Genomic DNA, 72089 nt, shown 5'->3' with positions numbered 1-72089 from the left:
CATTCCAACCTAAGAAGTGTCTTGATGCACCTACAGTAGGTTATTTCTCAATCGATGACTGCAGCCTGTATTTCTTTAGAAATGATCATCCTCATTACTTGTTTTTGTTTTTTAAATGCCAATAATGGCCGAGGCGGCAGATAGAACCGATACAATGTGTTGGTGAGAGTTTTTGCCTGTAGAGGACACTGAGTGACAGCTGATGGACAGGCGTGGTAGAATTAGGCCGATCATGTTTCCGCTGTAGCTCCTTTGCTCATCATCGTTCCTCTGGCAGTGACGTCCTCTTTAATAAACAAACACACGTTAGATTTGATCAACAGAATGTAACCGTTCAACAACAAGGCTGCTAAGGCCTTACGATGTAACGCTCTTATTCATTTGTAGGTTCTGGTCATGTTTAATGCTCAGCCTGGGTATTCTGACTGCAGTACAATCAACCAGGGTTCGAGTCCAAAAATATAACACAAACCAACAGATTACAGCTATCACGCAGTGGGTCTCAAATTTTTCATTTTTAAATCGCTTGCACACTTTTTTAAAACAAAGAAAATACACAACTGAAATCTAATTAATAGGATTAAACTTGATGCTTTTAAGTTTTTCTAAATAATTTCACTTAAAATATTAAGATACAAAATTTGGTCTGAATCCAGCTAAAATCTTGCCTTCATTAGTGCTGAAAATGTATTAAAATGTTGATCTGGATCAGTTATATTCAAAGTGTCAGTTGTCCTACTGTACCCCAAAACTGGCCCTGCACCCCAGTTTGAGAACCCTGTTACATAAATACATCCTTCCAGAAGTGAAAAGCCTTTGTCAATTTCTAAAACCTGCCTCGTCTTAAAGAACACAAAAATCCATAGAAGTTGCCATCAGAGTGCAACACTCGCAACTTACATCTGATACAGACTGCAAATTTATTATTTAGGATTCTGTGATATTTTAATTTACATTTGATCAACAGTTATGACAGTTTGGTCTTTCAAAGTCACTCAAGGTCAACAGTTAGGTAACCAAGAGAAAGTTGATAAATGATTTCATATGATCCAAACAGCCATTCTAAATATCTCCTATATAAAAGCATTGGGCCAATACTTGACCCGTGTGTGTGTGACCTTATCTTTTTGCCAAATTTTCTCAAAATGAAGTCACTTTTTCTTTGGTTGGTCTTCATTCATTCCACCAAGTCTGACTCAAAACAGGAAAAAAAGCATTTGAGTTATTTTGTTCAGACAGAAAAACACACATGGTCAAAAACAAAACCCCCATGTGTGACACTACACAGGTGTATGGAGAAAAATAAATAAATAAAAGGTTCATGAGTCTGGATTTTACTCGACTCAGTGACCCACTGTACAACATTTATAGACCTTTCATGAGTAAAAGAAAAAAGATGTAAATTTAGATGTGCAAATACAACAGTACAAACCTTACTACAGTTACTAAAGTCAGTGATCCAATCAAATGAGTATGACCTCATTTTAATGAGACCGTCATCCTACACAGCATCACCCAAACATCTTCACACAACCTACAAATTTGTGTTTATGAGAAGTAACATTTAAGGACATGGTGATTACTGTCAGTCTGGACTGACGGCCGGCAGCACTCATCTCACATGCAGGTACACTTATTTTGATGATTAGAGATTCACATGAAAAAAACGACTCACCTGCTGGATCCACGACTGAAAATCAGCCGATTGACATAAACCATAAACTCCTGAGTGCTGAGGGATTTTAGCCGTGTTCCATATTGTGTTCTAGTGTCTGCAGCAGGTCGGCGTGTGCGTGTCTGGTTCAGGTTACCTGGTCCTGTGCAGAGCCGGCTGTCACCTGAGACGCACAGATGTCGTGTCTGACTCATTTTCGTGAGTCACAAAGGCGCCTCCAGCTACAGTAACGGTCAGAAAACTGCAGTGCAACACAGGCTTCACAGAAAAAACATGAAAACATCTTTAAATTTTTATTTTTTATATTCAACCAGTTGTGAAAATTACAAAAAATAAAAATGAGCTCTAATGTGACATCTGATCTGTGCATGCAGGCGGTGAGAATATTTCAGAGTAACCAGCTTCTTTTGCAGATGTTGGACCAAAACAGCAAAAGAGACAGCAGCAGTTTGTTGACAGTCAGCAAAGATCCTCTGTTGGGTTTTGTTTATTTGGTGGGTGGGAGTTTTAATGCTCATCCTTTTATGTGTTTGTAGACTGTTCTGCCATTTGGCCTGTCTGTACATTAATTCATGCAGATGTGTGCAAAGACAAATGAAGCAGGCCTACACACTTACAGCTCGTTACGCTCAGTTAGTCCTCTTTCAAGGAAAAACTGAGCTCTCCTGAAGGCCATATTGTAGTTCACACACGCACACACACACACAGCAGGAAACGATGTGGAATCAATGTTTGTGTTGTAAACATCATGTAAGATATTTATTCAAAGCCCTTAAAAGAAGGGAGTGCTGCCTGCTGGCAGGAGTTGGACCGTGTTAGTTCCTTCCTCCCGGTGGCCTGTCTGTATTTTTAGGAGCTGTGTTGGAATAGAGCAGCCTGTGAGGCCACTTCCCTGGCAAGAGAAACTTAATTCTTCATTCACAGTTATAGAGTCTTTGCTGGAAACGGAGACGATGACTCAGGGACCATTATAAACCACAACAGAAATTTACATGTTAAATTGTCTGTAAAATGAAGATTGAAGCCATAAAAAATAATTACTTCAGTTATTACACACGTGGGCAGCACAGTGACTTAGCTGTTAGAGCTGTTACCTCACAGTGAGAAGGTTGTGGGATCGTTCCCCACCTGGCCCGTTTGGTGTGGAGTTTGCATGTTCTCCTTGTGTCTGCGTGGGCCCCTGTGGGTGCTCCTGCTTCCTCCCACATCCAAAGACATGCAGGTTAGATGAACTGATGACACTAAACTGATGAGATTGTCTGTGTGTGTTAGACTGGCGGCCTGTCTAAGGTATACCCAGCCTCTCACCGAATAACCACTGGGTTAGCCCCGCCACCCCTCCAACTAGAATAAGCGGGTTCAGAGAATGGATGGATTACACAAGTTATTTTGTTAATGATTTACAATTAAATTACACAAAAATGTAATGATATCTTAACCATTAAACAAGTCAACTAGAAGAAAAATAACTGGTCAGGTTAACAAGCTACTATATTCGTGCGTCTGAGCGCCCTGGGCGGTACATGCCAAATTCTGCTTGAAGTGGGGATGGGCGTTTGCAGAAACTCAGCCAAATATTACATTTGTTGGATCGCATATTTCAATAAAATGTCTGATTTCCTCACAAATTAAGAATAAACCACGTCTGTGTCTATTAAATGTGTTCCTTGGTAGCTGATGTCTGGCGCAGCAAAAAAACAAATGGTGACGTGACGTGCACGATCAGTTTTCAATATTAACATATCAATATTAATAATTTACTTCACTGAAACATTTTGCACAGCATTTATATTAAAGCAGAAATCTCTGACATGATGTCATCACAAACCAACTTTCTCCCTGCTGATTTTTCCATTAGTGTCGCAAAAAAAAAAAAAAAAATGTGCTGTGACGTGTATGGTCAGTTTTCAATGTTAACCATGCAATTTACTTCACTGAAACATTTTGCAGTGTTTATATTAAAACAGAAAACTCCAGGTGACTCTGCAGTTAAATCATACTCATTAAGATAAAAAAAATCCATAATTTTCCCATCAGCCTGTCACTGAAAACAGTGGAACATCCAGACTTTTTGCTGACTGTCAACATGGGAAATCATTTTTCTCCGTGTTAGGTCCAGAAATACTGTGTGTTGCTCTTTGTGTCCCACTTTCTCACACCCAAAATGGCAAACAAACATTCAGCAGGAAATATCTCAGTCTTGTTAAGACCTGGCTCTTCAGTGGAACTGCCTTAACTAAAAACTCAAAGAACTATGCTTTAAATACAGAAAAGGCAATTTATTGAAATCTCATGTAGGATCAGACAGATCTGGATTCTTAATGAAGATAGCTCATGCAGAAACCCGTTCAGAAGGAACTCCAAATGCAAGTACAGTGATATTTTATAGAGAGCGGGAGTCTTCTCCCAGTTACAATGGGTGGACCTGTTCTCGCAAGTGGTTCCTATTGGGTACACAGCGACAGAGGGGCAGTCCTCCCATATCACATGATCAGAAAAGTATGTTATATCAGGCCATGTAGCTAGTTCAAACTAGAACACACACTAGCTAGTGCAAACTAGAACACACAAACTAGAAAACAGGACCTTGGATTGATGATTCAATTTGGTAAGACCACGCCGAATCTTGTTTTCGTGCCTTCACTTGTTAACAACATAAGTGAAGATGCAGGCAGTTACAAGTTGTGCCTTCTGAGCAGATAAGAGACCTTAACGAGAGCGCAGTGACCCAGCAGAGACTTGCTGACAGTCACAAGATGATAAGAGCAGTGTGAATACCACTCTGGGGAAACTTAACCTTAGCAGAAATATAACAATGTATTAAAGCATTGGAATAAATAATATATAACATAAATGTTTCTGATATATACATCAACATTCTGAATTCCCTTAAGGTTCTGAACATGCACAAAACTTTGACAAACATTGCGGGGATCAGTTGACAAGAAACTCATTTTGCTGGATGGAAAAAGGACTTTTGTCAAACCAATTTTAACACAAACTGAAAGCTTCTTCACTGTGACTTGTACAAAGCTAGCCACATTGTCACAGAACACTTCATGTTTCTTGCACAAGGTTTTCACAATAAGAGCTCAGGACAATTAGATGATGTCACACAGAAGAGGATAGAAACATTGTGAAAAGCATTTGTTTTTTTGCTTTTTACCGTGTGCTGGGGTCACAGAATTAACCTATTTTAGGTGGGTGTTTATTAAACTTAAATAAAAAAAAAATTCAGGTGGGCATTTAGCCAAGATTCTTAAAAAAAAAAGGGGGTGGGTGGACACTCAGCCCTGGGCCCCCAGACGTGCATATACGGTAGTTGTAGGCAACAGTACTAGTCATCACAACTTCAGGTGGATATTAACGAGATTTCAAGACAAACCAATTGGGCAGCGCAGTCTTGTTTGAGGGTAGGCGCTAAAGAGTTAAAATATGACGCAATAATCCTACATCCGGACATAGCCCTCTCTGAGTTTTTAGGCAAATTACATGAAAAAACAAAGTGAAGATCAAAAAAAAAGTGCTGATACGGTGGAAAATGGACATGTGCTGCAGTTTGTTTATGACCCGGAGCTCAAACACGTCGAGGCAATTGTGCAGGCGAGCTACTCTGTCAAGTGTGGAGGCTAATACATATCGACACGACCTCTCCCATTTGCCTTGTTTTCCCTTCTCCACTGGGAACCAAAAAAGCCTGCACTTTTTGCAACTGCTTCTGTGATTGCAGCTGTAAACAGAACAGTACACCATTTATCCATGTGACATTATGCTGCGTTTGTATTGTGCAACGGCAGGCTGTCCCCAGAAGTGGTCAAATTCCGCAATATCAAGCAGGTGTTCAAACAAGACTGCACTGCGCCGCTGCTCTGTTTCTCACTTCAACTGAGAAGTACCATGTTCTCATTAACATAAAACAAATATGCTTATGCAGAGAACGAAGGAGCAGTTCATGCAATAGATAGAAAATGAGCGCAAATTATTCACATTTTGATGGGAGAAAAACATGAAAAATAAAGCTGCTTTGACATGGTATAGCTAACCTTCACCGCATCACAGAAATTACTTTCTTTATGCACAAGTGAATATTTGCTCTTGCAATTTCAAACACTATTCTCCCAAATTTCTAAAAAAGAAGTTTTGTCCTGTGAGTTTCTACAACATGGAATATCAATATCAATATTAAAATATTTATGTCTCACGGTAAGTTGCACCAGCAGTGACAGGAAGACATAATTCAAACACTTTTGGCATTTTCACAGAGATGAGATAAGAGATGAGATTTATTGTCATTGTCATTACTACACGAGTGCAATAACAACAAAATTATGTTTACACTCCAATTACCTCAGACAAAATACAGCAATTAATCCACAATTATTACTAGTTGAACGTAATAATGGCACACATCAGAATTAAAGACAGCACATATACATTTGACATTGTTTATGTGCACTAAACTTGAAGCAGTCCGTCACCCGAATTGAGGCAAAGTGGGTGAAGGCTGCAGCAGGAAGGGCCTGCGCTGCCCAGCTTGGGGAGTTGTATAGATTACATTTAAACACTGACATATAGCATATTTACTGGACAATATTTTGTTTTCTCTTTTTTTCAACCTAAATTTGTTTTGCTGGCCCTACGTATGTTTCAAAGCAATCTGTATATATATATATATATATATATATATATATATATATATATATATATATATACTCAACAAAATATAAACGCAACACTTTTGGTTTTGCTCCCATTTTGTATGAGATGAACTCAAAGATCTAAAACTTTTTCCACATATATAATATCACCATTTCTCTCAAATACTGTGCACAAACCAGTCTAAATCTGTGATAGTGAGCACTTCTCCTTTGCTGAGATAATCCATCCCACCTCACAGGTGTGCCATACCAAGATGCTGATTAGACACCATGATTAGTGCACAGGTGTGCCTTAGACTGCCCACAATAAAAGGCCACTCTGAAAGGTGCAGTTTTATCACACAGCACAATGCCACAGATGTCGCAAGATTTGAGGGAGCGTGCAATTGGCATGCTGACAGCAGGAATGTCAACCAGAAATGTTGCTCGTGTATTGAATGTTCATTTTTCTACCATAAGCCGTCTCCAAAGGCGTTTCAGAGAATTTGGCAGTACATCCAACCAGCCTCACAACCGCAGACCACGTGTAACCACACCAGCCCAGGACCTCCACATCCAGCATGTTCACCTCCAAGATCGTCTGAGACCAGCCACTCGGACAGCTGCTGGAACAATCGGTTTGCATAACCAAAGAATTTCTGCACAAACTGTCAGAAACTGTCTCAGGGAAGCTCATCTGCATGCTCGTCGTCCTCATCGGGGTCTCGACCTGACTCCAGTTCGTCGTCGTAACCGATTTGAGTGGGCAAATGCTCACATTCGCTGCTGTTTGGCACTTTGGAGAGGTGTTCTCTTCACGGATGATGCGAAGGAGATGTGTTGCACTGCATGAGGCAAATGGTGGTCACACCAGATACTGACTGGTATCCCCCCCCAATAAAACAAAACTGCACCTTTCAGAGTGGCCTTTTATTGTGGGCAGTCTAAGGCACAGTCTACAGGGTACAATAACAGTTAGCTTGCTAACTTCTGCTTGCAAATGCAGTGTATTATGAATAAATGTGCTAAAAAATGCACTTTGCTTCTTGTTACATGGTGCAAAAGCATTGCGCTTCAAAAGTAAGTCTAGTGTACAGAATGGCTCCACTTGCAAGAAAATTCAGTGAGGTATGTCTTCTATAATACATTCCAACTCTAAGGTAGAACTCTACTAGTGTATACTAAGGTATATTTAAATATCTAAAAAAGAAGAGTAGAACAGAGTAGACAGGACTTGACATAAACCAATTTGCCCCACTGGTGCACAGGGCCAGTAGAATTTAGAAGTTAGTGGCCCACAGTGTAGGAGCACTGGCCCATGGTTTTGCACGTGAGAGTTCATGATATTCCACCTTGAAATCATGCAAATAAAACTGCCTGTATTATATAAACCAATCCAGAAAAAAACAAAACAAAAACAAAAAAAAAAACCCATAAAATACTCTATGGACCATGAAGTTAAAAAAAAAAAATAGAATTTATCAGAGGGCATTCTCAAGTGTAAAAAAAATAAAGTGACTCCCATAAAATTTAGAGGGAATTTTTTAAGCAACCCTCAGAGTTGGCTAAGTCACATTCAGAAATGTAAAATACAGATGTAGGTCCATATCAAAACTAAAAAGTATGCCTTGTCTGGATTGGAGTTATAGATCTAAAAATTGGAAAAAAAATATGCTTGGCTTCTTTGCTAATGTTGTCACCGTGGGGTTTCCACAAAGGCAAGCTGGTTAGACTTTTACACTAGCTTCAAAACAGCCAGGGTCTACCAGGACCAAGCATATACTTTACTTGTCAGCATACGATGGATAGGCCCTGTAGATTTGGCAGAAAACCTTATTCTTCTCTTGGTCATGACCAAGCCACGGCCATTTCTGTGGCCAGGTCGGGACAAAACCTCTCTTCTTGTTTCTTTCATATAGCCTGTCTCTCTACCTTAACTCATCATCACTAAGCTTCCTCTTCTGGCCAATTCTTTTAGCAAAACTCCTTCCTGGTTGTTGTCCGGGTTTGGGTGGATGTAGTTTAAACATATTTCAATTCGAATTTCAAAGCGTTCTTTTAAATTTGCGTCTTGTTTGTCTTCATTTCCTGCAGCTTCCCGCACATTTAAAGATGCTAACGAACATTGCTGAAGATCGGTGACGGAAACAGCCAAACGCATGCTCCACGCATCGACAACATACATTTCAATATGCGCGAGATTCTGCAGGAGCATGGAACGTGGTTAGGGATGGATACTGATAAGATTTTATCAATATCGATACCATTATCGATTTTGTTTATCGATCCGATTCCTTATCAATTCCCTTACCGATACCGCTTGTGAATTTTCTGTGAACTAAAAGTAGGCTTTAAAGGTTTTCTATGTCAACATTTTATTGAGTCTTAAAAGTAAATAAATATGAAATTGGTCACTGGATCCTTAAACTCTGGACCTAAATAAACTCTACATGGTGGCACCTTGGTCACTGAATATAAATAGAAATAAACAAAATCTGTAGTTTTTGTCAAAAGCGTTTCCTTTCAGCCATTATTGGCATGAATGTCTTTCCATACCTCTGAGCTGAGCTCTTGCAGCTGGCTGTCCTTCACATCAGCATCAGTTTAATTCATAAAGAATGCAGGACGCCTCATTTTGGGAAGAAAAACAACATTTTATGCCATTGTAGTTTATTTTTTGTATTACAGCGTTTGGAAAGCAGCCGGTCTGCTCTGTGTCAGCCTGATCCCATCAGATCTCAGAAGCTAAGCAGAGCAGGATCTGGTTAGTATTTGGATGGGAGACCTCTTTGGAACACCAGCGGCTGTGTGTGTTTCTGTGTGTGTTTACCAATGCGGATCTGGCTGTATCTGCTGTGGCGGCCCCGAACAAAACCGGGAACAGCCAAATGTACAACAGCGTTTGGAAAGAGGTGTCGTTTTGAAGTTATTAATTCCGACCAGACTGTCTCAGCAGAGAGCCGCGCAGCGTTTGGAGCTGTGCCAATGGAATGAAGGACAATTCTCATTTCTTGACTGCCACAAGACAAGATCCCACTTAGCGTCTTTAGTCTGCAAAAAAAGTGACTCACAGTCGTGATTGACATATTTTAATGGCTTTGAGAGGAGTTAAGAAGCGGACTTGCCGCTTCTGAAGAGTTATTGTTACTATTATTGCTGTTGCTATTATTATTATTAATATATAAATAAAAATATTATTAAAAAATATTACAATTTTTAACACATTTGAGTCTTTTATGACAACAAGCACTAAGCCATTAATTATTATACAGAAAACAAATGCACACAAACATGCTGAAATGCCAATAGCTAATGCTAACTTTAACATGGAAAACACCATAAACATACTAATGCGTTAGCATCTGTCCCGTTTTTAACTTATAAAATACATCTATCAAATGTTTCAGAAGACCATAACAGGTCGGTTTAACATAAAAGGGTATATATTACGCACAGGCATATGCTCTTTAGGGTTTTAGCGGGGAAAAATTAAGATAAAGTCCAACAACCCAGCGGATCGAACCATTGCTTCATTGGTTCACGCTTCAAAGTACAGTCGCTCTGCAGAAGCGGTTGATTACAGACCCGCTGCAGGGTCTGCAATCAACATAGAGAAATGATCATTTTCCCGACAAAGACCCTAAAAAACAACGGCCGCTCTGAAGGACCAATAAGGGAATCGTTAAGCAAAAAGACTATTGATATCAGTGGATCGAATCATTTCTTAATGATACCCAACCTGAGATGCGAGATATGGTCAGTGGTGAGAGACCAAAACAAAAAAGACGACGACGAAAACAAACATGGCGGACTCAGTGAAGTTTGATGACAAGGAGATGTGAAGAAATTCGACTTTGCTGTCGTAAAATATGGTAAAATAAATAGAATTTGCATATTTTTGTAGTGGCCCGATCGGGCCATCATTTGATAAATTGTACTGGCCCGTAGTGGCCCGAAAGTGGGCCAAATCGGCACCGGGCCAGCGGATAAATGGCTATATCGAGCCCTAAGTAGAGACCTATGGAGACCTAAGTAGAGCCACTTAGATGCCTGGTCTTGAGAACAGTGCTGGGCACAGCTAACCAAAAAGTTAGCTTCGATAACAACTAATCAGCTAATTGAAAAGTTAACTTTTATAAAGCTAAACCAATAAACCACCCAAAAGTTTATCGGAAGCTACAGCTAACCGATAACTTTCAGTATTGCTTCCAGTATACTTGCAACTACTAACAAGCTGATTTTGAGTTTTAACACCACAACTGCTTCTGGTAGCATCAAAGGCGACCACAGACCCAAACAATGAGTCAGCACTTGTATCTTTGTGTGCTCTGCCCACTGCTAGAGGCTCCTGTTTACTACATATTTTGCAGTAGTTGAAGCAATTGAAAAGGAGCTCAGCTCAACTCTACACACACAAAACAAACCATTATTCCTTACCAGAGCAATGCCATGCAATGCCGCAGTGAGGCAGAGGTCTTGGAAAATAAAGCAGTTTTGACTTATGGTTTGATTTAAAATCATCAAATTTATCCGGATAGGATAATTCCATTAATGTCAGTTCTGTCGTTTGTACATAGTTAAAATGTAACACATATCTTTTAATTTTAAACAATGCACTAATTCTGAAGTTTTGTAACAAACACAGACATATGCCAAAGGGATTATGGGTAAATGAGCCTCCGCTAACACTGATTCATTGACTCATTAATTCTATGTAAAAACCAACATGTTAATGTGAGGTGTGTATGTTTACATATAAATGTGGTTTTGTAAAATATGCCTTTTTTATTTGTTAAAAAAAAAAAAAGCCAAAAAGTCAGGTTTTGATTAGACAACTGTCTGATATAACCGGGGTCAAAATAAATAGAACACTGCCATGTACTGGCGCCCAGACGCTCATACTGCCATGAACGCTACTGGCCAGTAGATGGCAGTAGAGACTGAAAACCTGCCAAAACAAATATTCCGTGTCTGCTACGTTTAACTGCGTGGAATTTAATAAACGCAAAGTGAATTTCAGACATCTTATATATATTACTCTGGAACAAAGACGACAGACAGTGTTTGACATAAGCAGGACTCTAAAGCAGTGATTCTCAACCGGGGTGCCGTGATCGATCGTCAGGGGTGCCGTGGGTATTTTTCATATTCGCGATTATTTTTCATATTCGCGATTACCGTGAATTATTTATTTTATCCACAAAGCATAAAACGACTCAGAATCTGACGTCATTGTGCTGCAGCCTCGCTCTCGTCTTAAGGCGGGACAATAACAAGGAGGCTGACGGCCGATTAAAACAGTGGCCGTCTCCTTCAAAAGCCGTCTAAAATGCGGAGCTGTCGGTGTGTGTGTCTGTGCCTGTGTGTGCACGCGCGCGGAGTTAACAGGCTGCAGACTGCGAGGGAGGGGAGGGGGTGGGTGAGGGAGGGGAGGGGGTGGGTGAGGGAGGGGAGGGGAGGGGGTGGGTGAGGGAGGGGAGGGGGTGGGTGAGGGAGATTCCTGAATGCAGGCGCGACACGTTCAGTGCGCAGCGATCGCGGAGCAGAGAGAGGATTTTAAATGGAGTGAACATGTTAACAAAACGAAAACGTGAAGCTTTTACTTCTCTCTGAACTTTCTCTAAAGGTGTGATTCTGCCGTTACCGTCCTGTTCACACCATGTGCGCGTCGTATGCTGAATTTATGAGATCATGAGATGAAATAAACGGTCAAATATCTTTAAAAACATATTTAAAAAATGAGAATATATGAATGAACTGAGATACACACACACAAAAAGTTCAGACGCACAGATCACAAAAAGCAGGTGAGAACTCTGAACTTTAACAGCTGTTACTTTCCAAAGGTATTTATTTGTTCAGTCTTGAGCTTAATGTAGTGTTTACGCACAAAACGTGACTGATGAGGAGAAACAATTTCAGAAATGCAACAGAAACAACCACAAATCAGAAACAGTTGGGACTGTATGTAAAATGAAGATAAAAATAAAAATGTTGCACCATTCCGTTTCTCCACTCACAGAAGCCAAACGTTCTTCCAGAGTTGTGTAATTATACTACAATAGTAGAATATAAAGAAGGGGAAAAAAGAAAAAAAAATAGACAATATATTCGTCAATCGCAATTATTTGTCTGACAATTAATCGTCTCCAGAAATTTCTAATCATGACAGCCCTACTCGAGATCAGAGCGCAAAATGCTTGAGGATTTTCGAAATGCGATGTTTTCTGTATCAATTTTCTATTGAGATAATTGGGTTTTGCGCAAAACCAGAGGTAATAGCATTATAATATTATTTTCGTTGGTGGTGTGCCGCAGGATTTTGTAAATATAAAAAGGGACTCAAAAAAGGTTGAGAAACACTCAAAAAAGGTTGAGAAACACTGCTCTAAAGAGCAAAAAGTGGTGAATACAGCTCACAATGATTCCAATAGAAAATAGTGGAGAAGCAACCTGGGCTTCTTCTGGCATTTTTACATAAAGCAAACACATTAACAACATCTATAAACACAGTGAATATATTCACGAGAGTTTTAGGCACAATATACAAAGAGTTTAATGCTGTTGTCTATGTGGAGCCTGATCAGAGTGTCTCAAATGCATTTCTCGTGTTGTGAATGTACTGAGATTACCCATAATGCACCTGGACACAGTAGGTCCACACTAAAGCCTTCAAAGTTAGTGCATTACTTTAAAACTAAAACATATATCTGATATTTTCACTTCATAAAACTTCAGACATGACGTTAATTTAAACAACTTGTCCGAAATTAGTTTGGTTAAAATTTTAACCATAAGTTAAAACTGTATGCCTCTGGATGACTTGGGTGATATTGCCAGCAAGTCAGTATGGGGTCAAAAGAAATGATCTTTTCTTTTTTGTGACTACTTCTCCTTTGCTTGCAGAGGATAGAGCGGTTTCTCCTGGAACCAGCTCTCCTCTGTTTGCAGAGGACAGAACTGTACATCTACTACAAAACATTTAACAAGTAAGTACTCAAATCTTTGATTTCAGACTTTGTAAATGTTTGTAACTGTTAAGCTTTGTTCACCTCACCTCCAAAAATATGTTAGCGGTCTAACATTTATCGGAAGATAATTAGTCCGCTGATGGTTTTCAAAGTTATCTGAAAAGCTAATCCGATAATGACAACATTAGCTTCAATAATTAGCGGAACTGTGCCCACCACTGCTTGAGAACCAGGAATGGTAGGTTGAAAAGCTTTTTTATCCCATGGGAACTCTCCCTAGCCACCCAAGTGGCTCAAGAAAATGGACATCATGTATATAAGTGATATTTACACAATAAGGGTAATAAACAACATATACAAGAAATAGAGCTACTACATAATATTATAGGAGTTAGCTTCTAAAACCTAAATATTAATACATGAGAAGATTGTAGTATACGTATACCTAGTCTGTAGACTAGTACTAAAATTAAAATATAGCTAGTAGGCTAAGCTATAAATATGGTTATTTTATTATAGAAAGAAAAGCTATGATGTAATATGTTTAGGTCTCTAAAGTTTACCCTGCTAGCTTACTATAGGAAGAAAAAATACATATACTATCTAATGGAAACCCCAAACTTAGATACTATATGTTGATATCTATTAAAGAACCCATAAACTGAATAATCATAAAAATCTATAAAATAAAAATGTAAATAACGAAAATAAGCTAACTATAGCTAAATGAGCTACCGTTAAAATAGCCGTTAATAAGCCAACCATACCTTGCTAGCCAACAAGGACAAACAAAGCCGGCAATCAGCGTACAAAGCCAACAGCGCAGCTAAACCCCACAATAATGGTATTAACAAATACATATAACAACAAATGTAAAAAAAAAAAAAAAAAAAAAAAAAAAAAAAAAAGATTTTTTCACTCTTCATGGTGCATTATTGGACGGATGCAGCAAGAACTCTGTGTGACATAGTCCTGAAAATACAGTTGGCTGAAATGTCTTCACTTACTTCGTTATCAATTAAGTGACTGAATTACAACTGCTACAATCAGCATGACAACAGATCAGGTAACCGACACCAAAGCTGCTTTGCTGCTCAAAATTAACCATGTCAAGACTTTTACAAATTAAAACCATGGATTCAAATCCAAAAGGTACAGCACATGTAATAGGATAATGTAGTGTAAAGCTTTATAATCAGCCAGAACCGTAGTTGATGAGCTGTGATTTTGTGGGGAATCACATGGTTAGAACCATCTTTCCAACAGCCCCTGGACAGTTGATGATATCTTCATGGGCTTTGGCAGCCATGTCAAGAGGATACCTGCACCCAACAACTGGACGCAGCCAACCAGCTTCTATCCCAGCGTACAGCTGCGCCGCACACTCCTTCTTCTCATCCTGAGTGATGAGGAAAGAGGATGCATAATAAAACTGTTAGAAAAAGTGCATATTACAGAGCATTGGGGAAATCCTACATAATTGATAAAACACTGCATTTAACAGACATCATCTGCAGCAAGTTCGCAAAGTGCAATGCTTTTATTTTCACAAGTGCCCACATTCACACGTGCAAGCTACCCAGTGCAGCCAGTAAAACCACTGTCAGTACCCACACAAAAGCCAGACAGGGTGACATCAGCACCTGGACTGTCTGTGTGGCTCAAAGTTAAAACAGGATGATGTATTTAAATCAATTCTTACTAAACGATTTTGCACGTAAAGTCAGTCAAAGTGTGCGTCGAACACATAAAACCAATGTGTGGCATCCCGTACCGCTTGCATGAAGTAAAGACACAGTCCAATGATGCTGCTCTCTGAAGACATTGTGTCACTGGGGTCAATTTCTATCGAGCCTCTACAGCCAACAACCTAAAGACAAAAGCACAAAGGTAAAGAAACTGATCATATATATCGGGGTAAATAATGATTTGGATAATTTTTGTAATTTTACCTTCCAACACCAACATAAGATTAAAATGACATGACCAACATGTCCCTGTCATGTACTTTTATTTTTAATTAAAAGGTATTAACAAAAAATATAACTTTTCACCATTTAGAAATGGCCTTTTTTCCCTTTTGCAGTCCTTCCATTTTCGGAGCCCATAAGTAATTTGACAACTGAGGGCCAGGTGTGGCCTGTTCCATCATCATTCCATGTCAAATTATGCTGATAAAATTGTTGGATTTGCATTTGGTAACGTTTCATTCAAACTCTCAATATATGAGGTCAAAAAAGTTGCAAATGAAGGCAGCTGCAATTAGTCTGAGAAAACACAATATACCTACCAGACAAAAGTTTAACTTAGCAATATACTGTAATATAAGACAATTTGCCTTGGACTCAGCCAAAATAAAAGACTAATCATACAATAACTAGTAACTCCCTTTGGCTGTTCCCACTGTCACTCAGGGTCACTACAGTAAGTGTTGAACTAGTAATGCTATTCACTTATTTTGGCAGTGACATTCATGGTTCTGGGCCCTCTGCCTTTGAGATACAGAGGCTCCTGAGAAGACCTTATGGAGTCATGAGGTCACTGGACAGAGGCGCTGTTGAGCCAAAAATAATTGTACGACAAAAAATTTATAATTTTACGACAATTCCACCCTTTGATCATTTATGATCACACAAATGAGTCAAAATTATAAAACAAAACAAATACACTCTTATAAAAAAAAAGGAGAAAAAGGGAGGATACGAGGCAGAGACGGTGTGTTTTATTGGTACAGCTCCAAGGTTAAATAAAGACAATACAGAGTTTAGAAGGTTTTAGGCAGGCTACCTGTAAGGCAAAAAAAAATTATAATTTTACATGACAGGCGTTTGGTGATGCCCATAGACAGGAGAACGATATGGCTCAATATGATGGACCCTAAACAAGGGCCTTTCACACTGAGTGCACAAATGTAGCGTGCATCGCTCTAAAACATGGGTTAAAGCAATAAATTTTCATCTGACTGAAATTTTTTCCTGGCAAAAATCAATGCCAGCAATTCCCTAAAATGTGGCGTAGTGGGGGCACACACTGTTTTTTCCTCAATAAATACAATAAACACATTATACAGCATACAAATCTATTCTAAAATAGCATCTAAGGAGAGAGAGAGACAACGCATAAAAAGAATGCAAAACCTGAACATAAAGGTACATAAAAGGGTGGAGGTGGTGGTGGTGGGGGTCTTGATTCTGGGGGGTCTGGGGGTGCTTCCCCCAGAATTTTTTTTTAAAAGAGTAAGTCAAATTTTGTGTAATCTGGTGAATTTTAATGGCTATGAAGCCCTCTGAAACAAAAGTCACTTCAAACTGTGAAATAAAAACAGTATTGATTATGGGGGTCTGGGGGATCTCCCACAGAAATTTTTTTAAAGAGTAAGTCAAAGTTTGTGTATTCTGGTGAATTTTAATGGGTATGAACCCCTCTGAAACAAAATTCACTTCAAACTGTGAAATAAAAACACAGTATTGATTATGGGGGGTCTGGGGATCTCTCCCAGAAATTTTTTAAAAGAGCAAGTCAAATTTTGCTTGCGCACTGAGAAACTTGAAACTGGCTTATTCACATTTAAACAGTAAAATGCTCCGACTCGTAAAACAAACGTAGCACACCGCAAGTAAACTTCATCAAAGCCATTTAAAGATATCAATCGTGACTCACCTTTTTGTGGATTAATGTCACTAACCAGGACTTTGGTGCGATCAATAAACGAGGCTCGTCCGCTGTGTCCCACCGGAGTTTTTATTCGTTCCTCATTAACGTGGCTTTTCCGAGGGGCAGCCAACTCTCAGACCCGGACTGGACCATTAATATTTGCCACTTCATCAACTGAAGTTAAAGATAATGTCCTCCGTTATGTGAAACGTGACTCCTTCCTTCAAATGCGAGCGGTGTTACCGGTGTCACGTGGGCTCACCGACAGGCTGAAGTTACGGCCCCTTGTGCAAAAAAGAAGAAAATATATCCTTCATGTGTGATTTTTGTGGAACTTCACTGATTAAGCGCTTTTCTTCCAAGTGACCAAGCGGAGAGGAGTGAATATTACACAGTCCCTTCCTCCACAATCCACACTGACATTGCTGCTGCTTTGATTAGCGCAGAATGGGATGTTGCTTTGACAATGAGACTATCATATTTCGGCCCCAAAACATGCACGACGCCACGTGCGCACGCATATGTGTGGTTAAATTTTCCAAATGACGGAAATCCGTAGTGGTGACGGAGAACTTTAACCCATGCTCTAAAACCCATTATTTTCAACGAGAAGTGTCATGCAAATGCTGCATGGCACTGCTGATGCACTGCTGACGCTGCGCTTGACGTCAAACTCATTGCGGTCAAAGTTCAACTCAATCCAACTTCCACCGTTGCGCGCTGTGACATAGCTTCATGTGTTCAACAGAAACGAGGCATCAGGCCAAAACACAGAAGAAGGTAGAGTGCAGAAATGTGTGTCAGAGGAACTTCAGAACTGCTAATTTATACACAGCTATTTTCTAAAGAAAATCCTTACAATTTTTTTAACCTTTTTTTAACCTTTTTTAACCAGATTCATTTCTGATTAATGTCCATTTTGAAGTAAAAAAAACATTTCTTACATTACACTTGCAATTAAAATACCTTTAAGTAAAAAAAAAAAAAAATCCTTTAGAAACATTTCCTGTTCACCTGTAAATTAAAACCATAACTTATTTGTTATCGTTTCAGATGAGATGATTTCTTGATTAACATGATAATGAACTGTGGACATTTATTTTTAGACAAGTAAAATACTGTGAAAAGTAATTACATTTTTAAGTCTGGTAGATTCATTTATTCTTATCTGCATTTCAGCCAGGAAAAAAAAAAGACACCTTAAGTAAATATAAATATTTATTATAAACACAACAGGAAATTATGTAATGACTGCAGTGTCTGTTAATTAGGATTTCTCAATGTGACCTAATCCTCACGATGAAATCATTGTTTAATTTAGTCATTTCAACATTTAGGTACATCCACGTTGACTACGTGATTGCTTTTAATGTTGTAATCAGGGCAGTAATTACTGACATATGCATTTGAATATTTTAGTGAGTGTGAATGTTTTGAAATTGTGCAGAGGTTGGGCTTCTACTTGTGCAAGTGTCTTATTGACTGAACTTAATTGACATGTTTAATGATTCATTCATTTAATTTAATGTTAAAATATAAAAGGAAACAGCTTTTTCCAAATTAAATAGTTGCTCTTCAAAGAGACTTTGTTTTATTTAAAAGTGTGGCACCAGGTGTGAGTTTTCAGAGATGACAGGTGAGCTGGACTCAGGATATTTAAGGTCAGCAGCTTCGACCTATTGGCGAGGTTCTGGAGAGCAGATATGTTATGTTTATGGACTTCAGGTTTTAGTGTTCAACACCATCACTCAAAGTTTTTGAAGTGTGTCTGTATTTACAAGGTTCTGTGCACAGCAAATTTTGAAATGGTCCTGATGTGGGACAAGAAATATATTTCTTAAAATATAAAGAAACACAAAACAGTGCTGTGCTATTTTCTTTAAAGCAGAGGTCTCTTATCTGTGCATCATCTGCCAGGGTGGTTGCCAACCAGGACCCAATTTAGTTCTGTGGTGGCATGGATGCGGCGAAGCACAGCACCAGTGCATGCTCTCAGACTTGATGTGACTTGTTGTAACTGAAGGCTAAGACATAGTCAGTGACTTAGACATGTTCATGTGTACATCCCCTGACTTGTCTAAAGAAAACTGGCTACAAAAATTACATTTTGTATTCAAAATAATACTTATATTTACAGTTCTGTGTTCAACGATTTAAGGGCTCTGAAAATTGAGGCACAAAGTCTACAAATTCCGAAAGTCCCAAAGTCTGCAATTCCGAAATGGTTAAATGGTATTTTTTTTTTTTTTTTGCTAAACCTCTTGAATTAAAGCAATCTTCATTTCAACTCCATTTTAGGGGTACAAAAGTGCAAAAATCACCACTGTCCAATTACTTATGGACCTGACTGTAGTTCTACTAACCAAAACACGTCCTCCACAGACCAACATTTGCAGGTCTTGGTTGAGGTTGACATTTGACAGCATCTCTAGAATCATATTTACACCACGACCCTCTGTGGCTTTCTGGAACAAAGACACACAAACAGACTCAAAAAGTCAATTTCCCAAAACAGCTAAAATTGTAACTGTGATTATTTGTGAACTGTATTTAAGTGCCACAGTTGTTATCGTGTGTATGTGTGTGTACCATGATCTTGTCTGTGTAATCCTTTTCTCTGTGATTGAAGGCCAGATGTGCACCACTGTTGAGAACCAGTTCCATTCCTTGAGATGTCCCTGCAGTCCCCAGCACTCTGAAACCCAGGGCCCGAGCCAACTGACACGCCACCACACCCACCTACCCACACACACAAACATTGCTTAATGTATGAAAACCTACACCAAACTTCTCATTAGAGAAAGAAAATTTATTGACTTAACTTGAAAACAGGACTGTCATGTTTTTCAAATGTGGCCTCAGATTGACTTTTGTACACAGTGAAGCCAATAAGCTTTTGGCAGTGACACAGACGAGTCAGATGACTCACTTACAGACTTGTAAACTTGGAATCGTCCTTTGGAGATATTTTCAAAATACATAGACAAATAAAGATGTTCTAGAATAAGTATTCCAATAATCACAACATGAAAAGTGTGATTCACATTCCCTTCTACCCTCAACAGCTGCTAGTTCACCTTCCGTTGACCTTTACCCTCAGGGACAATGGGTATATTCCACAGAAATGTCATACGTCAGAAACTACCAATGACCAACTTGGTCATTTTTACACCCAAGTACAGTGATAGCATACTATGCGTGTGTGTGGGAGGGGGGTATTGTTTTCAGTCATGTGTAATTAACCCAAGAGTTCTGATCCAATTTGGCCCAAACTTGGAGGAATGTTTGAAGATCAGCCACAGACTGACATATATATATATATATATATATACACACACACATATATACACACACACATATATATATATATATATATATATATATAAAATAGAGACCCAGAAAAGCCAAAACTGCCCTGTTTTCTGGGCATTGACATGTTAAAAGCCACACCCGCACTGATTCACAATGAACTCATTGATGCATAAACAGGTGGTGTCTCCGTGTGTGATGACAGAAGCCTGAACACACCCCTCTCTGAGTCCAAACCACCAGCCAGTGGTGGGCACACTTCCGATAATCCGATAACAGATAATTATCAAAGATAATGTTTTCAGTATCGGATTATCTTTTTAGATAACTTTAAAAACAATTATCGGACCAATTATCTTCCGATTAATTTTTGTCCGATAACTTTTAAACCGATAAACAAAATAAACAAAGCTGAACAGCAACAAGCATTTACAAAATTAGTTCAGCACCCACCCATTAAAAGTTTTGTAACAGACGCATAGTTATAACCTTTGCAAACAGCAGAGAACTGCTTGTATAAAAAGCATCTCAATCCTCTGCAAACAAAGGAAAAACAGCCCCGAAAGGAAAAAGAAAAAAAACATTTCCTTTAACACTATACTGATATGCGGGCAATATGACCTAAGTCATCTAGAGGCATACATTTTTAAGTTATTTAAAATTACTGTCATGTCTGAAGTTTCATAAAGTAAAAATATCAGCTATATGTTTTAGTTTTAAAGTAATGTGCTAATTTTTAAGGTTTTGTGAGCACATGCTCTGCCCCGCAGTGCATTTTGGGTAGGATGATGTAATCTCAGTATGTCACGACAGGACAAATGCATTTCAGACACTCTGTTTAGGCTCCACGGACACCAGCATTAAACTCTAGTGCCTAAAACTCTCTTGAATATATTCTCTGCGTTTATAGACGATTTTTTTTAATTGCGTTTGTTAAATTCCACGCATTTTAAATGTGAGCAGACAGGGATTATCTAGAATTTGTTTTGAAAGCCTCTACTGCCATCTAGCATCTACTGGCCAGTAGTGTTCATGGCAGTGTCTGGGAACCAGTGGATGGCAATGTTCTATTTATTTTGACCCCGGTTATGTCAGATGATTGTCAAATCAACTTTTTTGCTTTGCAAATGGCTTTTTTTTTTTTTTACAAACGAAGTTTAAAAACAAAACAACTGCAAAATAATAATAATAACAACAACAACAACATTATTACAAGACAGCTCTGCAGTGTTTGCACAGGCACAGTGCGAACGGTTGGATGCTGCTTGTAGCTTTCAGCAGCAGGATAACCTCACGACGGCCGACCACAATAATATATCAAACAGGTTTGATTCTCATTCGACCATACGATCGGCGATCAGGAGGTGGTCGTCAGATGTTGACCGCAGCTTGATACTCCATGAACACTACACGATGCAGGACGCACGATTAACCTGAAACTTGGTCCAAAAAATTCCTGCATGAAAAATCATCTCGCACACTGTAAAGCACGTTTTACAACATCAAATGAATGTTGTAAAGAAAGAATGTGCGCAAACATGCGTGTTGGGAGGGCTGTAATAAACAAAAGCTTCCAGCAGGGGCCGAATATTGAAAGAAAAAAGTGTGGTCTCATTGTTTGGGTCTCGGGGTGCCTCTATGCTCGGAGCGTTGTAGTAAACAAGAGCTTCCAGCAGGGGCAGACTGTTGAAAGAAAGAAGTGTGGTCTTATTGTTTGGGTCTGTTGTTATTTTTAATATTATTAGAAGCTATTAAATTTGTTTTACTAGTAGTTGTAAATGTGCCAGAGATAATATTGGAATTTATCTGTTATCGGTTATCTGTAACTTCTGATACATTTTTGGGTGGTTTGTTGTTTTATCTTTATTGAAGATAACTTTTCAGTTATCTGATTATCTGTTATCGAAGTTAATTTTTTGGTTATCTGTGCCCACCACTGCCACCAGCTAACAGGCTAACCTGGGTTCAGTTGTTCATTATCATATTTTTGGGAACTGCACAGTGGTTCTTCTCAGTTTACTTTGGTGTGGACAGAAAAAGTTATGTACCGCGTATTTTCTCAGTAATCGTGCATTAAGTGGACCTACCAGCAGCTGCTAAAAGTGCTAACACCATTAGCATGCAATGAGAGTTTGGCTCAACATCAATATTGCAACAGAGATGTCTTAGATAATCAGTTTAACCGCACAACAAGCCATATTTTTCCAGGAGTTTGTAATAAAATACTCCAAACCGATACAGCAACAACACCAGTGAGTGGCCACTGCCAGCGGACTCTTAGTTACGGTCAGAGGCTACAAGAAGAGTCACCGCCACTGAACTCAGCAGCTGTCACCCAAAACAACCACACCCACAATTAAACAGAACTTTATGGCTTAAAATGTCTTAAACTAAGTAGTAAAAAAAAAAAAAAAAAATCATCCCGGCCCCATAGAGTTGTATTGGAGGTAGAAACTATAAAACCCAAAAACGTTTTTCGTACCAGGTTTTTTTGAACCAGGCTGTAAACATGTTTGCATATTTGCATGTCATGTCTGCACGAAAGTTGGACATTTTAACACAGTGTCCTATGGGAAAGTGCTTCATTTTGGAGCCAGCCTCCAGTCTCCAGTCAAGGAACTACAAGAAAAATGACGTGTGCTTTAGTGCCAAAATTCAGGCTCGAGTGTTGCTACTTGGGATCACCCAAAGACAAAGTGGTATGTTTTGAGAAAAATGAATGAAAAGTCAGGATCACAGGGTAAGGTCAAAATCTGAGCCTGATATTTACATATAAGGGATACTTACAATGATTATTTCATGGAACTGTTTAAAAATACACCTATATGAAGTCCTATACCACCTGATCATTTGAGTTAAACAGTTCAGGAACAATATGAACTAAACATGGTGAAACTGATGTGTGTTAGTCAAAGACAAAGTGGTTAAATTTTGGACAGAATTGAGCAAATGTCAAGCACACACAGAACCTAATATTATGGCATCACTGAGCCATGAAGAATGAATTTGCAGGAATCTGAGACAAACATTTAAGGTGCAGGTGTTGTAGTCTCAAATTCCCAAGTTTAATATGATGTAATTCTTGATCACTAAGGCACAGGAAATGTTTCAATATTTCGGCTTTAGCATAATACTAGTGTGTACCAATGTATAAAATATTACATAGAGGTCTGTGACATATGGACAGACTCACCCCTCCACTGGCTCCATGGATGAGCACAGTCTCTCCAGGCTTGCCGTAGCCTCTGCAATAAAAAAATAAAAAAAAACACAGGGTATGCAATTCACATAATCTTTGACTGACCACTGAGTGACAGGTAAATCAACATGAGCCACGGAGGAGACATCAAGGCTCATCTATCCCATATGACTTTTGGCAAACTCAAGCCTAGCAGTCCATGGGCCAAGCAGGTTTTCGGTACCACTTAAGGTGACGAAACAACACTTGGAATCCAGCCTCAGTGTCATACCATGGTACTGACTCAGCCAAAACTGATGACTGGCTCATAGACTATAGGTTTCTTATGTTTTCTTTTCAGCTGTGTTTTTTTTTATGTGCAATTCTACCACAGGACTGTGAATAATGAAGCAACAGTCAAAAGTTGCACGCAGTCTCTCCAATCACAGCCACTGAAGTTCATAACTCATAAGTTCTCACAGGTGTCTTGGAGGTTGGCTTCACTTGTCTCATTTATGTAACAACACTCAGCTTTTGAAGTGAGCATACTTTCTATTTCTATTTAATTTGAACATACGTAGGTCCATGTGAGTTCACTTAACTCAGTCAAGGAAGCTGTTGTTACGTAACCCTTTGAACAAAAAGCGGGAGACTCCATAAGACAGGTTTCTTCTGTCTCACTCACGCTCTCATCCTCTTCTGTCTCCTTGTCACCAGTTGAATCTTTTGTCACGTAACTGATGAGCTCATCAGAGTCATCTGACAGACTTGAAACCCTTAACCTCGTGAAACAAGTAATTGTAAACGATTTCTGACCCACAACCAATTAACATGACTCAACCAATTTGGACCCACATTAAAGTTACGGTCACATTAGCTACAAGGAACAGAGGCAAAGTGGCGATTTGCCATTCATTTCAGAGTAGAGGCTTTGCACTGGTGACAGACAACAGTTGCTCTGCTACCAGCTAGGCAGGGCCAAAATAGACCATAAGTCTACTTTATGCAAATACTGAGAAATGAGACATGGTGACTGTGAATCTGCGTGAATAGGCAGCTAGCTGCTTACTCAAAAAAAAAAAAAAAAATTCAAGACAACAGAAAATGCCCAGAAACAGCTGCACACATTCGTGAGAAATAACCATTTCTAAATTAAAAAAACTCTGTTTTTCTAACCACCATGGGCACAATTTGGTGGGGGATGGGGGGACATGTCCCCCCCCACCTTTTCAACCGGGGGGACAGAATATGGCATGCCCCCCCCACCTTCTGACATATATGTGTGTACTTGAAACATGCTATGCCAGTCTTATGTGCAAACCATGTCAGAATAGTATCTTTGTTTCTGCAAGTTTGTATTTTTAGCAGCATTGACTTGTTTACACCTGTTTCTTGTTTGTTACATTCAGAATTTTCTGGGACTGCATTTGCCCAGATTTGAAACCAAAAATAGTTGCCTCTAGGGACTAGTGTCTACACATAAGTATCAATGGACCATATGCTAATTTATTAAATTCTGAAAGTTAGAAAAGGAAATCAGAAAAGCTATCTGGGACCTCAGAAAGCCCATCTGCAATTATTGCTTGATCTCCAAAATCAGTCTATGCAAGCAAAATTATGTTCAGTATGAGTGTAGTCATTAGGGCCACTTCGAAAATTAAATTCACGATAAGTAATTTATCCTAAACTTATGATCTGTTGTTTTTTCAAACTTAAGCAAAAACAAATCTTGAGGAAAAAATACAGTACGTGATAGTTAATAATTATTACGAGCCTGTTCTTTCATATTTATGAATACATTTTACCACATTGCAGTTATGTTTTAATGAAAACTCAACCTATCATTCTTTTTGAGTTCTACACATGTGGCGATACCTTATTTACACCAGGATGTTAATAAAATCAATGCTGGCTATTCTCAGAATAAAGTACTTATATCCACAGTTTCAAATTGCATAAGTCAAATGGTGTCCACTTTATGGTCTTCTCAAAACATTAAAATTACTGTTCTGGATACTCAGAATGCATCTGAGCTTATCTAGAAACCGTTGGCTTCTGGGGACCTAAAGCGGCCCCCGGCCTATGGCCTTGGGCTCTGCGGGCCTCGCACTTTGTCCCCCCCAAATTCTACTTCTATATTGCGCCCTTGCTAACCACATAATATTTCTGAAGTGATTTACTAAACATGCTGTGGAGAGGTTAGCATGCACGCCCTGGGAAAGCCCATCAAGCAACAAAGCCAACTGCCTGTCACCCTCATTTGCAGCTAATGTGATGGTAACATAAGATTTAATGAAGGAGATTCTACACCCCTGACTGTCAGAGTGAATGCAGTGCTTCTTATTTTTCATCCTTGGCATTGAGTCAATAAAGCAGACTGAAACACTGAAATCCAGCTTCATAACTGCATGCTTCGCTCTCATCGGCTCACTTGTGAAACAGCGCTCTGTATGCGGTGAAGTAGGGGATCCCTAAGGCCGCTCCCTGGTCAAAGTCTAAAGCATCAGGAAGCTCGTGGACACAGTCTTCTGCTGAAACAGTGAACTCTGCATAACCTCCAGTCTCCGTGTCCGTGGTGAAAACACGATCACCTTTCTGAGAAACACACAGAAAAATTAAAACGTGTCAGTGTAACAGCAACCTTCAATTTGATTTCTATAAAACATGCTGCTCTCTCACCAGCATGTGTAGTCTGCAGTTACTGACGGGGCAGAGTGCACATGTGCATGTTTATGGAATCTTGAACCAATTCCAAAACACATTTTACACTCGTGTGTGCATGTATAGATTTCAGGATGAAAATGAGAAATCAGACTTCCGGTTGGAACACCGCGACGCTGGCAGCACAGTAGAGAGGCTCCTGAGCGAACCCGAGAAATCTTATAAAAAGGCCCATTCTTAGGAGAAATATCAGATACATAAAGTATTAAAAGGGGGGCCGGACATCACCATACACTATTTTTTTCACGAAGAAGGGAAAGAAAAGCACGTTTTGGGTTCCGTGGACAAGGCTAGCTAACACCTGCTCAGCAAATCCCATGATGGCAGACTCCGAGATCCTGCATGAGCTAAAACAGTTTCAACAAGAAAGCAGGGGCCAATTTGAAGAGTTGAAATGTGACATTTCCTCAGTCAATAACAGACTAGAGGCGACGGAAAACCGAATAGAAGAGGTCGAAGAACGAATTCAAACAACCGAGGACGTAGCTACTGGCTTGCTAAAGCTATGCTCGAAGTTAGAAGAACAGCTAATCGACATGCAGGCCCATGGCAGACGAGAAAACGTGAGGATCTACGGGGTCAGTGAAAATGCAGAGAAAGAGGCGTCAGAAATGAGAATTTTTGTGGAAAAACTGCTTCGTGAGGGTCTTCAGCTGCCAAATGACGTGGAGTTACACATTGAAAGAGCACATCACTCCCTGGGACCAATGCCACTTCCAAGCGCTCCACCCCGCTCCATTATAGTGAAGTTTTTAAGTTTCCGAACCAAGGAAATGGTGCTGCGTAAATCCTGGCAAATGAAAGGTTTCAAGTGGAAAGATAAACAAGTAACCTTGGACCAGGACTTTCCACCTGCCATTATTGGAAAGCGGAGAGAATACACCGAAATCCAGAAAGTGTTAGAAGAGAAAGACGTGCGGTTTCAAACACTCTTCCCCGCCAGGCTGCGTGTGAGACACAGCGATGGAGTTATGATTTATGACACTGCAGCGGAGGCGGCAGAGGATATGGTGAAACGGGGATACGCAGTCAAGCTCATACAGACACCAACGACGCTTGTGGAACGCATCCAACAGATGACCTGGACCCGGGTGGACCGACGCGTGAGGAAGAATGTACCTGATTCAGAGCGGGACCCCAGCTACAAGGAGAAGCTACGCGCATTCCGGAGAACATCCCCGAGCCCAAGCACGGAGTAAAGGTTTAAGACCGCGAGGTCTTTTGAATGAAAATGTCCCTTTGATTGAAATATGATAAGTTTGAATTGACTGGGTGAGTAAAATATTGTAATAGTGAAGGTTCTACTATGGGAGTTTACGTAACACCGTCATAGCCATAAGGATCCCCTGCATTGTTAACAGGAGCAGGGTCATTGCCTTAGAGCGCCCCCTGGGACACAAGAGGGTCTACTGCACAGACCCCAACATAGGGAGTCATGTTCATTTCTGTTCTTTTTGTTGTGTTGTTTTACACCCTGTTGTTCTTGGTAGGGAAGGGAAGAGTGCCAGGTTTAATGTCTTTGTTAATTGCTAATACACTCAGATGTCAGCCCGGTCTGTAAAATTTGTTTCACTAAATATAAATGGGATTCACAATCCAATTAAGAGATCAAAAATATTATCACAATTGAAAAGGGAGAAAGTCCAGATAGCATTTCTTCAGGAGACTCACCTGGATGATTGTGAGCATGCCAAACTGAACAAAATGGGATACTCTAAAGTATATTTTTCTTCTCACAGCTCTGGGAAACGTAGAGGAGTAACAATTTTGTTGTCCAACACAGTGAATTTTGAATACATTTCTGAATGTAAGGATAAAGAAGGAAGATACCTTTTGGTCATAGGTAAACTGTAGGGAACATTAGTGAGTCTGTTAAATGTATACATGCCACCTGGCAGTGACTGGTCAATATATAAACATGTATTTGAAATACAACTAAATGTCAAGGTATTCCAATATGCCGAGGTGATTTCAACATTCAATTACAACCAAAGACTGACAGCTCAAATGGCAGACCAGATGCTAAAAATATTTATACAACCCCTGGCAATAATTATGGAATCACCGGCCTCGGAGGATGTTCATTCAGTTGTTTAATTTTGTAGAAAAAAAGCAGATCACAGACATGACACAAAACTAAAGTAATTTCAAATGGCAACTTTCTGGCTTTAAGAAACACTATAAGAAATCAGGAAAAATAATTCTGGCAATCAGTAACGGTTACTTTTTTAGACCAAGCAGAGGGGAAAAAAAAATATGGACTCACTCAATTCTGAGGAAAAATTATGGAATCACCCTGTAAATTTTCATCCCCAAAACTAACACTTGCATCAAATCAGATCTGCTCGTTAGTCTGCATCTAAAAAGGAGTGATCACACCTTGGAGAGCTGTTGCACCAAGTTGACTGACATGAATCATGGCTCCAACACGAGAGATGTCAATTGAAACAAAGGAGAGGATTATCAAACTCTTAAAAGAGGGTAAATCATCACGCAATGTTGCAAAAGATGTTGGTTGTTCACAGTCAGCTGTGTCTAAACTCTGAACCAAATACAAACAACATGGGAAGGTTGTTAAAGGCAAACATACTGGTAGACCAAGGAAGACATCAAAGCGTCAAGACAGAAAACTTAAAGCAATATGTCTCAAAAATCGAAAATGCACAACAAAACAAATGAGGAACGAATGGGAGGAAACTGCAGTCAACGTCTGTGACCGAACTGTAAGAAACCGCCTAAAGGAAATGGGATTTACATACAGAAAGACTAAACGAAAGCCATCATTAACACCTAAACAGAAAAAAACAAGGTTACAATGGGCTAAGGAAAAGCAATCGTGGACTGTGGATGACTGAATGAAAGTCATATTCAGTGATGAATCTCGAATCTGCATTGGGCAAGGTGATGATGCTGGAACTTTTGTTTGGTGCCATTCCAATGAGATTTATAAAGATGACTGCCTGAAGAGAACATGTAAATTTCCACAGTCATTGATGATATGGGGCTGCATGACAGGTAAAGGCACTGGGGAGAAGGCTGTCATTACATCATCAATAAATGCACAAGTTTACGTTGATATTTTGGACACTTTTCTTATCCCATCAATTGAAAGGATGTTTGGGGATGATGAAATCATTTTTCAAGATGATAATGCATCTTGCCATAGAGCAAAAACTGTGAAAACATTCCTTGCAAAAAGACACATAGGGTCAATGTCATGGCCTGCAAATAGTCCGGATCTTAATCCAATTGAAAATCTTTGGTGGAAGTTGAAGAAAATGGTCCATGACAAGGCTCCAACCTGCAAAGCTGATCTGGCAACAATGATCAGAGAAAGTTGGAGCCAGATTGATGAAGAGTACTGTTTGTCACTCATTAAGTCCATGCCTCAGAGACTGCAAGCTGTTATAAAAGCCAGAGGTGGTGCAACAAAATACTAGTGATGTGTTGGAGCATTCTTTTGTTTTTCATGATTCCATAATTTTTTCCTCAGAATTGAGTGATTCCATATTTTTTTCCCTCTGCTTGGTCTAAAAAAATAACCGTTACTGACTGCCACAATTTTTTTTCCTGATTTCTTATAGTGTTTCTTAAAGCCAGAAAGTTGCCATTTGAAATGACTTTAGTTTTGTGTCATGTCTGTGATCTGCTTTTTTTTCTACAAAATTAAACAACTGAATGAACATCCTCCGAGGCTGGTGATTCCATAATTTTTGCCAGGGGTTGTAGAAAGGTTAATAATTTTATAAAAGAAGTGGGAATAATTGACATTTGGAGGGAAAATAACCATAGAGTGCGCGACTATACTCATTATTCCTCAGCCCACAATGTCTATTCACGAATAGATTTTTTTTTAATGTTCATGCATGATATGCATAGAGTATTAACTTGTGAGATTGGAACTTGTGCCATATCAGATCATGAACCAGTGTATTTAACAGTCAACATTAGCAACAGGATTAGATCCACCCTATGGAAGTTAAATTCCAATATCTTGAAAGATACTGACATTCAAAACACTCTGAAAATCGAAATTCAGTCTTATCTTGAACACAATGACACTGACGAGGTTTCCCCTGCAATACTATGGGATGCTTTGAAAGCCGTAATTTGAGGAAAGATAATAGCAATCTCTGCTACTCTAAAGAAACGTAAAATTCAGAAAATACAAGAATTAGAAACCAAACTTAAAGAACTTGTGAAAGAGCACTCCACGTCACTAAATGATTTGGTCAAATCTAAAATAAAAGAAATAAAAAATGAGATAGATGCGATAAACACACAGGAGATTAAAAAAAAGCTCCTTTTTACAAAACAACGATATTACGACACAGGCGGGAGAGCACTCAAGCTTTTATCTTACAGATTAAGAAAACAAGAGGCAGAACGGACAATACATAAAATAAAACACCCAGTAACAAATACTGTGGAGACTAGCCCCGAAAAAATACAAGAATGCTTTGAAGAATATTAAGAAGAATATACTGGATTACTGACAAGAAAAGTATACCACCTTCATGGAAAGAAGCCATCATTTCCATAATCCCAAAAGAAAATAAAGACAAAATGCAATGTGGAAACTATCGCCCTTAAGTGTGCTCAACATAGATTACAAAATTTTTACCTCTATTTTATTTTAAGACCAGACGGGTTTCATTAGACAGAGACAGACTCAGGACAATATTCGAAAAACATTATTAATTATGAAACATGTCAAAAAATGTAATTTGGAAGCACTTATGATAAGTTTAGATGCTGAAAAAGCATTTGATTCGGCACGATGGGAATTCCTATATAAAATAATGGCTAAATTTGTCTTCCATCATAATATTATTGACACTTTTGCGTCGTTATACAACAAACCAATTGCTAGGATAAAAATTAACGGGGATTTGACCAAACCTTTTACCTTGGAGAGAGGCACTCCTCAAGGGTGTGGAGCCTCTGCACTTTTATTTGCTCTATTCATCGAACCTTTGAGCCAAGTTATAAGACAGACTACAGAAATCAAAGGCGTAAACCTTGACTCAGGTGAACAAAAACTAGCCCTTTTTGCGGACGACATACTGATATTTTTGACTGAGCCCTCGCAATCTCTACCCAAACTAATGCAGGTGCTGGATAAATATGGCTCTCTCTCAGGATATAAAATCAACATAAATAAAACTCAAGTGTTAAAACTAAACTATAAGCCACCAATAAGTATAAAAAACACATACAAATGGAAATGGGACTCAAATAACATCAAATATTTGGGAGTGGTTTTAACAGAAGATTTTGAAAAACTTATTGATGCAAATTATGGTCCATTAATCTCAAAAATTAAAATAGATTTACAGAGGTGGAGTACAATCCCCTTTTTGGGCATACACTCTCGTGTGGAATCAATCAGAATGAACATCCTTCCAAGATTACTGTATTTATTTCATTGTTTACCAGTTTGGATATCACAGAAATATTTTGATGAATGGGATAGAATGTTGGGTAAACATATTTGGCACAACAAAAAAGCTAGAGTTAAATACAAAACACTACAGTTGATGAAGGAGAAGGGTGGACTCGGGCTACCTTGCCTTCAAGAATATTACTTTGCGGCCCAACTTAAACCCCTGATATGTTTAGGTTCCCCAACCTACTCAGCCAGATGGAAGGAAGTTGAAAGGGTAGAAACAGAAAAAATACCAATTATGGCAATATTGTCAGATAAAAAATTAAGAAACAAATTTAACACCATGAAGGATTTTATGTACGAATCTATGTTGAAATGTTGGGATGGGGTACTAAAAATTTGTAAATTGGAGAAAATCTCTTTGATATTAAGATGGATAGCGTATGATTCGGACGTTTTGCGAAATACTCAAGATAATAGGTTTAAAACTTGGATTTCAAAGGGACTGACTTCGTACTACTCTTTCATCCACAAGGGGGTGTTCATGAGCTTTGAAAAGCTGAAGGGAAAAAATGGTCTTCATCAAGATGACTTCTATAGATATTTACAAATCCGACAACATTTCGATCAAAACATCAAAGACCTATGGGAAAACAGTGAATTAGGATTTATACACACCTTTTTAACTCTAATAAAATCAATTTCTATGATCAATATAATATCTAATTTGTACAAAGCAATTCAGTTAAGTAAAGAAGGTAACACAGAGTACATTAAGAAAAAATGGGAAATTGAGGGCAATCTGAATATTTCAATTGAAAGTTGGGAAAGACTTGTCATCTTCAGTGGAAGACCACAGGATCTAATACGTGGCGAGAGTTTGGATGGAAGAGTATTATGAGGTTCTTTACCAAACCTGTTCAAAAAAGACACAGAGGGAGAGGGGATTCATGTTGGAGGCTGTGTGGCTCCTCTGGGGCCAACCACTATCACATTTTTTGGGATTGTAGTATTCTCAAACCATACTGGTCACAGATTTGTAATCATGTAAATTATGTTTTTGGCTATAAAGTGTCATTTACATTTGAATTCTTATATTTGGGAGATGTAAATGTTCAGAATTGGAGAAGGAATGAAACAAAATTATTGGCAATCCTATTAATAGCAAGTAAAAAAGCCATCACAAGAAAATGGTTGAAGGCAGACCCCCCCTCGGTGGAAGAATGGATAGAAATAGTCCACGATATCTACGATATCCTCCATCATTCGGAACCAAAGAGACTCGTTCTACGAAACATGGTCAAAGTGGACAGAATATGTGAAATATACAAGATCGGACTTTATCTGAACAATATATTTTTTTTAATCAATGAATAATTATCATTTATTTTCTGACCAAATGTAACAGCACTCTTCCCCATTGTTTATAGTTTCTTTTCTGTTTTTTCCCTCTGTTTTCGTATATTTGAAAATTTAAAAATAAAAATTACCAAAAAAAAGAAAAAAAAAGAAAATGAGAAATCAGCACAATTTCAAAACTGCACCACTTGCTTTCTATTTCTGTTTGTGTTTGGACACTAAACCAAAGGAATTTTTTTTTTTACCTAAAAATAAATTTTAGAAGAATGCAGTACAGCAAGAAGATCAGTAGATGACATTTTTTATGTTCACGCTCAGGAAGAAAACATTAGATCAATCAATCAATCAATCAACTTTTTTCTTATATAGCGCCAAATCACAACAAACAGTTGCCCCAAGGCGCTCCATATTGCAAGGCAAGGCCATACAATAATTATGAAAAACCCCAACAGTCAAAACGACCCCCTATGAGCAAGCACTTGGCCACAGTGGGAAGGAAAAACTCCCTTTTAACAGGAAGAAACCTCCAGCAGAACCAGGCTCAGGGAGGGGCAGTCTTCTGCTGAGACTGGTTGGGGCTGAGGGAAAGAACCAGGAAAAAGACATGCTGAGAAGGGGGGCAGAGATCAATCACTAATGATTAAATGCAGAGTGATGCATACGGAGCAAAAAGAGAAAGAAACAGTGCATCATGGGAACCCCCCCACAGTCTACGTCTAAAGCAACATAACCAAGGGATGGTCCAGGGTCACCCGATCCAGCCCTAACTATAAACCTTAGCGAAAAGGAAAGTTTTAAGCCTAATCTTAAAAGTAGAGAGGGTATCTGTCTCCCTGATCTGAATTGGGAGCTGGTTCCACAGGAGAGGAGCCTGAAAGCTGAAGGCTCTGCCTCCCATTCTACTCTTACAAACCCTAGGAACTACAAGTAAGCCCGCAGTCTGAGAGCGAAGCGCTCTAATGGGGTAATATGGTACTACGAGGTCCCTAAGATAAGATGGGACCTGATTATTCAAAACCTTATAAGTAAGAAGAAGAATTTTAAATTCTATTCTAGAATTAACAGGAAGCCAATGAAGAGAGGCCAACACGGGTGAGATATGCTCTCTCCTGCTAGTCCCCGTCAGTACTCTAGCTGCAGCATTCTGAACCAACTGAAGGCTTTTTAGGGAACGTTTAGGACAACCTGATAATAACGAATTACAATAGTCCAGCCTAGAGGAAATAAATGCATGAATTAGTTTTTCAGCATCACTCTGAGACAAGACCCTTCTGATTTTAGAGATATTGCGTAAATGCAAAAGGCAGTCCTACATATTTGTTTAATATGCGCTTTGAATGACATATCCTGATCAAAAATAACTCCAAGATTTCTCACAGTATTACTAGAGATCAGGGAAATGCCATCCAGAGTAACAATCTGGTTAGACACCATGCTTCTAAGATTTGTGGGGCCAAGTACAATAACTTCAGTTTTATCTGAGTTTAAAAGCAGGAAATTAGAGGTCATCCATGTCTTTATGTCTGTAAGACAATCCTGCAGTTTAGCTAATTGGTGTGTATCCTCTGGCTTCATGGATAGATAAAGCTGGGGATCATCTGCGTAACAATGAAATTTAAGCAATACCGTCTAATAATACTGCCCAAGGGAAGCATGTATAAAGTGAATAAAATTGGTCCTAGCACAGAACCTTGTGGAACGCCATAATTAACTTTAGTCTGTGAAGAAGATTCCCCATTTACATGAACAAACTGTAATCTATTAGACAAATATGATTCAACCCACCGCAGCGCAGTGCCTTTAATACCTATGACATGCTCTAATCTCTGTAATAAAATTTTATGGTCAACAGTATCAAAAGCAGCACTGAGGTCCAACAGAACAAGCACAGAGATAAGTCCACTGTCCGAAGCCATAAGAAGATCATTTGTAACCTTCACTAATGCTGTTTCTGTACTATGATGAATTCTAAAACCTGACTGAAACTCTTCAAATAGACCATTCCTCTGCAGGTGATCAGTTAGCTGTTTTACAACTACCCTCTCAAGAATCTTTGAGAGAAAAGAAAGGTTGGAGATTGGCCTATAATTAGCTAAGATAGCTGGGTCAAGTGATGGCTTTTTAAGTAATGGTTTAATTACTGCCACCTTAAAGGCCTGTGGTACATAACCAACTAACAAAGATAGATTGATCATATTTAAGATTGAAGCATTAAATAATGGTAGGACTTCCTTGAACAGCCTGGCAGGAATAGGGTCTAATAAACATGTTGATGGTTTGGATGAAGTAACTAATGAAAATAACTCAGACAGAACAATCGGAGAGAAAGAGTCTAACCAAATACCGGCATCACTGAAAGCAGCCAAAGATAACGATACATCTTTGGGATGGTTATGAGTAATTTTTTCTCTAATAGTCAAAATTTTGTTAGCAAAGAAAGTGATGAAGTCATTACTAGTTAAAGTTAATGGAATACTCAGCTCAATAGAGCTCTGACTCTTTGTCAGCCTGGCTACAGTGCTGAAAAGAAACCTGGGGTTGTTCTTATTTTCTTCAATTAGTGATGAGTAGAAAGATGTCCTAGCTTTACGGAGGTCTTTTTTATAGAGCAACAAACTCTTTTTCCAGGCTAAGTGAAGATCTTCTAAATTAGTGAGACGCCATTTCCTCTCCAACTTACGGGTTATCTGCTTTAAGCTACGAGTTTGTGAGTTATACCACGGAGTCAGACACTTCTGATTTAAAGCTCTCTTTTTCAGAGGAGCTACAGCATCCAAAGTTGTCTTCAATGAGGATGTAAAACTATTGACGAGATACTCTAACTCCCTTACAGAGTTTAGGTAGCTACTCTGCTCTGTGTTGGTATATGACATTAGAGAACATAAAGAAGGAATCATATCCTTAAACCTAGTTACAGCGCTTTCTGAAAGACTTCTAGTGTAATGAAACTTATTCCCCACTGCAGGGTAGTCCATCAGGGTAAATGTAAATGTTATTAAAAAAATGATCAGACAGAAGGGAGTTTTCACGGAATACTGTTAAGTCTTCTATTTCCATACCATAAGTCAGAACAAGATCTAAAATATGATTGAAGTGGTGGGTGGACTCATTTACTTTTTGAGCAAAGCCGATAGAGTCTAATAATAGATTAAATGCAGTGTTGAGGCTGTCATTCTCAGCATCTGTGTGGATGTTAAAATCGCCCACTATAATTATCTTATCTGAGCTAAGCACTAAGTCAGACAAAAGGTCTGAAAATTCACAGAGAAACTCACAGTAACGACCAGGTGGACAATAGATAATAACAAATAAAACTGGTTTTTGGGACTTCCAATTTGGATGGACAAGACTAAGAGACAAGCTTTCAAATGAATTAAAGCTCTGTCTAGGTTTTTGATTAATTAATAAGCTGGAATGGAAGATTGCTGCTAATCCTCCGCCCCGGCCCGTGCTACGAGCATTCTGACAGTTAGTGTGACTCGGGGGTGTTGACTCATTTAAACTAACATATTCATCCTGCTGTAACCAAGTTTCTGTTAGGCAGAATAAATCAATACGTTGATCAATTATTATATCATTTACCAACAGGGACTTAGAAGAGAGAGACCTAATGTTTAATAGACCACATTTAACTGTTTTAGTCTGTGGTGCAATTGAAGGTGCTATATTATTTTTTCTTTTTGAATTTTTATGCTTAAATAGATTTTGCTGGTTATTGGTGGTCTGGGAGCAGGCACCGTCTCTACGGGGATGGGGTAATGAGGGGATGGCAGGGGGAGAGAAGCTGCAGAGAGGTGTATAAGACCACAGCTCTGCCTCCTGGTCCCAACGCTAGACAGTCACAGTTTGGAGGATCCCAAAAAATTGGCCAGATTTCTAGAAATGAGAGCTGCTCCCTCTAAAGTGGGATGGATGCCGTCTCTCCTAACAAGACCAGGTTTTCCCCAGAAGCTTTGCCAATTATCAATGAAGCCCACCTCATTTTTTGGACACCACTCAGACAGCCAGCAATTCAAGGAGAACATGCGGCTAAACATGTCACTCCCGGTCTGATTGGGGAGGGGCCCAGAGAAAACAACAGAGTCCGACATTGTTTTTGCAAAGTTACACACCGATTTAATGTTAATTTTAGTGACCTCCGATTGGCGTAACCGAGTGTCATTACTGCCGACGTGAATTACAATCTTACCAAATTTACGCTTAGCCTTAGCCAGCAATTTCAATGTCCTTCGATGTCGCCTGCTCTGGCCCCCGGAAGACAATTGACAATGGTTGCTGGTGTCGCTAACTTCACATTTCTCAAAACAGAGTCGCCAATAACCAGAGTTTGATCCTCGGCGAGTGTATCGTCGAGTGGGGAAAAACGGTTAGAGATGTTAACGGGTTGACGGTGTACACGGGGCTTCTGTTTAGGGCTACGCTTCCTCCTCACAGTCACCCAGTCGGCCTGCTTTCCCGACTGCACGGGATCTGCCAGGGGGAACTAACGGCGGCTAAGCTACCTTGGTCCGCACCGACTACAGGGGCCTGGCTAGCTGTAGAATTTTCCACGGTGCGGAGCCGAGCCTCCAATTCGCCCAGCCTGGCCTCCAAAGCTACGAATAAGCTGCACTTATTACAAGTACCGTTACTGCTAAAGGAGGCCGAGGAATAACTAAACATTTCACACCCAGAGCAGAAAAGTGCGGGAGAGACAGGAGAAGCCGCCATGCTAAATCGGCTAAGAGCTAGTAGCTGCGCTAAGCCAGCGGATTCCTAAAAACACACAAAGTGAATAATGTGCAAATAATCCAGAGGTGATTCAGCAGAAGGAGTGCCCCAATCAAGGCACCAAACAGGCCATGAAGCAGCACAGGCAACGCACAACAACAGCGAACGCACGACAACGGTGCTAAAATAAAATAAAAATTAAAAAAATAAAAACGAAAGCGTTAGCAAGCTAGTTAGCCTGCCAACGCTAATGAAAGTTAGCTGATAAAAGTGCTCCGTCGCGATGTTTCGACCGTTAGAGGTCTTCCTTAGGCGTTGGAGCACAGTAAAAAAGTTAAAAAAAGTAAAAAGGTAAAAAAGTAAAAAAGTCTTGAAAAAGACTGTTAGTTCAAGTCCAAATCAGGTGGATACTGGCAAATATAACAGGTTTGACTGGCTGTTTAACAACTTTAAGTCATACAGACAGCAAACTGGAACGTAGAGAAGAAACACACTGTTGCAGTCACACTGAAGGCTGCCACAGTGTCAAGGATGCTGTGGGCGCACAGGCATTAAGTTTGACATCATGATCCCTGACCGAGCTGGATTCCAGCAACATTTGCTTTCAGACCGCGGTGAATGCCAATTCTCAGCGTACAAACCCAGGAGAGGTCGACCAAGGCAACAATGGGTTTTTGCACCTGGTAGAAACTCCAAAGGTTGCACATACATTGACTACCAACCTGCTCGCTTGTTGTTCTGTCAAGATCACACCTCTCTACTTTATAATCTGGAAGACTGAGTGCAGCAGTCGTACAGAGGGCATCTGTAGGCTTCACTTATTTATTTCTTAATGCACTTTATATGTTGATCATTGACATACAAAAACAATTGGCTCATTTGGCTACATTATTGTTAAAACCACCTTAAATCTGCAGGATTATTTCTCCACAAGTGCCTGAACGTTTGCACAGTGTTGTAGATCAAATATATTATGATTTGTGACATCTGATCAGGACAAACAAACAAATCATGAACTAAAAATGAACTTGTTATACATTAAGGCCAGATGTGCTTGAAATAGCTGTTTTCATGCTATAACATTTTTGAAAGATGTACCTTGAATGCAGTGACTCCCTCTCCGACAGCCTCCACCACTCCAGCAGCATCAGTGCCCGGCGTGTATGGCAGCACAGGTGTCTTTGGACGGAACGTCCCAGTACGGATGTATGTCTCCACAGGGTTCACACCACATGCATAAACACGGATCAGCACCTGAACCAGAACATAAAGAAGAAGAGCGCACTATTGGTCTCGTATACAAACCACAGACCATAGGCCATAACTTTTGGTTTGCTATATGCTGCCACTCTGTACTGCAGGTCAGATTTGAGATCATGTGTTGGTTTCGCACATTACCACATACACCACAGCCACAAAGAAATTTATAGGCTTAGTTATAGGTTTCTGTGGCTGTGATTGCAGAAGCTCTGAATAGTGCAACCTTTGTCTATGACATCCTCACTTAACCAGTATCATGATGACTGAGTGTTACTGAGAAGCGCTTTCTTTCTGTCCTTTATTTTTTTAGATACATTTTATTTCACTTTAACGTGTTTGTAAATGTGCACAAGTTGATAAATGCTCAAAGAACACCTGTTTGGAACATTCCACAGATGAACAGGTTAATTAGAAACAGGTCAGTGTCATGATTGGGTATAAAAGGAGCATCCCAAAAGGCTCAGTCATTCACAAGCAAAGATGGGGCAAGGATCACCACTTTGCGAACAACTGCATGAAGAACTAGTCCAACACTTTAAGAACAGTGTTTCTCAACGTTCAATTGCAAGGAATTTAGGGATTCCATCATTCGATAATATAATCAGAAGATTCAGAGAATCTGGAGAACTTTCTACACGTAAACGGCAAGGCTGAAAACCAACACTGAATGCCCGTGACCTTCGATACCTCAGGCGGCACTGCATTAAAAACTGACATCATTGTGTAAAGGATGTTACCACGTGGGCTGAGGAACACTTCAGAAAACCATTGTCAGTTAACACAGTTCTTCGCTACATCTACAAGTGCAAGTTAAAACTCTACCATGCAAAGCGAAAGCCATACGTACATCAAAAACATCCAGAAATGCTGCTGCCTTCTGTGGGCCCAAGCTCATTTGAAATGGACAGACACAAAGTGGAAAAGTGTGCTGTGGTCTGATGAGTCCACATTTCAAATTGTTTTTGGAAATCATGGAAGTCGTGTCCTCCGGACAAAAGAGGAAAAAGACCATCCAGATTGTTACCAGCGCAAAGTTCAAAAGCCAGCATCTGTGATGGTATGTGTGTTAGGTGTGTGTTAGTGCCCATGTCATGGGCAATTTACACATTTGTGATGGCACCATCAATGCTGAAAGGTACATCCAGGTTTTGGAACAACACATGCTGCCATCCAAACAACGCCTTTTTCAGGGCCGTCCCTGCTTATTCAGCAAAACAATGCCAAGCCACATTCTGCACGTGTTACAACAGCGTGGCTTCATAGTAAAGAGTCTTTTGTTGACCTACTACCTCCGGCTGACAGTATAGGTCAATGAAAAGTAGGACACACAGACTCAGTGGACAGCTTTCTCCCCAGAGCAATCACTGTACTGAACAATAACAAAACCATCGATACCATCGATCAATAGATTGATAGATCGATAGACAGATAGATAGATACTTTTAATGTTCCCATGGGGAAATTTGTCTTGGGCTTCTCAAAAATTATGACCCATACAAAGATACAGAACAAGACAAACAGTTCATAACAATAAATGAAAATAAACAAAGAAAGAAAGAATAAAATAAATAAATAAAAACATACAAATACTAAACCTCCTAATGTGCCTGATTGTTATCGGTGTTTATCATGATATTATTAAGGGCTATGATGATATAGGAACAAAAGAGTTCCTATATCTATTCAGTCTGCAATGGGGGACTCTGAAACGCCGGCCTGATGGTGGGCAACTTGTATTGCGTGTGCAGACATGGGAGGGATCAGAATCTGCACTTTTCAAGTTCTTGTGCAATATCTGTAACCAAGTGCAATATTTCCTGTGCAATGTTATTCCACAGTTGTAATAATTCTCGTTTTACATTTTACTTTGGTCCACATTTTATTTAGTTGTACATATATTTAAATAATTTATTGCTAAAATTCATTATCTTTTATTTGACTAACAATTACTCACACCTCAGGAAAGCACCTTTTGGAGTTGCACTCAAATCTCGTTGCAATGCAAATTACAATGCCCATTGAAAATATGTGGCGCATTATGAAGATATATCATAAAGATTAGATAGATCTATCTATCTATCCAACGGAGATCCCAGACTGTTGAACAACTGAAGTCGTACATCAAGCAAGAATGGGACGAATTTCCACCTACAAAGCTTCAACAATTAGTGTCCTCAGTTCCCAAACACTATTGAGTGTGTTAGAAGGAAAGGTGATGTAACACAGTGGTAAATATAACACTGTTCCAGCTTTTTTGAAACGTGGTTGCAGGCAACCATTTGAAGATGAGCAATATTAGCACAAAAACAATAAAGTTTATCAGTTTGAACATTAAATATCTTGTCTTTGTGGTGTATTCAATTGAATATAGGCTGAAGAGGATTCGCAAATCAATGTATTCTGTTTTTATTGACATTTTACACAACGTCCAACTTCACTGGAATTGGGGTTGTAGTTTTGCGAAGGCAAAAATGACAATTTTCTCCAAATGGTACAAGCATGGTGGAATTGTAATGGGCCTCTGAGGCAAAACTTGATTCATAAATACATACCATTATTTTATTTTAAAAAATTGCCTGTTATAACAAGTTTAAACAAGGTGCTACTCAAATGAACAAACTTTGATTAAAGTGCAATTTGCTTAATTCATAAATTAACAAGTGCTATCAGTGGCATTATACCTTTACATCTTTGAAAACAGCCCCTGAACATGCTTAAGGTCATGCTGTGACAACTGATAGTGACATCCACCAAATTTTGTGTCTGGAGTCTGAATCACACAAAGCAAGCAAAGAAAATCAAGAAAAGACAGTAACCTAATGGCACCCAGCACTGATCTTTTTGGTTTTCTAAAGGACAGGAGACTTTACCCCCTTCCTTGTTCAAGAAATTAATAACATGCCATTTTCATCATTATTTCTTGTTACAATGTTCCCAATACACCATTGCTGTCAAAGACACAAGCAAAATATTTCCCCAGACTGGTAAACATCTAGTTCAATCTGGATTGGAACTGATAATGGGTACTGATGAACTTGTGCCGTTTCAGATCCTGTGAGTACTGTTGATGAAGCACTATCTGAAGAAGCCCTTTTCATCTCCAAACGTGCCATTGAAATTGGCAGGAAACCGTGTTGTGACCTTCTACTTGCAGCTGTAAAAATATACTTTCCTTAGGCATTTTTTTGCCAGAATCTAAAATTCTGTATGCCAGATGATGAAATTCAGCAGAATTACTTTACTAGACAGTTTGGTTTCCAAAATAGAAGCTCCTGAATATGACAAAAGTGAACAAAAAAAACAACGTATCAATATGAATAAAAACGTATCTAATACGAAGCCATGACGTTAGGTAAGTCCTATATAATGATCCTAAACTCGTATATGGCCAAATCAGATGACAAAAAAAATGGCCCATTTTAGAGCACTATGAAAAGTGGGGCTACTTTAACTTTCTGAATTAATACCAAACTGTGTTACTCTGTCAACCTGTGAATACATAATAACTCTGTAACTGATGAGTTATGATGAGAAAGTTCTAAGATTTGGTATTTTCAGGAGAGCTCTGATATGTTCCACCATATTTTCCCCGTAATTTGCCAAAAAGCCACTTTTTAGCCTCATACAGTGCAAAACGCATTAATCCCACAGTTTATCTGATGCAAAAACTAAAAATATGGACAACATTTATTAAATATGTGCAATATGAGCTTCCTAGGTAGTTCCATTATAAAATTATATGGCTATATTAACATACAAAATGGACGAAATGGAGCCTAATCATCACAAAATGGGGGGTAAAAAGTAATGAAATGGGGCAGACTGACCCATACTGACTCCAAATATGATTCAATTAATTACTTTTATTGAAGTACTTTCAAGCAAAATGGGAACTGATAATAACAAAACGGGGGTGAAACGTAACGAAATGGAGCTGACTGACTCCAAATATGATTCAATTAAGTACTTTTAAGTTTTTTCAGCTAAATTAGATGAAATGGGGACTGATAATAACGAAATGGGGATAAAACTTAACGAAATAGAGCAGACTGACCCATTAATTGAAGTTTCGCCTCTCGAACGCCAGATGGCACATCTGCCCCTACTACATGTACTGAGCGCATCTCACATAAACAAAACTTAAACACTTAAATAATATACAAATAGTTGACTGGTTGGAGTGACTGGCATAATGGAATGTCACCCCGCTGGATCATTGTTGCCCAAAGCCAAAAGCCGCGGGCAACAATGATCCCGAGGGGTGACACCATTATGCTGCCTGATAAACCAGTCACCATTTGTTTTATTATACAACTGTGTAGTTAATAAATTTATCTTTACAATTGTGTGAAAAATTTGCTAAGTCTTTCCCGTTCAAACTCAATGTCAATACCCTTATCCTTAAGGTACTGGATATCCCGTACCGTATGTGAGTTTATGGTACTGTGTTTCAGCCTCTGGCCAGACTTGGAGCGCACTGATGCGTAGAACTGTCCCAGTTCATAGCCGAGTGTGGCAGTGGGAAGCTTCTCAAACTCGTTGGGTGACATCACCTGCAAATCTTTCCCGTTGTCCTTCGCTAAAAAGTCCCTTGAACAGTGCGGAACTTTTCTTGATACTTTTTGCGGTACTCTCAATGTCTTTCTTGGATAGAAGAGCGTTTATACCATCAGTATCGACGGACACAAACCTTCTGCTCTCTGCCATGATGTCGTCTGTGACGCCTGCGTATGAGCGAAATATTGTTGCCCCATTATGACAAAATCGTCCCGCAATCACTCATAATGTTGCCCGAAATGGTGCAGAATCAGTCAATAATGTGGCTATTGTTAACTTTGGATGATTTATTGTGAAAAGTATTGCAATTATTGTACGTGAATCAGCCAATCAGAACAAAGGATTTTAGTCAGATGTATAATAAAAGTAATTATCATATACCTATAAATGATACGCCAATATGATTGGATAAAACACTAAAGAATAAACAGCAGCAATACACGCTTTTTGCGGACGGGTAATATTTTTCATACCACCCGAGTAATCAGCCAATCCGGACGGCGGAGCGGCGCCATGACGAAGGAGCGCAGTCAGAGGAACTGTGAAATACTGATGAGTCACTATTAATAATTTCTTACATGTCCAACCTCGTAGGTTGATCGTTAAAATTAAATTCATTAGTTCTAAAAGCCATCATAATTATTTTTAGGAAAATTTTCTTTTTTTTTCTACTAAGGTTTGAACTTTGAGTGTTTACACAGGAGAGAAAAGTGAGAAAATGTCAATGCCGGTTTGAGAAAAGCGTATAAAGTGTGTAGTGAGGGGTTTTACAGCCTTAAAACATCTATAATAATTGTAAAAACTAACGCTGAGTACTTCGCAGATTTCGCCTGTCGCGGGTTATTTTTAGAACGTAACTCCCACGATAAACGAGGGACCACTGTATATGATAAAATCATTATCAAGTTGTTCACCAATGAATATGGCTTTTTACACCCTTCAGAAAACCATTCAACATTTATCATTTATAGGTATATGATAAAATGCTTATGAAGTTGTTCTACCAATGAATATTATGTTATATATATATATATATATATATCTCTTCTTCTTCTTTGTCTTTCGGCTGTTCCCGTTAGGGGTCGCCACAGCAGATCAATCGTTTCCATCTCATCCTGTCCTCTGTATCTTCCTCTGTCACACCAACCACCTGCATGTCCTCTCTCAGCACATCCATGAACCTCCTCTTTGGTCTCCCTCTCTCCTCCTGCTGGTGGCTCCATCCTCAGCATCCTTCTCCCTATATACCTGGGTCCCTCCTCTGCACATGTCCAAACCATCTCAATCTTGCCTCTCTGACTTTGTCTCCAAACCGTCCCACCTGAGCTGTCCCTCTGATATGTTAATTCCTAATCTTGTCCATTCTTGTCACTCCCAAAGAGAATCTCAACATCTTCAGCTCTGCCACCTCCAGCTCTGCCTCCTGTCTTTTTGTTAGTGCCACTGTCTCTAAACCATACAACATAGCTGGTCTCACTACTGTTTCGTAAACTTTCCCCTTCACTCTTGCTGATATTCTTCGGTCACAAATCACTCCTGCCACCTTTCTCCATCCACTCCACCCTGCCTGCACTCTCTTCTTCACCTCTCTACCACACTCTCCATTACTTTGAACAGTTGACCCCAAATATTTAAACTCATCTACTTTCACCACTTCTACTCCTTGTAACTGCACTATTCCACTGGGCTCCCTCTCATTCACACACATGTACTCAGTCTTGCTTCTACTGACTTTCATTCCCCTTCTCTCCAAAGCATATCTCCACTTCTCCAGACTAGACTCAACTTGCTCTCTACTCTCACTACAGATCACAATGTCATCTGCAAACATCATAGTCCATGGGGACTCCTGTCTGATCTCATCTGTCAACCTGTCCATCACCACTGCAAACAAGAAAGGACTCAGAGCTGATCCTTGGTGTAATCCCACCTCCACCTTGAATTAGTCTGTCATTCCGACTGCGCATCTCACTGCTGTCACACTATTCTTGTACATGTCCTGCACTACCCTAACATACTTCTCTGCCACTCCAGCCTTCCTCATACAATACCACAACTCTTCTCTTGGCACCCTATCATAAGCTTTTTCTAAGTCCACAAACACACAATGTAACTCTTTCTGTCCTTCTCTGTACTTTTCCAACAGTATTCTCAGAGCAAACATTGCAGCTGTAGTGCTCTTTCTCGGCATGAAACCATATTGCTGCTCACAGATCTTCACCTGTTTTCTAAGCCTAGCTTCTACTACTCTTTCCCATAACTTCAGGCTGTGGCTGATCAGCTTTATGCCTCTGTAGTTACTGCAGCTCTGCACATCACCCTTGTTCTTGAAAATAGGAACCAGCACACTTCGTCTCCACTCCTCAGGCATCCTCTCACTTTCTAAGATTTTATTAAACAATCTGGTTAGAAACTCTACTGCCATCTCTCCTAGACATTTCCATGCCTCCATTGGAATGTCATCTGGACCAACTGCCTTTCCACTCTTCATCCTATTCATAGCAGCCCTCACTTCTTCCTTGCTAATCTCTTTTACTTCCTGATTTACTCTCACCACATCATCCAGCCTTTTCTCTCGCTCATTTTCTTTATTCATCAACTCTTCAAAATATTCCCTCCACCTTCTCAGCACACACTCCTCACTTGTCAGCACATTACCATGTGCATCTTTTACCACCCTAACCTGCTGCACATCCTTTCCAGCTCTGTCCCTTTGTCTGGCCAATCGGTACAAGTCCTTTTCTCCTTCCTTACTATTCAACTTCTTGTACAGCTCGCAATATATATATATATATATATTATATTATGACTCCAAATAATATTATATTATCAAGTTGTTCACCAATGAATATGGCTTTTTAAATAAGTAAGTAAAAAGCCATATTCATTGGTGAACAACTTGATAACTGATATTATTTGGAGTCAGTCTGGTTCACTCTGCTCCTTTCGTTACACTGTACCCCCATTTCGTAATTATCAGTCCCCATTTCGCCCATTTCGTAGTAGCTATGGTCCAAATTATTGAGGGTTTTCAATCACGTGACCGATTTGCTGCAGGACAGGTGCCGTCGCTATTCTGGATTACAAGGAGGCTGACGCGTGATAGAAAAATGAAGAGAATGTCTGGTTATTACGAGGCTTTAAATCCTCGAGATAAAGCTATTTATCGTGATAGATGTGTAGCAGTTGGTTCAGTGGATCCGTATCTTATACCAGATAGTGAGTTTAGTGTTAATGTAACGAACTGGCCGACCGTGTCACACTGCGATATTGTGAACTAGGAAGCTGCCGACCAGGTCAGCCTCGCCGGCCTCCTGCAGAGCATCACAGCGGAGCTCTGAAAGCGGAGGTCGGTCTTGAAGTCCTGAGCGATTTCTCTCACCAGGCGCTGGAAGGGCAGCTTGTGGATCAGCAGCTTGGTGCTCGAGGACCACAATGTAAATAAGCATCCTTATTGGAAGCGTTCTTCTGTTATCCTCTGCAGTATTTTTATGTATTGTTATATAATTTTATTGCCGAATAAAATAAAATAAAATTCTGGGAGCAGTGGGTTTTTGTTAGCGGCGGATCTCTCACAGAGCCACGGTGCCGTGAGGCTTCTTCACACCGACGTTAAAACTTCTGCATTTGTTCGCCAAATGCACGAAGTGTAATCACAGCGGCCACCGCGTCGTAATCCAGAATGGCCACGGGACACAAAATGACGTGACCGATACGTCACATGAAAACCCTCTATAGGCCCCTGCAGTTGGGGGGGAAAACGCTAATTTTCACATACGCCCGAGGAAGTGAAAACTAAACTTCTGCTTGGCGAATAATATCACCTACACTTAGAAATAAGCGTCAGTAATTCATTTTAAGTCTGCATCAGTTTACCAAGAAACTGTGCAGCTATATTAAACAAAAGTCAAGACTTTGATGGCAACTTGTTTGTTTGTGTCCCGAGTAACTGTCCTGGTCTCTGTCCGTGTCCTTACCTGTTTGTGTCCCGGCTTTGGGACAGCCACGTCCGTGCAGAGCTTGAGGACAGACGCAGCACCGAACTCACTCACTCTGATGGCCTTCATCATTCTGCAGTCGGACATTTCTGCACACAAAACTTGAGGAAAAATTGAATAATTTAATAATCAAGTCAACCCCCACCAGCGAGAAAACGGTCTTCTTCTGCGGCTTGTTCTGCGGCACATTAGCACCACCAACTGGACAAAAGTATACAACAATATTTAAAGTGTTATGTATTTGATATAAAATCGTTTTGAAGTGAAGCCAGACAGAATTTATTTATGTTTTGTTTACCTTATGTTTGAACTGTATTTTTTTTAAGTCTTAAGTCTTACTAAAGTCTTACTTAAGTCTTACTAAATATAAATGTAACATGTTTAATTTTGAGGCACTGTGACTTAGTGGTTTGCTTCCCACCTGGTCTGTGTGAAGTTTGAATGTTCTCCCCATGTTTGCGTGGGTTCCCTGTGGGTGCTCCGACTTTCTCCCACTTCCAAAGACATGCTGGTTAGGTAACTTGTTGATTCTAAATTGACTCTGAGAGTGTGAATGAGTTTGTTTGTCTGTCTGTGTGTCTGAACATAATTTAACATTCAAATCTAAGCAGTGAACCTCCAACCTGACTAAGAAATAACCTGCAGAAAAACATGAACACAGGGAACCAGTGTGTGAATTATTGGAGAAGCAGGAGTTGTGCTCCCTTTGATCAGTCATGGTTTCAATGTGGGTCTCCAAAAATATTGACAACATGCTATTTTGTCATTTATAGTTTTTTTTTCCTGTATCGTCTGAGTATTTCTGAAACTGCTAATCTACTACGATTTTCACACACAACCATTTCTAGGGCTTACAAAAAACTGAATACATCCAGTGAGCAGCAGTTGTGTGGACAAAAATGCCCTGTTGATGTCTAAGGACTGGTTCAATGGGCTGGTTCAGTGTGATGCTATCCTGTCAATATAGACCAATATGTCTGAGGACTGTTTCCAACACCTTGCTGAATCCATGCCATGAAGAATTAAGGCAATTCTGAAGGAAAAAGGGTGTCAAACCCGATACTAGCAAGGTGCAGGGGTGGATTGGCCATTGTGAGTTATGGGATTTTTCCTGGTGGGCTGATCAATAATGGGCTAATAGTTGCCCCCCCCCCCCTTTTTTTTTTTTTTTGCTGCCCCTTGCAATGGTAACTCTCCCAGCCCAGGGACATAGACATACACCAGCCCACAGAGTTCAGCTGCAGCCTGCAGACACAGCATAGGCCCAGAGGCTTGTCTGTCAAAACAATACGTTCAAGTACCAATCTTACTTCAGACACCTCAAAAAGAATTTCCTAGGCTAGAGGACCTGCACAATACCCCATGCCAATGATGCACATACATAACATACAGAATAACAAAGCAGAATTTAAAATAAATACACTGAACAATCCTATAAATGCACTATGGTTTTCATTCAGATTTTTCAAGAAGTAAAAGAAATGACTTCTTCAGTGCACATATAAGGCTTATTTAGCTCAAACTAAATGCATAAATTTCTTAAAATGTGTGTTTGTGAGCCCTCCAACTTTGCCAAGGTAATCCACCCACCTGGCAGGTGTGGCATGTCAAGATGGTGATTAAACAGCATGACTTTTTGCACAGCTATGTTTTGGATTAGTCACAATAAAAGGCCACTCTGAATGTGCAGTTTTATCACACAAGGCCCCACCTCCAGTTCTGAAAGCATTTGCACAATTGGGATGCCTGTAAAATCAATGTTTATTTCACCACCTCAAAGGTTGTTTCCAAGAATTTGGTTGTACATTGAACTAGCTCAGTTGGTTAAATCTGCCTCACCCTGTCTTATATAAAAAGCTTCATGATTCTGGCTTTTACTGGAGAGTTTTAATGACCCAGACTGTACATAGCTGATGCTCTTTCACATTGTAAGTGATACTCCTTATCTTAATCTGCTGAAGTATCCTCATTTGACACAGAATCATTTAAATGGTACCCAAGGATCTGCTGAAGAGATCTATGATCAAAGATCTCCCCAAGGCCAAGGGGACACCCACATGTCATCTGGCTGCAATATGATATTGAATAAATAAAAAAAGTTTGTTGCCAGTTTAATTTAGGTTTGAAATCCAGGTAATTATGTCAAATTTACAGAAAATAAAAATGTGACTGTTTAACATACTTGAAAAAAATAGTAACCAGCTGCTTCTACATCTGTCACAGTAAAACAGAAAAAACCCTGTGTTGTCACCAAGACTGGTAATGCAAAAATGATTCTGATCTATAGGATAATTTGGTCATTCAATAAAGAAAAACAGAATTGTTAACTTAAACTGGAATTTTCAATGATGATCTTCCAAATGTTATTAAAGTACAATCTTAAGGAGGGAGCCCACCTCCAGCAACATGCTATATGGCACAATATGTCCAAGATGCACCCCAACACATTTGTATCGTTCATGTGTGGTGTAATTGAGTCACAGTGAGTCAGAAGGTTAAAAATAAATAAATTAATTAATTAATTAATTAAAAAAGTGCACCATGAATACGACACAATTTTGCGACAGTCACCACAGAGGCAGTATGGTGCCTAAAAGAGCAGGTTTTTAGTCTTCTGCACAAATCCAATATGGAGGCTGTTGCATTCACATGGGGCTACAAAAGCCACTTTTGTAGCCCCACGTGCTAGTCTGGGATGGCAGAGGAAGAGACTCAACAGAAGAAGGAGCACAAAGCAGAGAAGAAGACAAGCACTGGGTGAGAGAATGGAGGAACGTACATGTTCCCCAGCCATGACATCCAGAACCACAGATCTCCGCAATTGCTCCTGTCAGCAGCTACAAAAACTGACAGATGCATACTTGGTGAACTGTGACTTAGTTGGTCATCACATAGGACCATCTTCCCAGCAGCTCCAGGACACTTTATGATGTCTTCATGGGCCTTGGTGGCCATTTTGAGGGGATACTTTGACCCAACAACTGGACGCAGCCAACCGGCTTTCATCCCAACATAGAGCTGCGCCACACACTCCTTCTCCTCCTGAGTTTAGTGGAAAGAGGATACATAATAAAAGAAGGGTCAGGATAAATGAAGGAGCATGTTTACAGCTTCCTGATATGATGTTTTTTTATGGAGTCAATCTGACAGTATCCACTTTGTAAGTTTACTCTGAATCCCTCCATTTGCCGTTGCAGTGAACCACACACAAAGGATATGAATTCAAAAGGGGTTTTGTCCTCCAGGAGTTGGGGTGTCACACCCAGCACCAGCGCAAACTCCGAGACTTGACTTGTGCATAATATTGCTAACTTTGCCCACTGTTATTACCAGTTTTCTAGCAGTTCATTCACACCTGGAATCACTTCAGTACAACCACAAGTACTGTTGCTGTGTTCCTGACCTCAGGCAGCCTGATGTGAATGATGCCAGTTAGTGACGCCAAGGAGCAGCTAATTATATCAACTGACAGTTTTGTGTGTCAATGCCCAAGTATAAAAACCAGCCTATGCTATCAATCTAGGCCTCCAATTAGTTTCCGACTCTTGGTTAAATAAACTGTGGGGCCCATGTGACTGCTCCTTCTGTGTCTCATGACCCATTTTAACCACAACATTATTCCCCGTAGGATTTTGTGAACCTATGGTGGGACTACAGTGGACCCTGGAGGGTCTGGGGGCATGCTCCCCTAGCAGAACTAGAGAATAATTCAGACGTACATGGTGTGCTATCTACTGTACAAACTTAACAGGCATATTTTTATTTTACCTTGTGGTCAGTGTCAATGGGAGACACCAACATAGCCCAAAATAGGAGGGTCACTGGTTTTGCACTCATATTTATGAGGACCCAAAATTTCATCAGACTGACTTTAGATCTTTGACCTTCAGCCCAGGAAAGACTCAGAATTAATCCACCCCTGGTTCTGGGTAATGAGTCGATATAAATGTTAATTCATTCACAGCTCTGACATCATGAGTTCTGTGACGCATTGATAGGAAAACTTTATTTATACCCTTTCATATCTTAAATCAGCTGTATGAGCTGCTGTACATGTGCATCACCACGGAACCATTAATATTATATAAGGAAGCTAGCAGAAAGACATAGAAATGAAGATCCCCTGTGGAATTAACAATGAAAATGTTTTGGGATGTGTGTAATAATGTGTCTAATAATTAGAACAGTTAGAAAACAGAATTAATACAATTTAAAAATTATTAAAATTGATTAGAGAGACACATCTTCACTAAATAGTATCTAGGGAAGTTATGGGATAAAAGTGTGCAAATGCTCAACATAGGAAATTATTACAACACTAATTTTATTCCATCAGACGTAAGACATGCAAAATAATATTAGCCTATAGAGTTTTGTGCACAACCTTTGTCCTTGCTGGTTTGGAGGTGGTCACTCTAGTGTGTGTGTGTGTGTGTGAGAGAGAGAGAATTGCCTCTATAGCCACTGTTTTCAAATAATGCTACAAGTATTTACAGTGTTATTTTAGGTTTTCGTGAAGTTAAAGTTTGCAGGTGTTTCAGCTTATAGTTACTATCATCTTGCAATATTTGTGAAACATTGCTTTGCCGAAATAGATTATTTTTCATTGCTAGGTAACCAGAGAAATACCACTAGTGAAATGAACATTCCTGCTTCTCTCCATTTAGGCAACCCAGACTGTTGAAACAGGAATGGAGGAGTCACAGGGAGTTCAGGCAGTTGCAGACTATTTTAGCTGCCCTCATTCCACAAATAGGCAGGAATTCTTTAAGTTTCACCCACAAAAGGATGCCACAAGCCCGGTTGTCCAGAGGCTCTTTACTGGATCGGATGACATGACATGGAAATATCTGACATATTGTGGTCAACTCCATGGTTTATTTTGCTTTATTTGCCTTGCTTTTAACAAACCCAATGATCCAAGTGCTTTCTTTAGAGGTATATTGACGCATGTGCACCAAAGAATAGAGGAGTAAGAGAGAGGCATGGCACATACAGTGTGCTGAGGTATATATTTTTTTAAACTGTTCCAGAGCAACCATTGGTCATCTCCTTGAGAGAAAACAGCTGACACTGAAAAGGCATCTCTACCAGTGCTTCTTTGACATCTACTTTCACTTCAAGATGGGAATGTGACACTGCGGCCATCTCTGCCAACATGAAAGTCTCTGTGAGTAGAGAAAGAGCGTATCAATTTTTTAACATGGTCACTCTCTTCCATGCAGCTGCTGTGCTTCATTTTAATTTTTGAAACACAATGTGCACATACATCCTTTGGTATGTCATGCACTTTCACATATCATATAAATAATCATGGTGGGCTGACATGGCTGAAAATGCCAGGGCCATGTTTTGGTCCCAGTCCAGCCCTGGATGCCTCCAGCTCGCTCACAGAGTGCACGTCAGATGGGTGCCAGCCGGCTGGAGAGCGGGGTGGGAGGCTGCTGGAGTGTTCAGTCGCTTCCAGAAGTGCTATTGCTCTCATACAACCCCTGTATGGAAAAATTATGGAATCACCGGCCTCGGAGGATGTTCATTCAGTTATTTAATTTTGTAGAAAAAAAGCAGATCATAGACATGACACAAAACTAAAGTCATTTCAAATGGCAACTTTCTGGCTTTAAGAAACACTATAAGAAATCAGGAAAAAAAAATTGTGGCAGTCAGTAACGGTTACTTTTTTAGACCAAGCAGAGGGAAAAAAATATGGACTCACTCAATTCTGAGGAATAAATTATGGAATCACCCTGTAAATTTTCATCCTCAAAACTAACACCTGCATCAAATCAGATCCGCTCGTTAGTCTGCATCTAAAAAGGAGTGATCACACCTTGGAGAGCTGTTGCACCAAGTGGACTGACATGAATCATGGCTCCAACACGAGAAATGTCAATTGAAAGAAAGGAGAGGATTATCAAACTCTTAAAAGAGGGTAAATCATCACGCACTGTTGCAAAAGATGTTGGTTGTTCACAGTCAGCTGTGTCTAAACTCTTGACCAAATACAAACAACATGGGAAGGTTGTTAAAGGCAAACATACTGGTAGACCAAGGCTTCACACAGGTAAGGTCTAACCTTACCAACCCCCAGAGCAACAGTGGTAAGGAAAAACTCCCTCTGAGGAAGAAACCTCAAGCAGACTAGACTCAAAGGGGTGACCCTCTGCTTGGGCCATGCTACAAACATAAATTACAGAACAATTCACGGACGAATATACAAGAAATGCTGTTGGCGCACAGGATAGGAGGGTCACCAACACAAATACAACTCCCAACTCTGGATGGAGCTGCACCTTAAACAGAGAGAAAAAACAGAATCAGGTATCAGAAAGACAAAAAATACTGTATAATTTGCCAGCATTAAACAACAAGATAAACAGAAGAAATACTAAGGTGATTGCCGGCCACTAGCCCTAAACTTCACTAAAGGACCCAGAATTTAGGTAAAGTTGAGGCCACAGCCCACTCCAATTACTAAAAAGCGTAAAACAAAACTGTACCAGTATGCTAGCCATATGAAAGGGAAAATAAGTGCGTCTTAAGTCTGGACTTGAAAATCTCCACAGAATCTGACTATTTTATTAACGCAGGGAGATCATTCCACAGAAGAGGGGCATGATAAGAGAAAGCTCTGTGACCCGCAGACTTCTTATTCACCTTAGGGACAAAAAGTAGTCCAGCACCCTGAGAACGTAAAGCCCGGGCCGGTATGTAAGGTTTAATTAGGTCAGCTAGGTAGGGAGGTGCCAGTCCATGAATAATTTTATACAACCCCTGGCAATAATTATGGAATCACCGGCCTCGGAGGATGTTCATTCAGTTGTTTAATTTTGTAGAAAAAAAGCAGATCACAGACACAACACAAAACTAAAGTAATTTCAAATGGCAACTTTCTGGCTTTAAGAAACACTATAAAAAATCAGGAAAAAAAATTGTGGCAGTCAGTAACGGTTACTTTTTTAGACCAAGCAGAAAAAATATGGACTCAATTCTGAGGAATAAATTATGGAGTCACCCTGTAAATTTTCATCCTCAAAACTAACACCTGCATCAAATCAGATCCGCTCGTTAGTCTGCATCTAAAAAGGAGTTATCACACCTTGGAGAGCTGTTGCACCAAGTGGACTGACATGAATCATGGCTCCAACACGAGAAATGTCAATTGAAACAAAGGAGAGGATTATCAAACTCTTAAAAGAGGGTAAATCATCATGCACTGTTGCAAAAGATGTTGGTTGTTCACAGTCAGCTGTGTCTAAACTCTGGACCAAATACAAACAACATGGGAAGGTTGTTAAAGGCAAACATACTGGTAGACCAAGGAAGACATCAAAGCGTCAAGACAGAAAACTTAAAGCAATATGTCTCAAAAATCGAAAATGCACAACAAAACAAATGAGGAACAAATGGGAGGAAACTGGAGTCAACGTCTGTGACCGAACTGTAAGAAACCCCCTAAAGGAAATGGGATTTACATACAGAAAAGCTAAACGAAAGTCATCATTAACACCTAAACAGAAAAAAACAAGGTTACAATGGGCTAAAGAAAAGCAATCGTGGACTGTGGATGACTGGATGAAAGTCATATTCAGTGATGAATCTCAAATCTGCATTGGGCAAGGTGATGATGCTGGAACTTTTGTTTGGTGCCGTTCCAATGAGATTTATAAAGACGACTGCCTGAAGAGAACATGTAAATTTCCACAGTCATTGATGATATGGGGCTGCATGTCAGGTAAAGGCACTGGGGAGATGGCTGTCATTACATCATCAATAAATGCACAAGTCTACGTTGATATTTTGGACACTTTTCTTATCCCCTCAATTGAAAGGATGTTTGGGGATGATGAAATCATTTTTCAAGATGTTAATGCATCTTGCCATAGAGCAAAAACTGTGAAAACATTCCTTGCAAAAAGACACATAGGGTCAATGTCATGGCCTGCAAATAGTCCGGATCTTAATCCAATTGAAAATCTTTGGTGGAAGTTGAAGAAAATGGTCCATGACAAGGCTCCAACCTGCAAAGCTGATCTGGCAACAGCAATCAGAGAAAGTTGGAGCCAGATTGATGAAGAGTACTGTTTGTCACTCATTAAGTCCATGCCTCAGAGACTGCAAGCTGTTATAAAAGCCAGAGGTGGTGCAACAAAATACTAGTGATGTGTTGGAGCTAGGGTCGGACTGGGAACAAATTTCGGCCCTGGCATTTTTCCTCTGGACCAGCCCACTAGCTATTGGCCCGACGAATCCACCCCCAAACACACATACCCACCCGTCCATACCGAACCCCCAATGAACAAATACTATACACCTAAACACCAAAGATCACTCTCAAAGATCATTTGTAATATTCCGCTTTTTAATAAGATTGTTTTCAGGTCATAATAATAATAATAATAATAATAATAATAATAAAAATATTAACCCTCAAAGACCATTTGTAATATTTAGCTTTTTAATAAGATTGTTTTCAGGTCATAATAATAATAATAAAAATATTAACCCTCAAAGATCATATGTAATATTCCGCTTTTTAATAAGATTGTTTTCAGGTCATAATAATAATAATAATAATAATAAAAATATTAACCCTCAAAGACCATTTGTAATATTTCGCTTTTTAATAAGATTGTTTTCAGGTCATAATAATAATAATAAAAAATATTAACCCTCAAAGATCATATGTAATATTCCGCTTTTTAATAAGATTGTTTTCAGGTCATAATAATAATAATAATAATAAAAATAAAAATATTAACCCTCAAAGATCATATGTAATATTCCGCTTTTTAATAAGATTGTTTTCAGGTCAAAATAATAATAATAATAATAATAATAAAAATATTAACCCTCAAAGACCATTTGTAATATTTCGCTTTTTAATAAGATTGTTTTCAGGTCATAATAATGATAATAAAAATATTAACCCTCAAAGATCATATGTAATATTCCGCTTTTTAATAAGATTGTTTTCAGGTCATAATAATAATAATAAAAATATTAACCCTCAAAGACCATTTGTAATATTTCGCTTTTTAATAAGATTGTTTTCAGGTCATAATAATAATAATAATATTAATCCTCAAAGATCATATGCAATATTTCACTTTGTAATAAGATTGTTTTCAGGTCATAATAATAATAATAATCATAATCATAATCATGTTGTTAATAATAACAATAATAATAATAATATTAACAGTAAAGGTGAGAGCGGCTCTGACCTGCACCTTCTCCTCGCGGAGGTGCACCTTGCGAGCCAGCTGCTCCTGCGTGCCCACGTCCAGGTACTTGGTCTCTTGGAAGAGGCCTTCCAGCGCCTCCAGCTGCTCGTCCGTGAAGATGGTCCGGTGCCTCCGCTTCCGGCGGCAGTGCAGCTGGTTGAGCAGCTGCAACTCGGTGTGCGACAGGCCGCCCATGTTCATGTAGGACACCATCTGATGCGGAACCGGAGAGATCAGCACCGAGCCCGGACCGTCGTAGCCTGCCGGGGCGGAGGAACAGTCACGCGTGGGTCCGTGGGGAGCGGGAAGAAAACCGTGCACAGAACACAAAAAGTCAAAACAACTGCCCCCCCGACCGCCCGCTGCACGTGCAGTTGGCCGTAGTAGTAGCCGTTATATTCGATGGCGGTGCCGCCCAGAGGCTGGACCCCGGCGGCGGAGGGGCCGCACGTGGAGGAGTAAAGTCCGCTGTTGTCGGCGTACAGAGAGTCCGTGAGGCCGGCAGGCAGAACCACCGGGCCGCTCCGGTGCAGCAGCAGCGGCTCCTTGCAGCTCGGCCGAGCGGACAGGATGCTGTCGATGCTGAACATCCCGGCGGGCATCTCACACCGCGCGCTCACCAACGGCTCTCTAACGGTTAACGGCAGTGGCGGACATGGACTGAGTGAAGGCGTACACGGATCCGGTGGGTAGAGAACGGGGCCGGCGTGAACTTGGGAGGGCCGGCCCACGCACGTCTAAATGTGCAGCGGCCCACCGGGCAAATGCCCAAAATCACAGATTACCAGTCTGAGCCTGGTTGGAGCGTTCTTTTGTTTTTCATGATTCCATAATTTTTTCCTCAGAATTGAGTGATTCCATATTTTTTTTCCCTCTGCTTGTTCTAAAAAGTAACTGTTACTGACTGTCACAATTTTTTTTCCTGATTTCTTATAGTGTTTCTTAAAGCCAGAAAGTTGCCATTTGAAATGACTTTAGTTTTGTGTCATGTCTGTGATCTGCTTTTTTCTACAAAATTAAACAACTGAATGAACATCCTCCAAGGCCGGTGATTCCATAATTTTTGCCAGGGGTTGTAGGTTAGTAGCAGAACCTTAAAATCTGATCTCACTGGGACAGGAAGCCAGTGAAGGGATGCCAAAATGGGTGTAATGTGGTTGTACTTTCTGCTTCGTGTCAAAAGTCTGGCTGCAGCATTTTGAACCAATTGGAGACCCCTAATGCTAGACTGCTGTCTTTTGGATCCTTTGGATCTATGAAGCTTAAATATGAAATGTATTGGTATCGTTATCGATATTGGCAATACTGGGCCTGTATTTAATTGGTAGCGGATCAATACCAAAATTCCCGGTATCGCCCACCTCTACTGTGAGCCAGCCCAAACATGGTGAGATGCTGACTAGCTTCGCTCATTCATATCCGCAACATATGCATATTAATCAGTTTTATTGCCAGTTTTCTTCAGAGAAGTCAGGGGATGGAAACATGAACATTTCCAAGTCACTGAATATGTCTTGGACTTTATTTACATCAATTATGAAGAAATACAAAGGTTTGTTTGACCAAAACATCAAATCTAGGCTTTCATCTCAGATGTACTTTCTGTCAAATTGTAGCTGAACTTTCAGGTCTTCTTTTTAAGAAAATCCTCCTTGACATCACTTCATCAGGAAGCTGGATTTTATATTTTTAATTAATTTATAAAGTTGTCGAGATTTGCTTTCAGTTTGAGTTTAAGGAAGATAACTTTAGATTTATTTATTTGTATTTGAAATGGCATAAACAAATTAAAATGTGTGAAATGCCAGTGTTCCAGTACTTTTGAGTACACAGACACTCCGTGGCATGTGTATTTTTAAGTGAAATGCATCATCCTGGTGTCATTCAGACAGCAATATTAAGAGGTTATTTAATCAACAGCTGCCTGCTCGTTTACAAATCACTGGTGAAACACGAATTAAAAGGAGAGATGCCACTTTTATCAACCTGGACCTTATTTCTGGTATAAAATACTATCGTTTACTCACAAATATATCTGTGGTGTCATTATTAGTCCATGGTTCAAATGATGTGTTCAATTCAAATCTGAAGCAAATATTTTTCTTCTTCTACTAAGGTGGATTAGAACTTTTGTGGTACACAGCACCAACTATTGGACAGGAGGAACCTAGCAGTCAAAATGCAGCTCTTTTCAACCAGACATCCAGTGCCTAGACATGTCAATCATCTGTGTCCAATCAGATTTCAGGGGAGTCCATTGCAACCCTGGTCTCCGCTCTAGCTCCACCCATGCCAGGAAGTATTCAACATTTGACATTTCATGTTTCACTGTGGACTCGAATTTTGGCACTTCCTGTTTCAGTGTGAACTTACCACTGAGTTTCCACGAGATTCCATGGGATCTCGCCTGTCAATCCAGAAAGTGTCGATCCAGGAAGTGTTTGACATTTAACATTTCCTGTTTCACCGGTGGACTCAAAATTTGGCACTTCCTGTTTAGGACTCCCTGTAACATGAGTGAGCTGTACGGCACAAAGCTCATCTTTGGCTCCTCAATAAATAAATAAATATCAGTGTCTGCATTTTTCTTTATAGCTGAGAGGAAATATGTCAACATTTGAGCAAACTGTGCACTCTGTGACAAGTTTGTACAATTTGGTATGGTGTTAGGTATGTGCATTTGGTTTTAAACCACATACAAGTTGGGGTCACCCCCTGGTGGCCGATATGCACAAAATCAAATATGACCGCCACCAAAAATCGAAGACCTTTCTCTCAATAACCGGAAATACGTAATCGTGGTGGAAACGGAGTTTCTGTCAAGTGTCAACACAAAAGAAAAACATACCCGGCATATAATGGATTCAGGTGGAGCAGCGAATTTTGTCCATTATAATCAAAATCCATTATATGTATAAAACGAATAAAATTCAGGAGGCGCTGAATGATGTACAGGGAATCCTGAATCGGGACCTGCCGTTTTAATGACTGGGTCAAAAATTCCTTTGATAAAAATAAAGGCCTACCTTAAAAGAGCAGTGGACATTAAAAAGATTACATTTGGTTGAGTCACTCTTTTTTTTCTAAGTCTGCTGTGGCGTGTACGAAAATCCTCTGCAGCTTTTTTTTTTAAAATCCTTTGCAACTCTGTAACTCTGTGGAAGTTTTAAAGATCTCCATCATGTCTTTATGCAGTTTTTCTAGATTTTATTTTTCTGGATTAATTTGTCCCTCAATGAGCTTTTCTTTCTATGATCATCTATTGTACCTCCAACCCAACGGTAAGGTGTACAATTTCCTCCATGGATTGCAGGTCATTTGAGCGTCATTTTCTGACTTTGTATTGTGAAGTTTGTCATATTTACGGACTTTTCTGCCAAACTTATTTGATCCAAATTGGTGTGTGCACTGCAAAAACTTTTAAAATACGACGAGGAATGAGTGAAAAGTGACAAATCATTGTGTCTCTCATTTACCAGGTGCACGTCAGGCTGCGGGTGGAGTGAGCGCAGTTTGGAAGAAAACAAAAACAGCTTGATCTTTTAATCACGGAAATACGTACCCACTTTCCTCTACTTAATTTTGTACCTCTGTTACTGGGCACGTCAATCCAGACTGCTCTGTCCATACATGCAAGAGGTTTTTAATGAAAATGCATTGCAGACATTTTGTCTGATGTGAGTGAAAAGCTTTTATACAAAATCTGATATATACAGTGTTTATTACATGGAAAACCATACAAAAGCATTGGGGCTTTTGTTTTGTTCGGTGAATGCGAATATCCGGTTCATACGATGACGGTTTAGGCGGGTTTTACTCAATTTCTATGTGTGGCAGTGTGGAGTGTACATGCCCTCCCCTACCTGGTTTTGGAAGCTCTTGTCTGCGCCGCCAGAGGTATGGTCGTATCCCACCTTCTGAAAATGAGGCAGTTAAGATGCACATAAATCAGCTGCTGGAGTCTCAAGTCAATCGGGATAGCAGCAGTCCGTACACCTCACCAATTGTATTGGTGAGAAAGAAGGATGATGGCTTACGCCTTTGCGTAGATTACCATCTGCTTAACAGTAAAATGTGGAAGGACTCTTTCCCTTTGCCTCAGATTTAGGAGACACTGGATGCATTTTCGGGCGCTGTCTGGTTCTCCACACTCAATCTAGCCAGTGGTTACAATCAGGTTCCTGTGACTGAGGCAGATACCTCAGATACCAGGTACCTTTTGTACCTCTTTTGGCTTTTTTGAGTTTAACCGCATGCCTTTTGGCTTGTGTAATGCCCCAAGCACCTTCCAGCGGCTGATGCAGAGGATGTTTGGTGACCAGCAAGGTCAGTCTCTTTTGCTGTACCTTGATGATATCGTTGTCTACTCATCCTCTGTTGAACAACACCTTCAGCGTCTGGAGTTGGTGCTTGGTCGGCTTAACACAAAAGGCCTGAAAGTGTGGCTCGAAAAGTGCTAATTTTTCCAGCGTAAGGTGGGGTACTTGGGCCATGTCATCTCGGACCAAGGGGTGTCAACGGACCCCGAAAAGATCAAAGCTGTGTCTCAATGGAAGCGTCCTACCAATACCTCAGAGCTGCGTTCGTTCCTGGGCTTTGCCAACTACTACTGCCGGTTTGTGGAGGGATTTGCCAAGTTGGCGGACCCTCCCACACCAGTTGGTGGCTGAACTGGCAGGCACAAAATCCAAGAAGGGTTCAGGCAAAGCTTTAGAGGTGATACGGACTTCGCAGTGTGAGCAGGTGTTCCAGGCATTAAATCAAATCAAATCAATTTTATTTATATAGCGCCAAATCACAACAAACAGGTGCCCCAAGGCGCTTTATATTGTAAGGCAAAAGCCATACAATAATGACAGAAAAACCCCAACGGTCAAAACAACCCCTATGAGCAAGCACTTGGCAACAGTGGGAAGAAAAAACTCCCTTTAACAGGAAGAAACCTCCAGCAGAACCAGGCTCAGGAAGGGGCAGTCTTCTGCTGGGACTGGTTGGGGCTGAGGGGAGAGAATCTGGAAAAAGACATGCTGTGGAAGAGAGCAGAGATCAATCACTAATGATTAAATGCAGAGTGGTGCAAAAAGAGAAAGAAACACTCAGTGCATCATGGGAACCCCCCAGCAGTCTAAGTCTATAGCAGCATAACTAAGGAATGGTTCAGGGTCACCTGATCCAGCCCTAACAATAAGCTTTAGCAAAAAAGAAAGTTTTAAGCCTAATCTTAAAAGTAGAGAGGGTGTCTGTCTCCCTGATCTGAATTGGGAGCTGGTTCCACAGGAGAGGAGCCTGAAAGCTGAAGGCTCTGCCTCCCATTCTACTCTTAAAACCCCTAGGAACTACAAGTAAGCCTGCAGTCTGAGAGCGAAGCGCTCTATTGGGGTGATATGGTACTATGAGGTCCCTAAGATAAGATGGGACCTGATTATTCAAAACCTTATAAGTAAGAAGAAGAATTTTAAATTCTATTCTAGAATTAACAGGAAGCCAATGAAGAGAGGCCAATATGGGTGAGATATGCTCTCTCCTTCTAGTCCCCGTTAGTACTCTAGCTGCAACATTTTGAATTAACTGAAGGCTTTTCAGGGAACTTTTAGGACAACCTGATAATAATGAATTACAATAGTACAGCCTAGAGGAAATAAATGCATGAATTAGTTTTTCAGCATCACTTTGAGACAAGACCTTTCTAATTTTAGAGATATTGCGCAAATGCAAAAAAGCAGTCCTACATATTTGCTTAATATGCGCTTTGAAGGACATATCCTGATCAAAAATGACTCCAAGATTTCTCACAGTATTATTACAGGTCAGGGTAATGCCATCCAGAGTAAGGATCTGCTTAGACACCATGTTTCTAAGATTAAAGTTTAAAATTAAAGATTAAATGCCTATCTTGGCATTAAAGGCCAAGCTAGTGTCTGCGCGCGTTCTAGCTTTTGCAGACTTTTCTAAGCCTTTATTTGGAAGTAGACGCTAGTTATAGTGGGCTGGTAGCTGTCCTCTTCCAAGAGACTGATAGTGGAGTAAGACCGGTGGCCTATGGCAGCAGGGGGTTGCGGCCCACTGAGCGCAACATGGCAACCTACAGCTCCATGAAGTTAGAATTCTTAGCGCTCAAGTGGGCCATGACGGAGAAGTTCTGTGAATATTTACACTCACCATTTGATGGACCACAGAATTCCACAGATGCTGAATTTTATGACGTGGCCCCTGTTGAGAACTTGCATATGGTCCAGAATGTACAGTACATTGTCACATGTTGAAAGCTGTCTTGGGACCTTTGGACGGTAATCAAGCTCCACCTTCCTCTGTACCAGAGGCAGCCTCACTTGAGGACTCTCGTTCCTCTGATAGTGAAGTGTTGCTCTTGGTTTCAGAATCTCATTGGCATGTGGTTTCTCCTGTTCCCTTAGTAACCCCCCCACCCCCCTTGTGTGTGGCAGATTGCAATCAGATTGGAGCACCTGCTCTAACACAGTCATTTGAACCATCGTCTTCCGCTGATGTTGACCAGCCGAGCACCAGTGCTCAGGCATTGCGCCGAACCACTCGTTCTACGGCTGGTCAATATTCAAATATACATCGGCTTCCTCAGCCTCTGAGTAGTAATCAGGCTGCTGAACTGGTTGCTAGGGTTCCGGAGCAAACTTCAAATCTTCAGGTTTATATCTTTAGGCCTCGGTCTTGACCTTCTATCGTCGGGACGACATTATAAAGGTGGGGGGGTAGATGTGGCTGTGTGGAGTGTACATGCCCTCCCCTACCCGGTTTTGGAAGCTCTTGTCTACGCGCACCTGGTTTGTTTGTGTTTCTGTGCGCACTTGGGTTCTGGTTGCATTTGTTGGAAGCAGGGGATATAAATTCAGAGCTATTTTGTGGCTCCAGTCTCTTTTTCTTCCTGGTCTCTCCCGTGAGGCAGCGTTGGAGTACCTTTACATGCTGTGGTGACTGGGTGCGTTCATCTTTTTTTTTTCTCTCTCTCTCTGGAGCTTTGTGTGGCTCTTTATTAGTGGCTTGAAGTGCTGCTTTACTCCGAGCGCCACTGCGGCTAATAGAAGCCACTGTTTGCGGGCGTTTGGGCCACCAGCGTATGATTTGGGGTAAGCGGCCGGCTTCGCCTTTTTGGCCCATTTAGTTGTCTTTCGTCGTTCTATAATGCCATTTCTTCCTTATAGTGCGGTGCTTTGTGCGCTTTTAGGCACGTTGTCTGGAAGCTGGGAATGCGCCTCCACTGGGGTCTTGAGCAGATCGGTGCGTCTTCTTACTGGTGAGTTGCTGGTTTCTGTCTTTTATAAACAATTACAAATTATTTTGGTCTGCTAATGTAGTGTCTACATCACAGCGGGACCAGGCTACACCTCCCGCGGTGGCTGCTGGGGACAGCTGCGTCGGCTCAATAATTCAGATGGTGGCCACGCTTTGCGTAACTCCTCCCGCTGCTGCTCTTCTGGATTCTGGACATTGGATGACCAAACTAGATTCTATTAACAGTCCGGTAATAATTTAAATTTCGCATGGACGTTGTAGGGGTTTTAAAGCCAGATGTGGGCGAAAAAATATTGCGTGCTAGCTTTATGATCCATATTTATTTCAGACCTGTAATTTATTTTTGTAGCGGGATGAAAGTCCCGGGTCCCAATTGAAAAGACGTTCCCGCTAGCTTGGCTAACGGGGAGTTCCCCTTTGGCTGACCTGGTGCGAGCCGCGTTCGATCCCCCACCGTCGTCCCGGCCACAAAGGTCCTGCTGCTTCAATCTATTGAGTGTGTGTGTTTTTTTTTTTTTTTTCATATTACCACCCTAAGGATTTAATGTTGCTTTTAACTGTAACATAATGGTGTTTGGTTTATTTGCATGTTTTTTTTGTGTGTGTGTGTGGATGTGTGTTTTGTGAATTTTATTGAGTTTATTTTGGGTTTACTGATTTTTCATTTACAATGTGTTTTTAATGTTTGTAAATGGGGGTGATTTTAACAAATTAAGGTTGGAAGTAAATAAATGATATATTTCTATAGTTAACCCTTTTTGTGTCTGCGCCCCTTAATTAAAAAAAGGTAAAAACAAACCTGTGTCTGCCTTGTGCAGGGTCCTAGGCCTATCCTAGGTGGCGTTGTCAGCAACTTTGTTAATCCGTTAAGACCAGACCTCCGACCTGAGCGCCATATTGCTCGCTCATGTCACATAAGGTTTTACTAAATTTATTTACTTATTGCCAGAAAATGATTGCATATTTCCGGTCAAATATGCAAAAGTTGGGTGAAAGGTCTGTTAGTACTGGATTCTATTATAATGGCACTTTATCTATGGTTTTTGGTACAAGGAATTCATTTCAAGGTTAAAGACTATTTTAAAGGTTCAAGTAATACCACTTATTTAGGCAAAGGATGAAGAGAATGCACTCTGGAGTGGAAAAGACTTCAAAGTCAAGAAGAAGATGGAGACGTGGCAAGAGGAAATCAAAGACGTTATCCAACCAGACACCACTGACGCGACAGGATTTAATTGTGGTAAACTTGTTTGAAAAACACCTTTCCACTGACTGTTTAAAAACATCATCAAAAGGTTTAAATTTTGTCCCCACCACTTATTATGAGTCATTTGAAATGTCAATAGATTTGGAAAAATTCTTTTGCAATCTTAGACTAAGAGAGTTTTTTTTTTTAACACAAAAAAGACAACAGAACAAATGATCAAAACAATGAGTCTACGAGTACTGATGACAATAGAGACAAAACACCCTTCAAAAACAAGTCTACCTTTTGTCCACCTAAATTAAGGACTGCTTCGTTGGACACATTCTGCGTTTAGAATGCTCAATTTGATAACCTCATGGAATGCAAAGCTACTTAAAACTGTGCATGTTGGCATCTAACAATATGTTCTATCAATTGATGTAGTCACAAACTAAATTTGATCATTTCAGGTGCTAATATGTCCTGTTAAGCACAAAAGATATGTGAAAAATTGTAAAATTTGAGAATGACCTTGACCTCTAATTATCAAAATAACAGTATAAATTCATTATGCGTACTGGAAAACAGGACATCTCATTTGCTGAAATAAGCAGAAAATTTACTGATTTATGAGAAATTTCAAATTTCCCGCTCACCCAGATTTGGCCCTGAAAATGCTCACTTATAGGCAGTGTTGCCACAGTTACTTTGAAAAAGTAATCCAATTACTGATTACTGATTACTCCTTGAAAAAGTAACTTAGTTACTTTACTGATTACTCAATTGTAAAAGTAACTAAGTTAGATTACTAGTTACTTTTTTAGTTACTTTTCCCAGCTGTCGACAACAACCCTCTGCCACCTCAACATGACAATGATACCTGTTTTGCCAAAAATTCACTTTATAGTCACCCTTTCTTGACTTCAATGAAAATAAATACTTGTTTTATAAAAAGTAAAATAAAGACCTCTTTCTTGACCTCATATTTAACTGTTGACAGCACTGTAACAGTAAAACTTGCAATTTCGAACCTACATTTTTTATAAATGTAACTATTAAATTCTAACATTTTTCTAACATTTAAATTCTCTCTAAACATTTTACTTGTCGAAATTATTATTATTTTAAGCAATATTAGTAGTTGTAGTAAAAAACGGCTTCAAAACTGGACCTTTAATCTAGGGGTGTTGTGGGGGAGGGGGCACATCCCTGCCCCACGCCCCATTCCATCTGGATTCGCCCCTGCTTTGGCGTTTGAGCACAAAGAATGGATAACATTTATTTATGCAGAAAACATGACCAGATTTACAGGTAAAGTTTTATTGCGTTTTCACGTCATGTGGTCCTCAGAAAGAGAGTTTAGGTGCATTTGAGTGGAAAATAGTGTTAGTTGTTGACACGTCGCGGAGGATCAGCTGTTTTTAACGACCAGATAAAGAGCGGCTCAGCTCAGAATTCTAAATAAAGGAGGGAAAAAAGTATAAAAATGTCTTTGTAAAGCTCAGTGCAGGTGTGCTGATCACCGCGCTTTAAGAGGTGAGGACGAGTCGAGCAGCTGCAAAAAAACGCGGATGAAAAGCTCACAGCTCGCTTAAAGTGGGCAGTTCAGTCGAACCCGACCTCCTGCCCACGGACCAAGTTTAATGCTGCTATCGACCCACAATGAAAATAATAGTAACGCACAGTGACATGGAGAAGTAACTTTAATCTGATTACTGATTTGGAAAGATTAACGCGTTAGATTGCTCGTTACTAAAAAAAAGTGGTCAGATTAGAGTAACGCGCATCACTGCTTATAGAATTCAAAAAGTGTCAATTACAGAAATATAAAGAAATATACCACAGAATTCACACCAAAGAGTTCAATCTTTTTCTCATCAGACCAGAGAATTTTGTGTCTTATGGTCTGAGAGCCTTTTAGCAAACTCCCAAGTTGGCTGCCATGTGCCTTTTACAAAGGAGTGGCTTCCGTCTGACCACTCTAGCATACAGACAGTGGTGGGCACAGCTAACCAAAAAGTTAACTTCGATAACAGATAATCAGCTAACTGAAAAGTTATCTTTCATAAAGCTAAACTGATAAACCACCCAAAAATTTATCGGAAGCTACAGCTAACCGATAACTCCCAGTATTGTTTTCGGTAGACATCCAACTACTAACAGCTGATTTTGAATTTTAACAGCAGATCACTTCTGGTAGCATCAAAGGTGATCACAGACCCAAACAATGAGTCAGCACTTCTGTCTTTGAGCACTCTGCCCACTGCTGGACGCTCCAGTTTACTACATAACTTCCAGCAGCGAAATCGTTGAGAGGAGCAGCAAAGCTCAACTCTACTCAATAACAGCACTGCTGTGAAGCGGAGGTCTTGGAAAATAAAGCAGTGCTGACTTATGGTTTGGTTTATAAATAAAATTAATACCGATAGAATAACTCCATTAATGTCAATTCTGTCATTTGTAAAAAGTTAAAATATAACATATATCTTTTAATGTTGAATAATGCACTAATTCTGAAGTTTTGTAACAAACAAACAGACGCCAAAGGGATTATGGGTAAGATGTGCCTCCGCTAACTCTGATTGACTCATTCATTCTATGTAAAAACCAACACATTATTGTGAGGTGTGTGTGTGTGTGTTGGTGTTACATATTAATGTGCTTTTGTAAAATATGCCAATTTTTATTTGTAAAAAAACAAAGGCATTTAAAAAAAAAAAAAAAAAAGCCAAGTTATAATTAGATAACCATCTGATATAACCAGTGTCAAAATAAATAGAACACATCTACTGGTACCAGACCTTCAGTACTTAAACTGGGCTTACACTTGTGTGAGGCCCTTTTTGAGCCGATTTTTCACTCATGCGAGAATTTTTTGTATCGTGCCGAGTTTCATCTTAATCACGCGTCCTGCATCGTGTAGTATACATGGAATAACCAGCTGCGTTTAACCTCTCACAACCACCTCCTGATCAGCAATCTATGGTCGGATGAAAATCAAACCTGCTTGATATTCTGGTCGGCCGTCGTGAGGGTATCCCGCTGCTGAAGCGCTACAAGCATCCAACTTCTCGCACTGTGCATGTGCAAACACCGGAGAGAGCATAAACAGTGATCATCTCTTTGGGAGAGCAGCTTCTGTTTCTTTTCCCCTGCTTTCAACTCATGTAAAGTCTTGTATTGTTTTTGTTTTGGTTTGTTTTTTTGTTAAAACTTTGATGTCTCCCATTGAGAGTTTTTGAAAACAAGAAATGTAAATAAAGTTTGAAAAAAAAAAAAGCTTCCGTTTACATTTTGCTTCTGGAAACAAGAGTTCCACATGTGGTTTATGAATGTACAATGTGAGCAGTCAGAGCGCATCATGCACTCTGAACCTTTACACCGTGCAGTTTTGTCATACAGTTTGCACTGGAGCTGATTGAAAGTATTGTAGTGTCTGCCATGAACACTACTGGCCAGTAGATGGCAGTAGAGACCGTGAAACGCAGATAAGAGAATATTTAGAGTGGAATCCTGCACATGGTGATACAAGCATCAAATTTAGCACAAATAATCCATAGACATGAACTCTTTAAAAAAAATAAACTGATTGGCCACTTGAATTTTCAAGAGGCAGCCAGGTCAATTAAACAATTACACAGGGGTCTAAATCAGGGGTGGCCAACTCTTTCCAGAAAAGGCCAAGAGGGTGCAGGTTTTCTTTGCAGCCACTGATTAACTGATTCCATCTTCTCAAAGTGATATTAATAAGTGAAATCACCTGGTGGAATCAGTGGCTGCAAAGAAAACCTGCACCCTCTTGGCCCTTTCTGGAAAGAGTTGCCCACCCCTGGTCTAAATTAAAATATGCTCCAATCACATAGAAAGCTACACCACATTATTTGCCTGATCATAAAGATTCCAAAAAGGTATAGTTTGGACAGTCAGACTGAATGTTATGGAGTTATAAAGTAAAAGCAGCAAGAATGGTGACAAAGGTCAGTTTCAGTTTGTACCGGGGTCAAAAATTAAAGTTGCTCGATTAATTTTGCTCCAGCTGTATTTGTGCTGAATTTGATGCTTGTATCACCATTTGAAGGATTGTTTCTGTTATCTGCTGCACTAATAAGCCAACAAATCATGAACCAGTTACTGTCTGTTAGTTTAAAGATGTGTACATAAGCCAACCCAAATTAAAGGAGAAATGCTGCTTTTAACAACCTTCTAACTTTTTGTGGTACACAGGACAAACTACTGGATAGGAGGAACCTAGTAGTCAATGTGACTCACTGATTTCAAAATGCAGCTCTTTCAACCAGATGTGTGGTGCCGTGACATCAGTCATCTGTGTCCAATCAGATTTCAGGGAAGTCCAGTGAAACCCCGGCCTCCAATCTAGCTCCACCCATGCCAGGAAGTGTTCAACATTTCCTGTTTCACTGTGACTGAAAAGTTGGCACTTCCTGTTTGAGTGTGAGCTTGCCACTGAGTTCCCAAGAGATTCCACGGTATCTCGTCTGTCAATCCAGGAAGTGTTTGACATTTGAACATTTCCCGTTTTACTGTGGATTTGAAAATTGGCACTTCCTGTTTAGGACGCCCTGTACCATGAGCAAGCTTTGCGTCGCTTTGCTCATATTATACTACCTATCTATGTATATATCTATCTCTGACATATTGTTTTTTAGGGGAAAACATTGAATGCAATGAAACATTTTATTTTGTAAAGATAATTTATTATTGTGACAATATAAAACAAATCAAACATAAAGTGCATGTGCATGTTGTTCGTTTGCTGACTGTCAACATCAGGACATTCTGTCTTTTCCAACCTGCACAAAAAAGGAAGAAAAAAAAAACACATTCAGACTTTTTACATGATGTCAGCTGCTAAAAACAAGAGTCACATGTGAGTGACGTCAACATACAACATGTATGATCTGAGTGTTTCTCACCTTCCTGACAGCCAACCCGTGACCCAGACGATAAAAGACGTGTTTTTTGCTGGACAGTCAGAGAATCCCACTGCAGACAGACAACAAACAGCACACCATCAGTTAACTGACACTCACTGACACAACGACAAGATTGCGCACATGCAGGAGCGTGCACGCTCACCATCTGTTCCATCTTTTTGCAGAGGCTGTTTTGGAAGGTGTCTTCTTCGATTCCACAGCTGCGCTGCTCCTCCCAAAAAAACAGATAAGCTTTGTGTTGGCATCCTGACTGTAATGTGAATAACCTGACTGTCGTCGTCGTCCTCTTTCCCCTTTTTCTTGGTCTCTTCTGCCTGCTTCCTTCTCTTTCGTCTTTTCTTTGGTTCTGTAACACAAACAACAAGAACATCAACAATCTCACTTCATTTCACTATTTTATTAAAACTGCATTTATTAATTTAAATATGAAAGGCCTTTAATCTGTCTTTAGGGGAAATCTTCTCACCTTCAGTCCCGGTCTGGTTGTCACACTTTCTCTTTGTGCCCTGCAAAAAAAAAAAAAAAGACACCTGAGACTTTCTACATGGATGAACTGATAAAAACACGTGGCATTTATCATTGACAGCATGTTTGATCTGTTTACTCACAGTCTTGCTGGGCATCCACCCTGGGTGGAGCTCATAGTGTTGGTTGCTCAAATCTTTCTGTTGTTGGCGATATTTTTCTTTTTCTGTTTCAGGAAGTGATTTCCACTGCAAACAGACGACAGACGCAAACACACCATCAGTCAACACGCTCACTGACACAACAACAAGATTGTGCACGTGCAAGAGTGTGCACACAACACTCACCATCTGTCCCAGAATTTTGTTCACGGTGGCACAGTCAGTGATATTCTTCTGTGCCACCACAAAGGGGCGCTGCTCCTGGCGAAACAGCATGAAGGAGTTGGGGTTTTTTTTAATGTGAGGTCTGGGTGGGGAAGGAGTGCGGGGACCGACTGGTGGAGGAGCGTCAGCGATTGTGGGGATGAAGGATGGTTGCAGAGAAGGATTGGGAGGAGGGGCCTTGCAGGTGGGAGGATCATTGGTGTCGGGAGGGACCATGGGAGGAACGCTACATGTGGCCAGGACTGGAGAGTCTGGAGGGACTTCCACAGGCTCAGCTGTGTACTCAGGACAGATAAAGTCTGGGATCTGACAATCATACCAATCCTGGAGAAACAAGTAAACACAACCAGTTATGACAAAATGTCCTAAATCTGCCTCTCCTTTAATTAAAACTGTTCATTACAACAGCTGCTTCTTTCATTTACAAAGTAAAGTATAAGTAGGCGCTGCGACACTCTGGCCTCCTGTCCAGGGTGTACCCCACCTCACGCCCTATGACTGCTGGGTTAGGCTCCAGCCTCCCGTGACCCTTAATTGGGCAGCGCAGTCTCGTTTGAGGGCAGCGCTAAAGCGTTAAAATATTATGCGTATGATGCAATAATCCCACATCCTGGGACAGCCGTCTGTGTGTGTCTGGGCAAATTACACAGCAAACAAAGTGAAAATACAAAGAAAATGTGACAGTGTAGTGGAAAGTGGACATGTTTTACGGTTTGTTTATGACCTGGAGCTCAAATGTGTCGTCGTGCAGGCGAGAGAACGCAGCTACTCTGGTTAGTTCTGTAGGCTAACACCTACCGACACAACTGCTCCCATTTGTCTCGTCTTTCATTCTCCACTGGGAACCCAAAAAAAAAAAAAAAAAAAACTGCACTTTTTGCGACTGCTTCAGTGATTGCAGCCAAGAAAAAAATAAAACAGTACGCCATTTACCCGTGTGAAGTTATGCTGTGTTTGTATTGCACAATGGGAGGCTGTCCCCAGAAATGGTCAAATCCCACGATATCACACAGCAGCCTTTTTTTTTTCGTGCTCCTGTCACAAAATAAGTCAAACTTTCATGACAGGGTTTTTTTTTTCTAACTCACTATTACTAACCCCAACCCTAATCATAACCACCTTGACCCCCCCCCCCCCCCCCCTCCCGCTTCACTTTTAATTTTGTGCAGCCATCACGGAATGAATT

The 72089-nt window shown here is 40.0% G+C and overlaps 3 protein-coding genes across 5 annotated transcripts in view; all 3 read right to left on the bottom strand.

The window, feature by feature from the left end:
* lrrc53 (leucine rich repeat containing 53) overlaps window positions 1-336 on the bottom strand; it is a 27429-nt gene extending 27093 nt beyond the window's left edge. For both annotated transcript variants that reach the window (XM_034183799.1, XM_034183800.1), the window contains exon 1: window positions 1-336. This exon is cut by the window's left edge and continues 127 nt beyond it. The gene's annotated coding sequence lies outside the window, so the exon portion shown is untranslated.
* Window positions 337-14223: 13887 nt separating this feature from the next.
* On the bottom strand, window positions 14224-47562 carry LOC117521937 (quinone oxidoreductase-like). Of its 2 annotated transcripts, none has more exons than XM_034183304.1 (8): window positions 47398-47562; window positions 38702-38857; window positions 25856-26019; window positions 23440-23491; window positions 19527-19655; window positions 19301-19402; window positions 15058-15153; window positions 14224-14682 (listed from the first exon to the last, which is right to left on the bottom strand). In XM_034183304.1, the coding sequence occupies exons 1-8, from the start codon at window positions 47503-47505 to the stop codon at window positions 14521-14523; spliced, it is 969 nt and encodes a 322-aa protein (XP_034039195.1). In that variant the 5' UTR covers window positions 47506-47562; the 3' UTR covers window positions 14224-14520. The 2 variants fall into 2 exon arrangements, with proteins under 2 accessions (XP_034039195.1, XP_034039194.1); XM_034183303.1 differs by having other exon boundaries at window positions 14226-14682; window positions 19527-19676; window positions 47398-47560.
* Window positions 47563-50130: 2568 nt separating this feature from the next.
* Window positions 50131-57284, bottom strand: LOC117521249 (homeobox protein goosecoid-like). Its single transcript, XM_034182581.1, has 3 exons — window positions 56988-57284; window positions 56646-56946; window positions 50131-50460 (listed from the first exon to the last, which is right to left on the bottom strand). Exons 1-3 carry the CDS (start codon window positions 57245-57247, stop codon window positions 50131-50133), a joined length of 891 nt encoding a protein of 296 aa, XP_034038472.1. The 5' UTR covers window positions 57248-57284.
* Window positions 57285-72089: the final 14805 nt, after the last annotated feature.

This window comes from Thalassophryne amazonica, chromosome 12 (genome assembly GCF_902500255.1).
Source record: "Thalassophryne amazonica chromosome 12, fThaAma1.1, whole genome shotgun sequence".
In the NCBI taxonomy this organism is placed as follows: domain Eukaryota; kingdom Metazoa; phylum Chordata; class Actinopteri; order Batrachoidiformes; family Batrachoididae; genus Thalassophryne; species Thalassophryne amazonica.
Note: the sequence above shows the minus strand (reverse complement) of the source record. Positions and strands in the feature narration are given on the sequence as shown.

Excerpts from the sequence above, each read along its gene's own strand:
- LOC117521937 (XM_034183303.1), bottom strand. The coding sequence starts at position 47,505 with ATGTCCGACTGCAGAATGATGAAGGCCATCAGAGTGAGTGAGTTCGGT. Across the intron at positions 38,858-47,397 it reads CAAAGCCGGGACACAAACAG|GTGCTGATCCGTGTTTATGC; the intron begins GTAAGGACACGG and ends GTTCTGGTTCAG. Across the intron at positions 26,020-38,701 it reads AGGGAGTCACTGCATTCAAG|AAAGGTGATCGTGTTTTCAC; the intron begins GTACATCTTTCA and ends TGTGTTTCTCAG.
- LOC117521249 (XM_034182581.1), bottom strand. The coding sequence starts at position 57,247 with ATGCCCGCCGGGATGTTCAGCATCGACAGCATCCTGTCCGCTCGGCCG. Across the intron at positions 56,947-56,987 it reads CGGGCGGTCGGGGGGGCAGT|TCCCCACGGACCCACGCGTG; the intron begins TGTTTTGACTTT and ends TTTTCTTCCCGC. Across the intron at positions 50,461-56,645 it reads TCCGCGAGGAGAAGGTGCAG|GAGGAGAAGGAGTGTGTGGC; the intron begins GTCAGAGCCGCT and ends CACTAAACTCAG.